The sequence below is a fragment of the Phalaenopsis equestris genome, unplaced genomic scaffold (genome assembly GCF_001263595.1).
Source record: "Phalaenopsis equestris unplaced genomic scaffold, ASM126359v1 Scaffold000115, whole genome shotgun sequence".
Classification (NCBI taxonomy): Eukaryota; Viridiplantae; Streptophyta; class Magnoliopsida; order Asparagales; family Orchidaceae; genus Phalaenopsis; species Phalaenopsis equestris.
Window position 1 is genome coordinate 55,577 of NW_018164557.1, and position 72,089 is coordinate 127,665.

At 32.3% G+C, this 72,089-nt stretch overlaps 1 protein-coding gene across 1 annotated transcript; it reads left to right on the forward strand.

The window, feature by feature from the left end:
* The first annotated feature begins 19,484 nt into the window (after nucleotides 1–19,484).
* On the forward strand, nucleotides 19,485–37,544 carry LOC110021023 (protein OBERON 3). The gene is made up of 3 exons (XM_020719340.1): nucleotides 19,485–19,722; nucleotides 19,755–21,329; nucleotides 36,898–37,544. The coding sequence occupies exons 1-3, from the start codon at nucleotides 19,485–19,487 to the stop codon at nucleotides 37,455–37,457; spliced, it is 2,373 nt and encodes a 790-aa protein (XP_020574999.1). The 3' UTR covers nucleotides 37,458–37,544.
* The last annotated feature ends 34,545 nt before the right edge of the window (nucleotides 37,545–72,089 follow it).

Here is a 72,089-nt window from a genome sequence, read left to right on the forward strand (position 1 = left end):
AGAGATCAAAGTCAACAAATTTAGGTTTTAGGGTTGTGAGTGAAAGTGGGTGCAAGTGAGTGCAAGTGAGAAAAATAGCTCCAGACCAACACCCAGGGTCAACCTTAAGGTCAAACAGTCCTATGGGGGCTCCCCTTGAGCTTCCTCTATAGTGGCCCCACCTACTAAGCACTAGAGTTTAAGACAAGTATATGAAACTTCAAGTTGAGCACATAAGAGTTAAGAGTTTCTAAAGATGATAGTTCCTTTTCTTATTTTCTAGGAATAGTCAACAGGAATGTCCTATGGTTAGGCCTTAAGCTAGTAAAGAGGGAAAACTAATCCTCAACCAAAAGTAAGGTCAACACTTTCTCAATTAAATCATAGAAAATTGACATCATACATCTTTGAAATGTTTCAGGTGCAATACATAATTCAAATGTCATTCTCCTAAAAGAAAATATTTCATAAGGACTAGTAAAAATTATTTTCTCTTTATCCTCAGAAGCAATAGGTATTTGGTGGTAGCCAGAATATCCATCCAAAAAGTAAAAATAACAGTACCCAGCTAGTCAATCCAGCATTTGATCTATAAAAGGTAGAGGAAAATGACCTTTCTTGGTACGAGCATTTAATTTTCTATAATCAATATAGATTCGTAATCCATTGACTTATCTTGTAAGAATTAGTTCATTCTTTTTATTTGAAACAACAGTCACTCTTTTCTTAGGAACACAATGAATAGGATTAACCCATGAACTATCTGAAATTAGATAAATAATTCCACCATCTAACCACTTTCAAATTTCTTTCTTAACAACCTCTTCCATATAGGATTTAATCTTCTTTGAGGATCATTTCTAGATTTATAATTATCTTCCATTAAATTTTGAGCATACAGATTGAAGGACTGATTCCTTTAATATCAGGTAATGTACATATGATACACCTAAAAAATATAGTTTTAATGTACACATTTTTATACATATTTTTAAGATATTGTGATTTAAGAAAAAGTATTTGTGTGTTTTTCTTTCAGGTACATCAAATGGATGAAAAATGGTGAAAGGAGTAAAATAGGATCAAATTTGGAGCAAAAATGAAGGAGATGCAAAAATTAACTGAGGCTTCTAAGCGTCCAGGACTGGCGCTTAACAGAGAGAGCCACGCCTAAGCATCAGGTATCCTGCGCTTAAGTGCTAGAAGTAGTTATTTGATGATTCATTGAATTTGGATGAATTTTTGAAGAGGTGTTTGAAGCAAACATTGGTGAAAACATGGGAAATAGTTAATGGACACGAAAATTCATTCAATTGGCTTTTGAAAGGAGGCAACTTCTAGAAGATTCATTGAATGGGGATACATTTTGAAAAGACACCAAGGCACCTCTTGGATTTTTATTAAAGAAGACTTAAAGAAAAGATCGGAGAGAGAGATCGAGAGAGAGATCATCCATAAGACCAATCCAGTGCCAACCACCACATATGCCGCCGCCGCTGCTGCTGCCACCCGGTTTTCTTCTTATTTTTAAGTTTTAGTTTGTATTGTAAGTGAAGGAAGAGATTCAAAGGGACTTCAAGACATTTGGTAGAGAGGATTTGAGACAATTTTTTATCTTTGTGACTACATTTGGACTACATTTGGTTTTAATTTTTTTTAATTTTGACTTCTTGTTTGTGAGCATGATTTTTATTTTCAAACTCAAGTGTGGTTGTGTCTTCTCTATGAATTCTGGGTAGGTTTTTTTATCTTTTTTTTTAATGATAAGTAATTAAGTATTGGAGGGAATTTGTGAGAAGTATTAGTCATTAATGTTGGAAGAAGTTGTGATGATTTTAAACCTTGTACTTCATTTACTTCTTGATTTGGTCAATTTTGATTTGGACTTCTTGATTTGGTCAATTAAGATATTAATACCTGTTGTGAGAACATGTAAGATCCGAGATGATATTGTCTGAGTTAATAAATGGTAAGAGTCACATTTGATTTCATGGATAAGAATGTAGTTCATGGGGTTGAGTGCAAATAAATAGAGAAATAAACGTTGAAGGGAGTAAAATTAGAGGACTTTAGAGTGACAGGCTAAAGCCCCTAATTTGATTTATAGTTTTAGGTTTTGATATAAGACGTTAGCCCCTAGGAAGAGGGAGAAGAGGGAACTCTAGAATGAGAGCTAGTATCTTCCTTACCTAACCCGTCTTTAAGACTATTCAAACTATAGATTAGCCAATGTTCTTTATGACATCTCTAGTAAGGCTAAAGAATATTATTGCTCCTATTTGGCACAAGACAATTAGAATACTTCCACAACAGAATTTGTGTACTTATTACTGATTCATGATAAGAAAAAAGATATTTTATTTATATTGCCTTCGTCTTGCAAATATTTAGTTAAGTTATTTAGTTCCTTACTTTATTTTCAATTATCAAAAATTACAAAAGAATCGGAATTTCATTTCTATTATAGCATCTAGAGTTTATGTAAGAATATTTTGCTAGGTAGAATTTTGTTATCTAATTTCTTTTTTTTTGTAAGTTGTGTGTTGTAGTTTTTCCTATGGGTTCGATATTTGGGGTTTAATCAAAAAGTTTTATACTACTTGATAATGATATTTATACTTACGTAGTATCACATATTTAAATATTATAACTTTATTCTTATTTGCTTCAAAGTTAAGAATTTAAATAGCTTTTGCTTGGGATCAAGATTTTGGCTCTGTTGCAAAGTAAAAATTATTATTAAAGAAATTAAGCATATAATTGCATACATCGCATTAACATATATAAAGAGATTAACAAACATTGCAAAATTTTTAAAAGAAATTTTTAGAAAGAAAATTTCTATTTTTGTAAATTCTTATATAAACTTCTTAGATTTATTATAGGAATATTCTAGTGTTGTTTTTATATAAAGTTCTTGTTTGTGGGTTTTTTATTTTATTTTATGTGTTTTGTAGTAATGTATGCGTGTTCAGGTTCCACAAAAATTGTGTCCTACAATTCTGAATTAAAATGAACTATTAGAAAAATTAAACATTTTCAAGAATTGACAAATCAAAATAATCAAAATGCTGAAGAGTTTAAACCTTCAAGAGAATATGCAAACCCTATGGTGGATGAACTTCATTGTAGTATTAAAAAACCTGTTGTAGTTGCTAATTCATTTGAACCTGAACTTGTTATTTTCTAAATTGTATCAAATAATCAGTTTGGGAGAGCACCAATTGAAGATCCAAATTTACATCTTACAATTTTTTAGAATTGTGTGCTATCTTTAAATATGATGGTAAGGATAAGGCTAAGATATGGTTACATTCATTAGCACCTGAATCTATCAGAACTTGGGGTGATTAAGCCCAAAAATTTCTTGTTAAATATTTTCCACCATAAAAAACTGCAAATTATAGAAATAATATTACATCTTCTTGTCAGTTTGAAGGGGAATCTATTTATGAAGCATGAGAACGATTTAAAGGACTACCGAGAAAGTGTTCACACCATACTATACAAGATTGATTACTAATTCAATCCTTTTATAATGGATTAGCTGGATCTCTTCGATCTATTATCAATGCTACTGCTGATGGTTCATTTATGTCAAAACCATTTCATGACGCTCATGCTTTAATTGAAGAGATAACTACTAATAATTTTCAATGGCCTTTTGAAAGGGTAAATTCTAAGAAAGTAGCAAATATTCATGAATATGATGCTTTTACCATATTAGCAAATCCAATTGCTGCAATTTCAAGGAAGTTAGACTAATTAGACTAATTTGGAATATAATTTGGAATAAATTTTTCTCAACCAATTACAATGATTGAAGAGAATTCATTAGGCCAAATGGTATATTCTCAAGCATCATTATAAACTTTGAATGTCAAAAACAACAAGTAGAATAACCCATATTCAAACTATTATAACCCATTTTGGAAGAACCATCCCAACTTTAACTGGAACAATACATCAAGTGGTAATAATATGCAATAGGGGAACAACCTAGTAGTTGAGAAAATTGATCCTTGAGCGATGTTTCAAGAGTTCAGGTGAAGTTGTTGAGGACGTGATTATTCACCGACAGTGGGAGCGATTTTGTTGTTTTTTTATTGTGGTCATTATCTCTGTTGTTTGGGAGTTCTATACAAATCTCCCCAAGGGTGAAGAAGGAGTCATGGTTAGAGGAAAGAATACCTTTCTCGTTGGAGGTAGTAAATCATTTTTATCAATTGCCCCCTAGCACATTGAAGCGCAGAAACTTAGGATTAAATTAATAATAAATATGCAATGTAACCCAAACAATAATATAACTTTAACGAAAATAATTATTTATCTTTAAAACTAACGAAAATAATTTATCTTTAAAACCTCTTTTAAACTCCCAATTTCCTTCTACATATAACGCAAATATATGTATCGTTCAAATAATACAGGTCAAGTAATACAGGGCTCTAATAGAGTCCTAAATATTGATCCCATAGGGAAGCTAGAAATATATATAAGCTAACTATTTATTCTCCATTCTTAAATTAAAATAAAAATAAAAACGAAGTAAAGTATGAAGTTTGAAGTTAAACTACTCAAGTGAAATGCTACTAAATATGCAGTTGTCTGACTAAAACTGTTAAGTTAAACTAGATGCTAAATTTTCAAAAGTAAAATTGTTAAAAAAAATAAAGGTTTTTGTTGATGAAAATTTAAAGTATGAGAAAAAACCTTTCCCCTTTACAATGAAAATATGGCTTGTAAAGAAATTGAAATCATTGAAAAATATATTGAAAAACTGTTTTGTGCCAAATAGGAGCAATCTTACTCTCTACCCTCTTTCAAGCACTATAAAAAACATTGATTAATTCAGAGTTTGGTCCCTAATTCCGTGGTTAGGCTGGGAAGATACAAGCTATCATTACAGAACTCCCACTACTCTACTCCCTCACCTGACTCCCACTACTCCCTCACCTGAGGGCTAACATACTCACATTAGTTTCCAATCAACTAAACCAAGTTGGGGATTCTAATCTTTCACCTTAAAATCTTCCAATTCTACATCCAGCGAAGTATATTTTCCTATTTATTTGCACCCAATCTCATGTATAACATACTCTCCCATGAAATCAAATGTGATTATCCCTTTGTTGTAAACATCATATCTCTTTTTATAACATATGTTTCTCAACACATTTTAACAATTCAATTGGCCAGATCAAAAAGTAAATGAAGATCGGAGTTCAAATCATCACAAATTATAGATATTTAAAACCGTAGAAAACAAAATCAATTCTTCAAAAAACCATTTCTTCAAAGTAGGGAGAAGGATAAAGAAGACTACCCAGAATTCATGAGAAGGATACAATAAAACACGAACTTCATAAATAGAAATAAGTTTACAAACAAAAGAAATGAAAAATACAACTTATCTCACAATCCTTCCCAAGAAAATCCCTAGAAGTTCTCTCCAAGCCTTTCTCTCTTTACAAGCACTCTTAATTCTCTCTTAGAAGTGTAATGAAGAAGAAATTTTTCGCCTTCCACTCTCATTCCTTCTCCTCTTACAACTCTAGAAGATAATCTCCAACCTTTTGACTTTGTCTCTCTATCTCTCCCTCTTGGTTCTCACGCCACCTATCTTTTTTTGCCCCCCCCACTTGAAGTTTTTCTCCAACTTGATTTTTATTTTGGGCTGCCTCCACTGAAAAGAATTTCAATTTTCCTCCAAAATTGAAAAGTCAAACCTTTGAATTCAAAAGATGTGCTTTTTTGATCCAAGAGTCAAATCCATTCAAATTAGAACCTTCAAAAGTGTCTAGATGCTTTAAATCACTCCATGCGGTGTTTAGAACAAGTGACCTTTGAAAATTTGTGCAAAATTTGTCTCAAACCACCTTAATTTTAAAAAGTTGCATCTGGCACATTATGCACCGATCTGGCGCATCATGCGCCAGCGCTCTAGATTTTGGCACATCATGCGCCAAACCCCAAAATTGGTTGTTTTGCTCCAAATTTTGCTCGTTTTACCATTTTTGCTCCAAATGTCTAAAAATGGTATACCTGAAACAAAAATAAAAAAATATCTTTCTTTAAAGTGCAATATCACAAAAAATAAGCATAAAATGGGTACTTAAAACAGTATATTATTTTTGTGTATCAAAATCCCCCAAACTTAAATGTTACTTGTCCTTAAGTGACACTTTTATTACAGAAGAGCATATGACTTTAGGATAGATATTAACTTATCACTTCTATACTTTAGTTCAATAAATAAAATAGCTAAAATTAAGAAGAAATTTTAATAACTTGGTTCAAACTCCAAGTTTTGGAAAATCTAGTAATCAAATTTAAGATTTATAAATCTCTATTCATTTCAAGAAGAATTGTAATTTGTCGTGCTAAGGACATTTAAAACATTCATATGGAAAAGAACTTCATGAAAACTTTACTAGGAATGCTACTAATACTTCAATACAAGTTTAATACAAGTTTAGTTTAGAAAGTGTAATAAAGCTCCTTCCATAAGTTGATTCAAGTGAAACCAAATTTTTATTGGGCATCTCCTCAAGTTTCTCCTCACCCATTTTTCATCTTCTTCTTTTTTTTTCGTTTAAGATCTTTTTAATCCCTTTTTTTTCCTTTTCTTTTTTCTTTTTCAGGTGAGGATTACTATATATGGATAGCCTTTAATAGTTTTGAACTTCACTATCCTGTTATTAAAGTTAAAACTCCACACCTCTCCTTACTTAATAAAGTCATACTAGTTTATGATTTTTCATGATTTTTCATAAAGCCTTTTCATAAAGCCTCATTCCTTTCTTCTTACGTGAAACTCTAAAATTCTTAACACTTCAAAAATACAATTTTCGTTTACTTAAAATAGAAAAATGTTTTATTATCTTATCATACCAAATATCTTTAACTTTAGAATTGACCTTTATTATTAAAAACTTTTTTCCTAAATTTACTATAATATTTATAAACATAAGTATAGTCATTTAAAGTTAAATCTTAATATTCCAGGTCATGTTAAATTAATTTTAAAAAAATATAGTTACTTAAGGACAAATAAAATTTAGTTTTCTCCATTTCAAAAGAAATTTTTTTTTCTCCCCAAACTGAAATTTTTAAATGATTTCTCTTAGAAAAAAATATTTTAGTACAAAATTTTAGTTGGTGAAAGAAAACAGTAAATGCATAAAAATAAAAACTAACCTGTAGAGGATTCCTGAACATAAAATTGGTTTTGTATACTGCAGGTACTAACTATAAAAATACCTATAGGCTTTTAAGCATTAAATAAAACATAATATACTCTAAAGAATTTGCTGGGAATTTAAACAGAAATACTAAAACTGAAAAATAAAACTGAAAACACTAAACATTCAACATGCTCAAACTAAAAATACTAAAACTAAAACTGAAAAGTAAAAATTCTACTATTACTATTACAAATTACAGGTCCACAACACAACATAAAAATCTTAAATCCAATAAGTTTCAAATAAAAGTGCAACACAGTACTGCAACACAATACAAACAAATATAAAAACTACACAAAATATCAAATCAAACTTAAACTAAACTATCAGTTCTCATCTCCTTCCTCACTGTCATCTTCTTCTTCTTCTTCTTCTTCTTCTCTTGCCTCTTCATCTTCATCATGAATGGGAGCATACTGATCAAAGCTGAGGCAAGCAGGAAAGTTCACATTAGGTTAACCCATGAAGTGTCTAACCATAGCATTTTGAAAATCTATATCATGTTGAACTGTCCTCTATTGATATTCATCATTATATGCATTCCTTGGTTCTATCTCTCCCAACTGAGTCGGTATATTAATGATATTGTATTGTTGAATCATGAGCTGGACCATAATATCTTCCAATGATGTAGAACTAGAACTAGATGCCTCTATAGTAGATGTTGAGGGCCTGTCCCTTCTTCCACTTCTAGACTCAATAAACGATTGTACTCTTTGAATCATGTGCTTCCCAATCGGATTCTGAGGCTGTAATCTCTCTTCATTTCTATGGGATTAACATTTTTCACATAAAGTGAAAATCAGGGCAGGATATCCCAAGCCTCCAGTAGTAGCACTACTAGCAATATTGTGAGTATGATGAGCTATAAGCGCACCAACGTCTATTGTCTTCATGTTTTGAATACAATAGTTCAACACAACTCTATCCTTTGTAACATCAACAAGATGATTTGTAGGTAAAAGTCTGGCAGAGATGAAGTGATGCCATATTTTGGACTGAATCGTCAACATGGAAGCGGGAAAGTTAACTATTTTGTTATTCTTTATCTTCCACTCCCCTCTTTCATCAGTCAGAAAGGCAATGACTTCTTCTAGTGATGAATTAGTGATAACAAAAGCAGCATATTAATCATGGAAGACATTCCTCAGCCCATATAATGCATTAATCCTTTCAGAGGTAAACTCAACTTCCGTACCTCTCACCAAAATATGATCTTCCGTAGTGAACCTAAGGTTGGTGTAGAACTTGGTTAGAACCCCCAAACCATCAGGACGATCGCTACAACAGTGAAGTAGCAGAATCATTGCCAATTTCTGGCGAGAATCAACCTTTCAGCCTCGCCTCCCGGGTTCGCAAATGCCCTTTCCTGGATCAATATTTGGGTCTCAATTTGTGTATTGTAATAGTGTTGAACCTTGAAATTAATGAACTTTTGAGCATCATATTCGCCCAATGTTCTTCCTCTTTTTCTGCGGAGAGCCATCGGAGATTCTATGAAATCCCAAATAAATTTCAAATAAATTACTAAATCACAAATCTAACTCCCTAAACAAGATTATTTGGTAAGAAACTTTTCACTATGAGTTTTCTTCATGCATTTTCATCAAAAATCCCATTTCTTGGATCTCTCAAAATCCATTATAAAAATAAAAAATTTCTAAGTTAAAGTAAAGCTCTTACCAAGAGAATATGAAATCTATGATTTTTTGCCTCCAAATCCTTCCCCATAGTCTGCAATGTGATGCCCTAGACTAAAGGTTGGAGGTGGAAGACGACCAAGTTGCAAAAATGGAGGTTTTCATGTGATTTTGCGGGTTTTTTAACCAATCTGGCATGTTCGGACCTTTGGTGCATCATGCAGCAAATCTGGAGCATCATGCGCCAAGGCTCTGTAAGTTGGCGCATCATGCGCCATAGCGTATTTTTGCTAGATCTCAATTTTTGTGGAAATCTACTCCATACCGCTTTACGTCAACCTTTATTTGACTCAAATAAACCTTTCTCAAATAAACCTTTCTAAGTCCTTTCTAAGTATAATTAAATATCAAACTAACACCAAATTTTCACAATCAACACAAAACTCATATTTAAATATGAAATCCATGATATTACAAACTAACATTTTTCAAGCCAACACATAACAAATTCAGTGTTCTAAAGCAAACCAACATCCTAACACTGAAAACTAAACATCAAACTTCAAAGAAATAAACATAGATAATGCAATAATAAAAAGTAAAGGTACTTGCGATTGACTACAAAGTTAGAAAATAGTATATGAATGTCTAAATCCAGTTGCAGATCTATTCACGATCAAACCCAAAACTGATTTTACAATTATGGCTCCAATATTAACAAATTTTTTAGTTTGAATATAGTAGTTCAGGATAACACTCTTCTTATTCCTGACAATGACGTGACCTTACTAATTTTCATAGTAGGCATTAATTTCGATGAAATGAAGAAATGTCATGCCTTTGAAGTAGGATTTAACAATGATGAAGAAAACCATCATCTCCCATCATCTCGGGCTTTCCAATTAGCATCTTCATCCGTAAGGTAACGATAGAGTTCGTCCATGTTGTCTCTTGTAGGGGTAAAATTTGCATAGTGGCAAATAGACACGTTCTCGATCATAAACATTTCATTGATTCTTATAGGAGTGACTGCACAAACCTGCCTCGCACGTAGATCTTTCCTTGGTTGATCCCATGAAGATTTGCATAAAATTTTTTCACCATAGGGACAACTACAACGACAGTAGTGTAGCAAAGAACTTCCCAACGCCTCTACATAATAACTTCTTCGACTCGAGTATTCGGCGTGTTCATTCCTCAATTCACAAATCCCCTCTCTTTGATAAGTCTCTTCTTCATTACAACTCAATCATGAAACTTCTATGCATCGAAACTAATGAACTTTCTTCGGTTAAAAATTCTAAATCTAGCAGAGTTTCTAGAGTGGGAAGCCATAGAAATTAAAAAGTGGTGACTCTTCCCTCGTCCCCCCCCCCTAAAATATGTCTTGGAGTCAGTTTTTAGGAGTTATTTGTAGGTGCCCCCGCTAAAAACTACTGAAAACTGTCATTTGAAACATTTTAAGTCATTTTCATCTTCGAGGGGCATCATGCGTCGATCTGGCACATCAAGCATCAGCTCTCTTGAATTTGGCACATCATGTTCCAATCTGGTGCATCATGCGTCAGTTTTAAAATTTTGGTCGTTTCAATTTTGATCAAATAAATTCTCAGTCTCTTCACAAGATTAGGTAAACAAAGATGTTTCTAAACATTTTTCTCAAATAAATAGATTACATAAAGACATAAACATAAACATACATATAAGATTTTAAACAAAAACTCAAAAATCAAAGTAAACAACGATACATATGGGTTGCCTCCCACAAAACACTTGGTTTAATGTCGTCAGCCTGACATTCTCATTCTTATTCTGGGTGATCTGATAGTCTCTTTAGCATTTGGTCTTCAACCATCAAAATAAGGTTTCAATCTGCGTCCATTCACTTTAAATATTCTTCTAGTTTTGGGATCTTCAATATTGACTATTTCATAGGGAAAGGCTTTTATAACTCTTAATGAACCTTTCCATCTAGACTTTAATTTTCTAAAAAATAATTTTAATATTATATTATATAATAAAACTTCTTGTCCAGGTGTAAATTCTCTTTTTATTATCTTTTGATCATGCTATTCTTTCTTTTTTTTCTTATAAATCATGACATTATCGTAAGATTCATTCCTAATTTTTTCAAGCTCATTCAATTGCAATAATCTTTTCTGACCAGCTTCTTTTAAATTGAAATTAAATTCTTTTATCACCCAATATGCTTTATTTTCCAATTCAACTAGCAAGTGACAAGTCTTCCCAAAAATTAATCTATATGGGGACATTCCTATAGGTTTCTTATAAGCTGTCCTGTATGCCCATAATGTAGTATCTAATCTAATAGACCAATCCATTTTGTTAGGATTAATACTTTTCTCCAAAATTCTCTTAATTTCACGATTAGATACTTCCTCTAAATCACTAGTTTGGGGATGATAAGCAGTTGCAATTTTATGTATTATATTATATTTTTTCACCAATCTTGCAACCGTTGCATTTCTAAAATTAGATCTTTCATCAGTAATGATTACTCTCGACATTCCATATCTTGTAAAAATATTTTTAATTAAAAATTTTGAAACACTGCAAGCATCACATCTAGGTAAAGTGAATGCTTCTATCCATTTTGAAACATAATCCACCGCAATTAATATATATTATGTAATATATAAAAATTTCCAAATGAAGGCATATATGGTCCCATAAAGTCTAATTCCCACACATCAAAAATTTCAATTTCTAAATTAAAATTTAGAGGCATTTCATATCTTCTAGAAATATTACCTACTCTCTCACACTGATCACATGTTTGTATATATATATATTAACATCTTTAAATATAGTAGGCCAAAAAATTCAGATTGTAAAATTTTTCGAGCAGTTTTATCATTCCTAAAATGTCCTCTAAATTCAGAATCATGATATTTTTGCATAATCTCCTGAATTTCTTTATAAGACACACATTGTCTTATAACTAAGTCTTTATATTGTTTATAAAAATGAGGATCATTCCAAAAATAAGATTTTTCATCATAAATGAATTTCTTTTCTTGTTGTTTTGTCAGTCTATATGGTAAAATACCTCTAACAATATAATTCACAATATCAGCATATCAAGGTATTTCTCATCCTTTTATGACATAAAGTTGTTCATCAGGAAAAGTATCTTTAATCTCTCTCTCCATATCAAGTATTTTTTCCTGCTCTAACCTCGATAGATGATTAACTATTTGGTTATCAGTCCCTTTCCTATCGATAACTACAAAATTAAAATCTTGCATCAAAAGTATCCATTTAATTAATCTTGGTTTTGCATCCTTTTTTTGCATCAAATATTTAATAACAGAATGGTCAGTATATACAACACATTTAGTTCCAATCAAATATGATCTAAACTTATCAAAAGCATACACAATGGCTAATAACTCTCTTTCAGTGGTGGTATAGTTAATCTGAGCATCATTAAGAGACTTACTAGCACAATATATGATCTTGAAAATCTTATCATATTTCTGCCCTAAAACAACTCCAATTGCATAATCACTAGCATCACACATTAATTTAAAAGGTTTCTCCTAGTCTGGTGAAACAATTATAGGAGCAGTAATCAATTTTTCCCTTAAAGTTTCAAAGACTTTAAGACAATCTTGATTAAAATCAAACTTTGCATCTTTTTTTAGAAGTTGACATAAAGACTTGGTAATTTTTAAAAAATATTTGATATATCGCCTGTAAAATCCAACATGTCTTAAAAGCTCCTAACTCCTCTTACAGTAGTAGGTGGAGGTAGGTTTGATATAACCTAAATTTTTGTAGGATCTACTTCCATGCCATTTTCTAAAATTTGATATATGAGAACAATTCCTCCTACAGCCATAAACTAACATTTCTCCAAGTTCAAAATGAAATTAGCCTATTCACAACATTTCAGAACTTTCTCTAATTTATTTAGACATATTTCAAAGGAAGTTCCGAATACAGAAAAATTGTCCATAAAAACTTCAATCCCTTTTTCAATCAAATCACTGAAAATTGACATCATAGATCTTTAAAATGTTTTAAGTGCGTTACATAATCCAAAAGGCATTCTCCAAAAAAGCAAAAGTTCCATAAAGACAAGTAAATGTTGTTTTCTCTTGATCCTTAGGGGCAATAGGAATTTTGTGATAACCGGTATATCCATCTAAAAAACCAAAATATTTGTCCCGAGACAATCTATCGAACATCTTGTCCAAAAAGGGTAAAGGAAAATGATCCTTCCGGATGACAGAATTTAATTTTCTATAATCTATGCAGATTCGTCATCTAGTGACTTGTCTTGTTGATATTAATTCATTATGCTTATTTGTCACTACAGTTACACCTCCTTTCTTCGGAACACAGTGAATTTTATGCATCTAACCATTTTATAATTTCTTTCTTAACTACTTTTTTCATCATAGGATTCAATCTCCTTTGAGGATCAGTTCTTGGTTTATGCTGATCTTCCAATAAAATTCTATGCATACAGCTTGAAAGACTGATTCCTTTAATATCAGCTAATGTCCATCCAAAGGTTTTCTTATATCTTTTCAAAGTTTCTAACAACTGTAGATGAATCTTCTAAGAATGCATACTTAAGTGTTTTCAATTCTAGTTCAGGGGGTTTCTTAATAGAAGTAATCAAATTATTGACATTTTTTGCAAGATCTAACATTTCAAATTTTTCTTGAACATATTTTAGTTCTTTTGTACTCACTTCCATAGACTCATCTTGGATTTTATCCTTAGCTTGATATTCCATATATTCCTTTTCAAATTCGCTTTCATATGTCTTTTCGAAATATTCATGGCTTAAATACTCATTGATATCCACTCTGACGCATTCGATCTCTTGTTCTTTTACAAGGCATCTCATTGATTTTGTAATATTAAATGTAACCTTTTGATCACTAACTCTCATAGTTAGTTCTCCTTTCTGCACATCTTTCAAAGCTCTTCTAATGGCTAAGAATGGCCTTCCTAAAATAATAACTAAAATGATAGGAATTTATTTATCTTCGTCCATATCAAATACAATAAAGTCCATAAGAAAGATAAAATTATCAACATTTACTTTTAATAACTTTTAAGAAAACATCTTCTATAACTCCTCTAGGATAGGTAATCGTGCAATCAGCTAACTGATGAGTTACAGTTGTAGGTGAAATATCTCCTAAGCCCAACCTTCTGAATATTGATAACAACTGAAAATTGATTGAAAATTGATAACGGCATAAGATTAATACTGGCTTTTAAATCACATAAAGCTTTTCCATAAAATCATTTGCCAATAGTACAAGGATTTGTAAAACTTCCAGGATTTTTAAATTTTTCAGGAAGCTTCTTCTGAATTATAATGCTACACTCTTCATCTTCACTCTTCATTGAGTGCAACAGTCTCATTATCTACAAATTTCCTTTTCTTATTAAGTATAACCTTCATGACCTTCACATAGCTTGACATTTGTTCCAAAACTTCAACAAATCGAATGCTTATCGTCAATTTTCTCAAAATTTCCAAAAATTTTAAAAATTGATTGTCTCTATACTTTTGCTTAAATCTTTAAGGAAATGGAGGTGGGGGGTTTTCTCTAGTGATTTTCATTGTTCTATATGGAGGTGGTGGTTTTTCTATAGTGATTTTCATTGGTTTAATAGGACTTTTTGACTCATAATAAAAATATTCACCAAAATTTTCATTTTCCACCTCATCTTTTTCTATTTCAACTTGTTGTTGAACTCTTTCTTCTAATTCTTTTCCACTTCTCAGTTGATTAGCTTTAATTTTCTCCTTGTTCTGATCCTTAGTATTTACTTCAACATTACTAGACAATGTTCCTGGAGATCTATTGCTAAGTGCAGTAACAATACATCCCAATTGAATTTTCATGCTTCTGATTCCATCTCTTTGACTCTGTAATTGACTTTCCATTTGCAATATCAATTCTTCGATTGATAAATTTTTTCTCCTTGCTTTGCAAATAATGAAATCCTGGGGGGAAATAAGGTTTATAAGCTTGATTTCCTTGATTTTTGGAGCTTTCCACTAGGTTCGCAGCATTGTTTCCTCATTGTGAATTTGCAGCATTCGAGTTATTATTACTCCAACTAAAGTTTGGATGATTCTTCTAACCAGGATTATAATAATTGGCATAAGGATTATCAGAACGATTGTTTATTGCATTTAAAGTCTCATAAGAATATTGTGATTCTATCATTTGTCCAAAGGAGTTCTCTTCAAGCACAGGTGCTGTTTGAGAATAATTCATTCCATTTTGATCTATCTTCTTCAATATAACAGCTATTTGAGCAGCTAATATATATATATTGCATCAGAATTATGAATATTGGCTACTCTTTTTGGATTTACCCTTTTTTTGGATCATTGAAAATTATTAGTAGTCATCTCTTCAATTAATGAATATGCTTCATCGGGCCATTGAAAATTATTAGTAGTCATCTCTTCAATTAATGAAGAATGGTTTTGACATGGTTTTGACATTAATGATCCACCAATAACAACGTCAATTATCGATCTAAGAGATCCAACCAATACATTATAAAAAGTTTGAATTATTAACCAATTTGGCAATGCATGGTGTGGATACTTTCTAAGGAGACCTTTAAATCTTTCGCAGGCTTCATAAATTGATTCCCCTTTAAACTAACAAAAAAATGTAATATCATTTTGAAGCTTAGCATTTTTTTATGGTGGGAAATATTTAGATAAAAATTTTTGTGATATATCTCCCCAAGTTTTGATAGATCCAAGTTCTACTGAGTTTAACCATATCTTAGATTTATCCCTCAGTGAAAAAAGAAAAAGTCTAAGTTTAAAAACATCATTCGACACTCCATCATATTTAAATGTAGCACACAATTCTAGAAAACTAACAAGGTGTAAATTGGGATCTTTAGTTGGTGTTACCCCAAACTGATTGTTTTGTACAATTTGGATAATAGCAGGTTTAAGCTCAAATGAATTAGCAGCTACAACAGGGTTTTGTATACTCAAATGAATTTCATATACTGTAGGATAAGCATAATCCCTTAAAGGTCTCTGATGATGTTCATTTTCATTTCCAACATTACTTAAGTTTCAAGCCATTTTGCTGGAATGACTTTTCTCTTTTTATTGTTTTCAAAATTTTTAACAGTTCTTTTGAAAAGAAATGAACGGATCCTCTAGCACTAGATTCAAGTTCTCCCTGCACTGATGAATTGATTCCCTTACAATGTTCTCTAAAAACCTGTCACCAATCACTCAAGAAAAGTAGAAAATGATGCAAACCCTAAATCTCCTTAGGCATCCTTGGCTTCTCTTCCTTCTCTCAAGTTTTTTGTCGACTCGTACTCCAATTCTTCATCAAGCGTTCTTTGTTTGAACTGCTCAACACCCCCTTTAACTCCTCAATTCGTGTGCAATGAACTGCAAAAACTATCTCGGGTAGTTCAAGCGCTAGAGGGGAGTGCCTTGGTGCTCAGAAGTTGCTACCTAGCTGCCAAGCTCTCTGTCTAGTTACTAGATTCTAGCACCTAGGAGCCACATAAGTGGTACTAAGGTGCTCACCCAGAGTCTGCGCCTAGGTACCAGGCATGCTGAACTCATCCTTGCTTCATTTCAATTCCTTTTTACTCCATTTCAGTTCCACTTCGCTCCATGTGTCCTACTTGTTGTACCTGCAAGAAAAACCCAAAAATACTATTATTTAAAGTACAATTTCATCAAAGAAAAGTGCAAAAAACAAAAAAAATTAAGCATGCTTTATGATACATCATCCGACTTGAAGAAAACTGAAATGTTACAACATCAATAACACCTAAATAACACCTTAATAACACCAAAATAACACGACAATAACAATGTCAGTAACACTCTAGTAACACCTCAATAAAACAAAAGCATTAAGTTGTAATAACACCTAAATAATACTAGAATAACAACATAATAACACTACAAAAAAAAAACATAATAACACCACAATCTCACCTCAATAACACTCCAATCCTACCTCAATAAAACCAAACTTTGCACATCCAATTACACCTAAATAACAGAATAAAAATACTATAATAACATAACAATCCCACCTCAATAACACCGCAATTCCACCTTAATAAAACTGAAACATTACACCTTTAATTGCACTTAAATTACACTACAAAAAGCCATAATAACACCACAATCTCACCTCATTAACGCCACAAAAATACTAAAATTCAACTGTAATAACACTAAATTCTCATAATAAAACTAAGTATGCGTTAGGATACATCATCCCACTTGAAGAAAATTGAAAATTTACAACATCAATAACACCTAAATAACACCTAAATAATATAAAAATCCCACAAAAGTAACACCACAATAACGATGTCAGTAACACTCTAGTAACACCTCAATAAAATGAAAGCATTAAACTGCAATAACACCTAAATAACACCAGATTAACAACATAATAGTATCACAAAAAAAAAAAAAAACATAATAACACCATAATATCACCTCAATAACACTCAAATCTCACCTCAATAAAACCAAACATTACACATCTAATTACACCTAAATAAGACCATAAAGATACTAGAATAACACAACAATCTCACCTCAATAACACCACAATCCCACCTCAATAAAACTGAAATATTACTCCTCTAATTACACTACAAAATGCCATAATAACACCACAGTCTTTCCTCAATAGCACCAAAAAAATACCACAATTCAACTCCAATAACACTATATTCCCCCAATAAAACTGAAACATTACATCTCTAATAACACCACAATATTGGTAGAATAATACCACAATCCCACCAGAATAACACCATAATATCACCTCAATAACACTCCAAAAGCACCTAAGAAAAGCCAAAATATTAAGCTCCAATAACTCCTAAATAACACTAGAATAACAATAGAATAACATCACAAATAAAACAGAATAACACCACAATCCCACCTCAATAAAATTGAAACATCACACCTCCAATTATACCTAAATAACACCACCAAAATACCAGAGTAACACCATAATCCAACTGCAATAACACATAATATCCTCCCAACAAAATCGAAATATTACTGTTCTAATAACACCATAATAACAAAAAAAAATTCTAGAATTATACCATCACAAAAACACAATAATAACACATAAATATCATCACAATAACACCATAATAACACCATAGTCCAAAGCAACAACACCAAATTCCCACCCCAATAAAACCGGAACATTAGCTCCAATAATACCAAAATTATACCTCATAACCACAAAAATTTGAGAATAACACCATAATAACACCTAAATAATACAACAATAACATAAGAATAACACAAAAATAACACAAGAATAAACCCACAATAACACATAAATAACACAAGAAGAACTGCAATAATACCACAATATAATCGCAATCCCTTCTCAATGACACCACCACATTATTTGGGTGTATTTTTTGTGTTATTTTGGTGTTATTGCGGAATTATCATGGTGTTATTGTGGTCTTATTGTGATGTAATTTGTGCATCAATATAGTGTTTTTGTCAAACAAATGTGAAGTTGTTGTCAAAAAAATGCGGTGTTACATCGGATCATATGAGCAATGCAGGAATACTATATGATGCAACACTTTGTCTTTTACCATAAACTTTAGAATGCAAGTACAACCACAAATAAAATTTCCTGGATGACTTTTGACGACTCATTGGCTCATCGGTTTCCTTGTGTTCTTTTATTGTTCTATATTAGCTTGCTTCTAAAGATAAAAAGAATTACATGAGTTCCCACCCAATAATCCAAAATCTATGTGCAAAGCTTGTTTCAAAAAAAAACCTAAATATTACACAACTTATATGACAATAAAGCAAGACTTCGAACGTATCTAGACGGGCGAACGACGGTCTTAAGGATTTTAAACGGACAAATCCATAGCTGCCGGAGTCACGTAATGTGAGACTCTAATCAATGATTAATGAGATTGAAAAGGTGCACAAAAGAGTTATGTTCTCGAAATGAATGGTTGAATGTTATGATTCGACACGTAGCATTTTGTTTTTGAAACAGTGAGTTCGTTTGAGCTATGTCATGTGATAAAATAAAGCGTTTTCCACCTCTTGGGGCTGAGTAAAAATAATATTTTTTTATCCGACCACAAAATTTCAGTGGTGTGCCAGACTTAGAGAAATATTTGCGTACGTCTAACGTACGAAGAGTTGCGTACATCGATAGGTTATACAGAAGGTATTGAAAGGTTATATCCGCACTATACCCTCTATAATATCTTTGTAATCTACCTATAAATTGCTTGTAACTTTTAAATATATAAAAATAGAAACACAAAATTTATTAAATATAAGATAAAATATAACCCGCCAACGCCTCCCTCTCTGAACAGACACCCGGTAAGATATTTCTCTCGGACTCGACATAATATCATTTCACACAATCGTCCATGGAAAGTCGACTCTCTCACCGCGTGATGGTTTGAATAGCTGGAGCTGAAGCCATACATCGCTCCTACGGCGAAGAAGGCCAGGGGCTGAGAAAGTCAAAGCCAGAGCGTCCGAGATCCAAATTCCATAGCAAAACCTCCGGCCATCGTCATGATCTGCGACACCGGTTCACCTCCTAACGCAGCCCGCCTCCAGTCCGATACTGCTCAAGCGGATCCCATATCGATCGACCTCCAAAGTCCTAATACAAAGTCTCTTACTCCCGACAAACCGCCGGCGATCTCAGGCGGAGAGCTCACTCTCAGCTATCTTTGCGATAATCCCAAGCTCAATATTCCCGAGAGGGAGTCCGCCGCCGTCGCCACCACTTCTGCTGCTGCTGGATGCAGTGATCTCATCCTTTCGCTGGAGAAGTCCCAGAGGTTGCCGCAGCCACCATTGGAGGCGGCGGCTGCGGCGACGAGGAACGGTGGGTTGAGAGGGATTTCCTTCAGCTGAGGGGTCTCACTGGAAGTAAGAGGGAGGGGGCGGAGCCCGTCAAGCCCGACGGACACGAGAAGAAGGTAAAGATTGAACCCCTCAACTTAACCCTAGCCCCGCCAGATCTCTCTCTTTCGCTCAATTCGTCCAATCCCTTGCCGAATGCCCTCCCTCCGATACCTACGCGCTCTGACACCACCCCCGCCGCCGTCGCCGCCGCCGCTGCCTCCACTCCTGCTTTTAATCCCGTATCCCAAGCAAGGACTTTTAGCGGCAATACCCGCGCTACTAATTCAGAGGATTTCAACCCGTCTTTGTCATATTCATGCTCCGTTCCCTTCTCCCACAACCCTAGCTGCTCCCTGACCCGCAACTCTACCGAGAATTATGACGTGTCGAGGGATAACGATCAGATGTGGTATTGTGGAGCTGGGGAAGGGACCAATGGCTCCGTTCATAGCCGTTTCAGGCCAGTAGGTGATGGAAATAGCATCACTTTTTCGAATCACAGCGGTTTTGCTCACCTGGGTGGAAATAACAAAGATACCAATAACAACAATAATAGTTTATTTAAAGCTAGCAGCATTGCCGATGATATCTCATTCTACCCAACGGAACTGCCTGCTAGGCAGGGGAGAGTTCATGCTGCCACTGTAAGTGCTGAAAGTGGGAGGAATGCCATGCTTACTAGGCCAGATAGGGTGTTGAAAGAGATTGTTTCAGAGTCAGTTCTTCTTATGGCTCAGAGATTGCATGAATTACCAAGCAATTCGGTAGAGACAGTAAAAGAATATTTGAGGAATTTGATGGGCTCGTCTGATAAGGAGGAGTTCAGTAGTCTCCAAAGGAAGCTAGAGAGGCGGTCTGATCTCACCTCTGAGAACCTTTTAAAGTCTCACAGGGTGCAGCTTGAAGTAATGGTTGCTATAAAAACTGGTGTCATAGGTTTTTTGTCTTTAAAGATCCGCATCCCCACTACTGAGTTGGTGGAGATATTCCTATTGACGAGATGTAAGAATCTTAGCTGTAAGAGCTTGTTACCTGTTGACGACTGTGATTGCAAGATATGCACAAACAATAAGGGCTTTTGTAGTGCTTGTATGTGCCCAATCTGCTTTAAATTTGATTGTGCCTTGAACACCTGCAGTTGGGTTGGCTGTGACGTTTGCTCACATTGGTGCCATGCAATTTGTGGGATTCAGAGGAATCTCATAAAGCCTGGACAAAGCTTGAAAGGAGGTGGCACAATGACAGAAATGCAGTTTTATTGCCCTGGATGTGACCATGCTTCTGAAATGTTTGGCTTTGTCAAGGAAGTTTTCATGTGCTGTGCAAAGGGTTGGGGGCTTGAGACCCTGATGAAGGAACTGGACTGTGTTAGGATGATCTTCCATGAAAGTCAAGATCTTGAAGGGAAAGAATTGGAAAGGAAGGTAGATGAGATGCTCAACATGCTAGGAAAGAAGCAAATTTCTACATTGGATGCATGCAATGGCATGCTGCACTTCTTCAAATGTAAGTGTTTTAACTGTTTCCCTTTGCAAAAGCTGGCACTGCTCTTATTTTTATCTAACTTGCTATTTTGCTTATGGATTTCAAAGGAAGGTATGCTCTTACCTTAAATATCTATTTAATCTTTCATTATTCTTTTCTTATAATTATTATGATATGTGTGGCTTTGCAATTTTGTTTTTTGTTGTCCTTGTGATTTATTTAGTTTGTATGGATTTCTTGATAGTTGTATTTGTCAGTTGAATTTTGAACTTGTAAGTTATTTTAATTTTTTTTTATGTCAATATATGAGGATTATCTATCAATTACTAGTCAAACTTTTTACTGCACGTAGAAACTATTCCGCATGTTTCTTGTTCACATCAAAGCTGTCTCTATCATTAACGGGTAACTTTGTCCAATGATTTGAAATTTTATCAACACGTGCTTTTTGCTTGGAAGATTATACAAAGTGACATGATATGTTGTTTCAGTATTATGATAAGTTACTTGCTGTTTTGCTTATTTCTATTTGGATATTTTTGTTCATGCTTTTTAAAAGAGAATAAGCATTGTCCCTCCTATCTTATTATGAGTGATATTGCGCCAAGTTTGAGCTAGTCAGGCTCCACTAAATCTTGAATCAAAACTATGACTTAGAATTTTGCTTGAACTTGACTTGAAAACAAAATCATTATAGCTGATGTAACTAAAAATTGATCTTAATTTGGGTTGAATCAAAATTTTTTTAAGTTAGGTATGTACATGAATACAAGTATTATATCATGTATGACAAGCATGTGCACACACACATTATGTTATATTCATTATATATTTTATATAAAAAGTTATTTCGAATCAACATGAACTATATTTGAGCAGAAGGGTGAAATTGAGCTTGAGTTGGAATCCGTTTTGATCTTAGAATGTAGCTCAAAATTGGCTTAAAATCAAGTCAAGTCAAATTTCAAACTATTTTTCAGCTTAGTTTTGAGTTTCCGCTCTATAAAGTTAGATTTGGAGTAGTGATTATTTGTTAAGAAAAAAATTACTTAGCTATACTGAATTAACTATATGATCAAATATCACTTGTGGATTTTAAATTTTGATCAATTACTTATATATTTTAGGTGATACAATCTTATATAGCTCATTTGATACAACTGATTATTGCACACTCCACGACATATTTTGTAGCATGTGCAAAATAAATTCTAATTCCTACTAGATTATTTAGGTCATGGTTATTATTTAAAATTGCACAATCTGAGGAGCGCCTTGATACCAACCTTAGTGCAATTATGAAGAAAAAAATGATTTGATGTGTACTTCTCGAGCAGCTCGGGCAAGGCATATGCCTTAAATTGGTCGAGGCACACCTCAAGCCCGCCTTGCCTCAATTCTTCTAAGGTGTGTGCCTCTCGGGCTTAGTATTTTTCCTCCAATTTCAGCTTGTTTAAATATGAATCGAAGCTGCAGTTACCTCTCCCAAGTAAAGCTTCCCAACATTGTCTCGTGTTGCTTTTGCTACTTGCAGCTCGAGCATTGTCGCCGTTACTTTTATCGCCAGCATCATTGTCGCCATTTTCACCACCACCATCAACATCGTTATAGTTTCTTCCACTACAACGATCACCTACTTCTGTTATGGCTACCTATTGCTCCTGTTGTAGCTACCGTCATTTGTTACTCTTATTACCACCACCATTAGCAGCTCTTGTTGCCACCACCGTCCCATGTTGCTCCGACTATTGATTATTTTTTGTGTTCTTATTTTGACCTATGAATGTTATTATATTGATTAGACAATCAAAATGAGAGGTTTGCTATGTTAAAATCATCTGATATCTTACTTTGACATTCAACATTACTTTTTTTTCTTGTTTTATATTTTTATTTGTGCAATTTTCTATATGATATTTTGCAGCATGTGTATTTTGTTATTTCATATAAATACAATGTCACTTATTACCATGATAGAATGTTAATTTTTCTTTAATGCACACGCGCGCGCGCACGCGCGCGCTCACGCACGCACTTACTTACTTACTTACTTACTTACTTACTTACTTACTTACTTACTTACTTACTTACTTACTTACTTACTTACTTACTTACTTACTTACTTACTTACTTACTTACTTACTTACTTACTTACTTACTTACTTAGCTAGCCTCAATAGCCATTTGCGCAATTTTATACATTGGTATGTGTTGCCCCAGATCTAAATTAACTAACAAAGCATATTAATGATTTTGGAATTAAAATTTTGAGTTCTACTGGCATTTTGATCAAAGAATAGGACAAGGACATTGTTTAGCAACCATCTGAATGGATTTATGTCTATTGCTTTTAAAATTCTGTTACGAAGCAAACCAACAGAATTTTATGAATGTAAATTTTAGAAGCATTAGAGTAGAAATTAAAAGAAATTAGTTCCTTAAGATAAGAAAGTGATATTTAAAAACTAAAAGGTTAAATATTTTGTAGATAAGTTGATTAAGAGGCATATTGGAAATTTATAGTTGAAAAAAATTTATTTGCATAAAATGCATACATATAGTTAAAGAGGGCATAAAATTCTAGGAGTCTATAAGTGGCAAAGAGCTTTCCATTGATTGTTGTAACCAATGCAAGTGAAACAAACTTCTGTATGCTTATATTAAGTTATTGTTCTAAGTAAGGAGAAATGGAGAAGTAAGACGGGAAGGCCCAGCGAAACAATATTACATATGTTCAACTAAATTTTATGTACTAAGCATAAAGATATTTTAATAAATTTCATTAAAGGAAGCTATCCTCTTTTATAGGAACTTAATAGTTAAAAAAACATTATTAAAGGAAACTTAAAATCTTATTTAGACAAAATGTTAAATTTTAAGAAAGATATTTTCTTAAAAGAGTAAAACAATTAAATTACTTTTGTATATTATAATCTTATTGACAAATTAAGTTGATTTTGGTTTAAAAGATACACATAATGTAAATTTTATGTTTTTGATATATTCTTACTGAGAAATTTAGAGTAATGTGAACTGCCAATCATTTGGCTACAAACTTATATTAGTGAAAAAATAAAAATCAAAATTATAACAACGGATCTAGGAAAAAGTATGATGATATCTAATCTTAAACAACAAAAAGATGTTGAAAGTTTTTGCAATTATTAAGAAATCAAAGCTTCAATCATACTCTGAGGTTATATGATGGATCTAGCCTTACCAAAAAATAAATAAATTAATTAATAAATAAAAAGATATTAGTTAATTAATTTGGTTTTATAAGTTCAACCTGAAGTTGAAGAAATTTCATGCATGGTATGTTTAAAACGCATATCAGAAAACTTGGGAAAAGTAAATGAGCCTAAGCAAACCTAGTCTGCATATGGACAACCTTCTAAAAATTGTTATAAAAATTGATTTAAATGTAAAAGCTTAGAGAATTGGGAAAAATATCAAACGGCCCACAGGAAGTCTAAAAGAACAATTTGTGACGCTAAAAAATTTGTTTTTAATGATCTTTATAATAGATTAGATACGAAGGAGGGTGAAAAATATAAACTAGCCAAACAAAGAGAAAAGAAAAGTAAAGATTTAACTCAAGTAAAGTGTATTAAAGATGAAAATCAAAAAGTACTTTTCTTAGAAAAAGATATTCAACATAGGTGGGTGAGTTATTTTGATAAACTTTTTAATAAAGTTTTTGAAAATATGACCGACCTTAGTGATCTTAATATCGTGAATAATAATAAAACGTTTCATTTTTACTGTCACATTAGTAAAAAAGAAGTTGAGGAGGCTTTAAGGAAAACCAAGGGTGGAAAGTCTGTAGGACCTGATGATACCAATTGAAGTGTGGAAATATTTAGGAGATTTTGGTGTTTCTTAGCTTAGTAAACTCTTTAATATTATTTTAAAAACTAAAAAGATGCCTGAGGAGTGGAGGAAGAGTATTTTGGTCCCCATTTTTAAGAATAAAGGGGATGCACAAGAGTGTGCAAATTATTACGGAATTAAGCTGATGTGTCATTCTTTAAAATTATGGGAGAAGGTAATTGAACATAGGTTAAGAAGCATTATAAAGATTTCTCATAATCAATTTGGATTTATGTCGGGCAGGTCTACTATGGAAGCTATACATTTATTGAGCGGTTTGATGGAGAAGTTCAGAGATAATAAGGAGTAAAGATATGTATACTAGAGCTGTTACTTGTGTTCAAACTGAAGGAGGATTGGCCAAATATTTTCCTATTTCTGTTGGATTACATCAGGGACCGGCTTTAAGCCCATATCTTTTTGCTTTAGTTATGGATGGTCTTAATGGACATCTACAGAGGATGTACCTTGGTGTATGCTTTTTACTGTTGATATCCTTCTCGCGGATAAGACAAGAGAAAAAGCCCAGGAAAAACTTGAATTATGGAGGTCTACATTGGAGTTTAAAGGCCTTTAGTTTTAGTAGAACTAAAACTGAATACATGGAATGTAATTTTAGTAGTAGTAGCTCTAGTGACAGAAGTGTGACCTTGGGTGATCAAATTATTAAAAGGTGTGAGCGTTTTAGATTTCTTGGGTCTGTTGTTCAAAGCGATGGTGATATAGATGAGGATGTTAGTAGTAGAATTCAAGCTGGTTGGTTGAAGTGGACGAATGCTTCAGGCCTTTTGTGTGATAGAAAAGTACCGCTTAGACTGAAAGGAAAATTTTATAAGACGGTGGTGAGACCTGCAATGCTCTATGACGCTGAATTTTGGCCTTTAAAAGTGAAGCGTAATAATAAGTTAGGTGTTGCCGAGAAGAGAATGATTATGTGGATGAGTGGCTTTACACTTAGAGACAAAATGCGAAATGAATATATCCGTGATAGGGTTGGTGTAGCTCCTGTGACAGACAAACTTAAAGAAAGTCGTCTTAGATGGTTTGCTCACATTAAATGTCGACCATCTGATGATCCGATTAGGAGAGTAGATGTTTTAGATTTGACTTGTGCTAAGAAAGGCAGAGGTAGACCTAGGATGACTTTGACTTATTGTATAAAAAATGATCTTAATTTACTAGAACTAAATGAAAATATGACACTAAATAGGACGCAATGGAGGAAAATGATTCATGTAGCCGACCCCACGTAGTGGGATTAAGGCTTTGTTGTTGTTGTTGTTGTTGTTGTAATATATTTGAAGTATTTTATGTAGTAGATCCATAGATGAGAAGCATAGAACTAACCTGGGATAACCTAGGTTAATGAAGCATTTTATAGGAATGACCTTCTAATACTCTTTTGAAAATGTTTTATATATTTAAACTTATGGAATACATAATAATAAAGCCCTAGATGGTTGATGTTGGGCCATCAATAGCTCGATTGGATGTATTCATGGCTTGGTTTTATTTGCTGATGCTTAATTGGTAGTCGTTACTAAAGATGCAAGAATAGCAGACTTTTGTCACATACTTGGGGCTAATTTAGAGATCGGTAAGGATTTATCCTTTTGAGTCTATACTCAATTATTTAAGCCTAATAAGGCCTTTAAGTGAAAAAGCTCATGGTTTTAAGGGCTTTTTTAGAATTTTTTTTAATAGCTTTGATCATCCATGGAGGTGGTTTTCTTCATAAGCTGCTCATGCTCATTGAAAACTATAGAAATCAAAGCGATGATTTTTTCATTTTTTTTAATTCTTTTTTTATAGAAATGCATGATTAAAGAGTGACTATCTTTATAAATTGTAGTATAATGACACTTAGATGTGGATGAAATCTTGAATTAACAATAATTTTATATTATTTTTATTGATTATGGAGATTAAAGAAATATTGAAAGTGAGTTACTTTGATATATGTTATTTGCAATGAACAATTCTAGAGGTTTCTTATAGAATATAGTAAAATGATGTTATAATAGAAGAAAATTTATAAGATGGGAGGCTTTGGATCAGTAGAATAATCACAATATAGAATTTTCAACCTTATTTGATAAGATTGATAATTTTTAGTCAGTGCTGCTAGAAGATGGCGGATATCATATAGTCGATTTCATACTTTGGATTTATCATACAAAAAATTTGGACTATATGTGCAAATATGATTTATAGTTGAAACCTAGATGGTGGCTTAAAAGAAGTATTAGTAGAAGAGTTTGAATTCTGAGGCAAATATCTGAAAGGATTAGACATATATTTTAGTTTCCATTGATCCAACGGTGCCATGTAACACATTGTTTGCCTAGAATTTATTGATTGCCATGTTTAATATAGTAGAAGGAATGTTGTAGAAATGATTGCTTGGTTGAATGTGTTGTAAATCTTGAAGGGTAGAGAGAAAATATTATATTAGTGAGAGTGATGTGGTACAGAAGACCAAATCAAGGATTGGATCTTGGTCCAAGTTTATATTGAACCCAAAATTTTCATGTTATTTAATATAATTTTATCTTAATTTATAGATATATTCTATTGAATTAGCTTAAATTATCCTATACATATTCATATATTTAAATTGGAGATATCTAGTATATTTGGGCAAACTTGATAGGGTTAGTGTTCTTACAATTTAAATGTATTGCTGTCTTCTGTAAATTGGATACCAACAAGTGTAACCAATTATCATTGAGTAATATTTAAAATATTCCCTAAATCCTTATGTTCTCTCTCTTCTCTCTCTTCTCGAATCTCTAGTTTGTGGCCCTTTCTCTCTCCTGTTTTGGTATCAATTGGCATCAAATAAGGGCTTTGTAGAAGTTTAAATTGAATCAGATTGGTTAATGATATTTAATTATATTATAATATTTAATTTTTTTAATATTTCTATATTTAATTTTTTTTAATTAGGCTAAATCATCCGATGAATAGTCATAGATTTTAATTGGAGCTATCTAGTTCAAATTGGGTCAGTATTGATAGGCTTAGTTTCTTTTAAGTTTATGTTTATCCTTATTTTTTTAAATAATAGGAGCCCAAGGGGTATAACGAATTATATTAGATGAAATCTAAAATTATTCTCTTAATCTATCCAGTCTCTGCTCTCTTCTCAAAATTCCTCCTCTCTCTTTATTTTGACATCAATTGCTACAAGTGAGACTTTTTTTTTTGTTATCTTACTCAGTGATCCAAATCATTGACCGTCATGCACACCCATGCCTACATGCTTCTTCCGTGTTTGTAACCTCCCACTCATTTGTAGTTGCACTTGCTTACAAGATAATTAAATTGTTCAATGATCTCCTTTCTCGACAATCTTGTGAGCTTGTATTGACTTTCACTTTGATTACCTATCACATTTTTTTTGCTTGATGCCTATACGTTCCCAATTTGGCGTATGCCAACCCTTGAGCTTGAGCTACTTATTGCTCAATGTGTTTGCCATTTGTTTTATGGTTCAATTATCATTGTATGGAATCTGAAATTATTCTCTTAAATCTTTCTAGAATCTTCTCTCTTCTCAAAACTCTTTTTTTTTTTTTGACCTCTTCTTTCTTCTTATTTCAACATCAATTGGTACAGGTGAGACCATATTTATTTGTTATCTCACCTTATGATCCAAATCGTTAACCATCATTTATCAACATCAGTTGGATTATAAACTAATGCTGACGATTTGACTTAAATAAAGGGATGTGATTTATGTCTCGAGATAAATATTAAACATTGATGATAAAAAGGTCATTGAATAGGCATGTTTAAGGAACTGGACATGATGCTTTTTTGCATATTTCTGTACCAAATTTCACTTGCACTACTATTCTTAGAGTTACTTCATCTGATAACCTAGATGAGCATAAAAATGAATTATCAGACCAGCCAGATTTTTCTTGTGATAAAATTAAAAGTTCATGTTGCTTATGTTTAGGCACAAAGACAGATGTCAGACTTCATATTTATTCCCTCCTAAGGAAGCATTTTATTTTTCTCACAGGATTCCTGGAATTGAGACTGCATATCTCTATCATGGTCATCATCAACATAGAATTGACGAACATTATGATCCTTACAGGAGGATCAAATTGACTTTTCTATTGATGATAGATGATCTAATTATTATTCTAGCAGAATAGCAACCAATAGGATTATTTAAATTGATGAAAATAATTGATCATATTAAAGTATCTTTTTTTTAATGCTAAATTTACTGGGTCTACTAAATATTTTTTTTGTGAGAAGCCAATAGCGGAGAAATCGGTCATGGATATCAATAATTGAAAAAAAATGAGATATAAACTAGACTTCAAATATTTTCCTCCATTCCATAATGAAAAATTGCGTGTCAATTCATAACTTCTGTCAAGGTTACTTTTGTGTGTCTGATTATATGAGTTGATTTGAGGAGTTTAGATCTAGATCTACAGTTAGACAAGATTATTACATGTTAAAAAATAAATATGTATGTGGCCTCCATGTTGAAATTCATGCGGAAGTATACCCATAACATTATGTCGGTCAACTTTTTAATTTGAAAATTTAATTTAATCTATAAAGTATATGAGTTATATAGTTTAGGGTTTGAAAGTAGTGTTTTAATTTTTTTTTTAAAAATGAGAGCAAATAAATCTCATTTGTCTAATATTTTGCATGATCGTGTCTGATACCGCGAGTGTTACACCCTCCCGAAAGATAAGTGTATATCTTGGCGATAGACCCAATTCTGCAAACTAAGAGATTTGTGATATTCGTTTGGTCTGCGAACTTTTTATGTGTGACCGACAACTTCCCCTACTTAATACAAAAATTAAATAGGGTTTATTTTACCTGGGTTCCAAGTTCTCTATAGAGGCAAATCCTTATAGTTAATTACATCCCAAATGACTGGGGTCACTTGAGAAAACTCTTGATAATATGCAGAGGTACTAGTCTTTAAGATTTCAAGGTTTAGTTTTTCACGGTAGGACGTGAAAAAACAAGTGAGAGTGGCTCAAATAGGAACACTTATTTTCAGGGGTCCAAAGGAAGGAAAAAGTAGGGGATGTCACAGATCTTGAGAAGAAATCTCACTGACTTCCCAAACTATCATAATGTGTGGTTAAGTTTTGGAGGCGATTTTTGATGTTGTTAGAGTGTTTAATCCTGTCAATTTTATTATTTGGGACTTACATTTGCATAATGACTGATTATGCAAATAATCCGCAAAGAGCTGAGTGGATAAGAGGTTTTACGTCGTTCTAGACAACATCCTCAGAACCTAAAGTGAATTAGGACTTACGCTACACAACATAGTTGTGAAGGAGCCTAAAAAAAGGGATGAGGATTTACGTCGCGCTAGGCGAGCTACCTTGAAGTCTTATGGCTTGTGAATTAGACTAAGGAGAGAGTTTAGCTAGTGTAGACTTGTTTTGTTGTTGTAGAATGAGGACCGCCTCCATTTGTAGTCTGCTCCAAACTCCATACCGTGCTGCCCACGAAGTTGCTCCAAGCTCCTGTTGTAGCGATGACTCTAGGGTTTAAGTGTTTGAGATTGTTGATTTATGTTTACCAGTTTTGGTGTCAAAGTTTTGTTTTGTTTTGTTTTGTTTCGTTTTTGGTTTCATTTTTGGTTTTGCATGCAGAATAATCAAATTGTAGGTAAATTAAATGTATTTGAAAGGTAAAATGCTGTAGATAAACTGTAAAAGTGTACCTGGGCATCTCCTACTGTTGCGAGATTAGTACTACAAACATAGTATAATTTGCAGTAGATATAAATACACTTGCAAGAAAAGTAAATAAGGCGAGAAAATCTAGCATGAAAGTCAGAAAAACGCGTCATAGAAATCATAAACAAAAGAAACCTTTAGCCACATATGAAAAACCAAGATTGAGTGTAAGACATTGGTAGCACTAGGGGCTCAGAACTGGGCTGTGTGCTTCCCGATCTTGGGTAAGAGTTGTCATCCCGATAATCTACAGAAGGCAGTCCTTAACCTCGATCCAAATGACTAACCATGGGCTTTTATAAATTTTCATAGAAAAATTCTTTGATTTTCATCCAAAAGCTGTTGTTTAAGTCTTTTTTTATGCAGAATGCAGAGTTCTTTTTAACATGCAAAAGAGATTTTTGTTTTATTTTTGTAAATATTCTGTAAAGTCATGTAATTTACAGGCTAGTCACTTTAATCGTGTTAGAACCACTGATAACCTAAGAGCGTCGGGGGCAACGATCCCAACAAGAATCGGCGAATAGTATTATTGATCTTTTTTTTCTTTCTTATTGAAGACCCTTGAGGTAGGAGATACTATTCTAATAATCTCATTTTGTATCCCTCGTTTAAGCACACATAAGCAATGTTGTCATCACCCTCGTTACTTAGACCCTAGACTTATCTTAGTCCAGTGATCTATATGTGGCATTAACAAATTTCCTAAATTGTCAGGAGGATTTGAGTGTAATATCCAAACTCAAATCCAGTGCACTGGGTTTCATTATAGGATAAGTCATTGCGAGAACTTCACTGTTGATTTAATTAAGCATGAACTATACCTCGGTGCATCCTCATGTCTAGTGTTTTAATCAGTTTGTGAATCAGGGTCAAGTGTCAAGTTTCATTATTTATTCGAAAATTAGATGATTGAACGCTCATCTAGGGCGTGCTCCTAAAATCTAGGAAGCCTACACTGAAAAGTGGGTGGATCAACTCTCACCTAGGGTGTACTCCTAAAATCTAGAAAGTCTATACTGAAAAATAGGTAGATGGGCTCTCACCTAAGGTGTGCTCCTAAAATCTAGGAAGCATACACTGAGAATTAGGTAGATGAGCTCTCACCTAGGGTGTGCTCATAAAATCTAGGAGGCCTATACTGAGAATTAGGTAGATGGACTCTCACCTAGGACGTGCCCCTAAAATCTAGGAAGCCTACACTTTAACTTGTGCTTAAAGTAATTTAAAGTATTCTACCCTCAATTAAGTGTTTTCCAACTAATCCATAAATATTTCTAATTGTCTTCCAAGTAATTAAATCCGAGCGGGAGAAAGAATTGTGTAATTAAATCTAATTTTTTTCCAACATACCTGCAACTGTGTAAAGAGATTTTAGCTACAACAGTGAAGAATTCGAAGAGAGACCAACCTCAAGCGACGAAGAGGGACAACAAAGCGTTGTAGAGTCAGCGAAGCACTTCCTTGATGGTTTCAGATAGTGGAGGAGCTGAAACAGGTGAAATATGGGAGTTTCGAAGGCCTTGCACGCTGCGATCCCATGGTTGCTTTCCCAGCTAACTTTAATTGCGAGTGTGTCGCTGGGTTTTGATCGAGGGGTGAAGCCGAGCCGGAAAAGCAAAGCCGAGCGGGAGAAAGGCTCTTCGTGAGAGAAAGGAGTCGAAGCAGGCGTGCAGGATCGGCGCATAGAGTAGGCGAGTGGGTGAAAGCTTCAATGCAGGGGAGGGACGCAGTGTCGAGCGGGCTCGGTGCTGAGAAGGAGCTGGAGTTGAGCTGGGGAGGAGTCGAATTTGGATCGTAGAGGGGGAACGAGATCGAGCGGAGGTGGAGTGGGAGCCTCTGTCGAGCGGGGAAGGTCCGAAAGCAGGGTCTGGTTTCAGTGCGAGAGGAAGATACTTACCGAAAGAGGAGAGGCGCAATGGAGGCGAGTGTTTCAGTGCATGGAGGAGATGAGCGCGTGTGGGAGAGAGCGGCGAGGTCGAATGAGGAACTTCTGTGCCGAGAAGGGAAGGAGCGGGCGAATGGCGAGACAAGTTATTCCCGGTAGGCGTCCAATGCCGGGGAGGAGCGGGGCGAATTCTATAACCACACATTCAAATTGTCCGTTACAGGACATTAGGCGGGCTATTGAATGCTTTCCATCTGTGCAGTAATTTTATTAGGTAAATGATAAATTTCAATTAACCCCTATTGAAGTAGAATTAGGCACTTAATTTTAAAATATGAATTTTTGAAATTTGAAATTATTTAGCCTGTGTTTAGCTCGTATCCAGCCCAATTTGAACCCGAGTTGAATCTGGGTTGAGCCCGGGCCCCCGCACCGCTAATTAAAAAGAATGTGCATCGATTTTCGTGTCATTTGTACGCGTGTGTATTTCTAGAAATATAGGTGTCCTTTCCGGGTAAAGTTAATGTTCCAGATGCATTGGCGCGATCCGTTTCGTCATCCGGAGTCCTCTAGACAAGTTCACTGACGGTCGTGTCAAAAATGTGTCAACTTTGTACGTGTTGTAGTGAGTGCGTGAAGTGCAGCGTTTGCGAGTGTTCGAGTCATGGGGGGTTCACCTAAGGCCTTCTGATTCTGTAGGAACTCATTTTCGGGCTCTCTACATGTTGATCCTTAGCTCTTGTAACTAGAAGTTGAGTGCTTGGAATCACTCATGCGAGTTCTTCACAAAAATGAGTCAAGAAGTGGTTTGAAGTTCTACGGGGGGTGGGTTCCATTACTAGTCTGCTAAGATGGTCAACCAGGAACTCCTAAGGCTAGATTTTGGGTTCGAGGAGTAGAAAACTAAAACATCACTGAAAATGAGGTCAACACATCCTACTATAATAGAAGATACCTTATAGACTTGCTTTGGTGGTAACTACATATTCTAGGCTACTTGTAACTCTAGCACAATATTATTGTAAAACATTTTGATGTTCAAATCAGTTATAGATGGTGAAATGACTTAATGTCTAAAGCCATTTTAAGATGACTTTATTATAAAGAATCACCCCCTACTTATTTTAATGTTGCACAGGTCAATAAAACATCATTATCAATCACTAAAGGATGTATAATTCTTGTTCCGTTTAGGTAGTTTGTCTAATATAATTTGGCTTGACGTATTATCTGTAGATATTGCTGGTACTTTTTTAGGTCAGCCATGACTACATGATATAAATGTTCTGTTATAGAAAATTCAATCAGGGTATTCACATTCCATTGAAACCATTTATGTCTACTAAGCAATAAAATTAGAATTGGACTTGGAGATTATTGAACAACGATAATTAAGACACCTTAATGATTCCTTGAATAACATGTCATGTCTATTGTCTTTGAAATACACGTTGCACCTTTATGCTGGTCACGAACCAAATCTTCAATATATATATTTGAAATAGACCTACTCCTATATATTTAAATGTTCAAAATAATTTATTTTAATAATATCCACATTTTCAGCTAATGAGGCATCATTTGAGTTTCTTACGCAGTTTGTTGACACTTCATTTTGGCAGCCAGGAATTGCTTTATTAGATTTTATGAGTTTCTCCAGGGGATTTTTGTGGGTCTATAATGTTAAGATGACTATAAATTGCCAATCAACGTAGATCAATTAGGGATGTGTGGATTTTCACGGTTTAGCAGTTTTTTCCATCTTATAGGTTTTAGCACCATTATAGCCCCATTGATTCATGTATTTAAACAAGCTAAGTTTTAATGGCGTAATTTGATGTGAAGCTTTAGACGATATGAATAAATTAATGATAGCCATAGTTTTAGATTGCCTATATTTTTTAACTATCTTGTGATGCATAAGGCATTTGTATTGGAGGTGTTTTAAGACATTGACATCATACAATTTAGTGAAAAATTAATTGCTGTAAGACAAAATAATAACCTATCATTGTGACATCTATGCTTTAGTTCAGAGATTTAACTGACATTTTCTTTTACCAGTAAAGTTTGTGTTCAAATTTGAGAATGCTTTAAGATTTATGCCATCCCAATGAAATTGAATTCTAGATATGTTGAGTTGGTTGCATTTTTCAAGAGTTGGCTTCTTTATCATCAATCAAGTGTTGATAATACCGTAGTTAATGCCTTGAGTTACATTCATTGATTATTTATTCTTATTTTTGTCATGGTACTTGGATTTGATTGAGTAAAAAGTATGTTTTTTCTCCCCGATTTTCAGTCTATATGTTATTTTGTTAAAGACTGCCTAACTTTATATCTAAAATTTGAGTCATTGTTGGATACATTTTTAAGGGTTCTTTGTTGCGTGTTCCCTAGACTTCACTTCAAGATTTATGTTGATAGGAATGATATGGTGGAATAGTTGGTCATTTTGGATAAGATAAGACTATCATATTAGTTTTATAATGTTTTTGTTGAGCTTCCTTTCAAAATGATGTCGAGTGACTTATTTTTCAACATCACCTTAGAAAACTTACCAGACAACTCTATCACCTTTTTGAAATGCTTCTTGGAATGATTTGTGCATGGATTTAGTTTTAATAAAATTGAGTACTTCACATATACTTGATTCTGTTTTTATTATTGTTGATTATTTTGTTAAGATGATACACTTCATGGATTTAGTTTTAATAATATATAATACTTCACATATACTTGATTCTATTTTTATTATGGTTGACTAATTCTTTCAGATGACGCTTCATTGTTTGCTCTAGGACTATCATCAATTCTACATTGCTAGGTTATTTTTAAAAGAGATTGTTAAATTACTTGGATTTCCTTAGTTTTTATTATTTATGATTGTAATGTATGTTTTATTGGGCATTTTGGGAGAAATTTATGGTTGATGTTTGGTATTGTTTTGAAGTTTTCTTTCGCCTTTTTTCCATAAATTAATGGCCAAGCTGAAGTATTAATATAAGCATAGGAAATTTATTTTTATGTTTGGCTGGCGATTGATTCGTGTGGAAATCTGAGAAGATTTAGTTCTTTCCATATATAATTCTCATGTGGGCCGACCAGCTCAAAATCTTAGAAGATTTGTTTGGGATATCTTAGGAAACTTTTGATTTAGTTTACTCTCTTCCTATTTTATGTTTTTCTATTTTTTTAGAATTATTTTCTTTTCTAATTTAGGTGAGATATATTTGTTAAGTTTCTAAATAAGGAGGGATTGATTTCTCTATATATATGTACCATTTTTCAGCTGATAATGCTTCATCTAGTTGACATATGCTGCATTTATTACTCTTTGGAGGCTAGTTATCTGTGCCCCATGAAAATTGATACAGCACTAGAGCCTAAATCAATAAGTGCTGCTTGGCCCAAATGTATAGATTGAACCGAATCATTTCATGATATTTAAATGAATCTCGTCTTTTAGGCTTATTTTAAGATATTGGATCCATCGTCTTTAATAAAGTTGAATCATCCTATGGATAATCATAACAGATGAGAATTTGAGTCAATTTAGATATGGTTAGTTTCTTCTAAGTTTTAATATATTTCTATTTCTATAATTAGTATACCAAGGTATGTTATTGATTATCATTAAATGAAATCTGAAGTGATTCCCTAAATCTTTCAATTCTCTCCTCTATTCTCAAAATTCATTTGGCTTCTTTTCTGTCTCTCTTACTCCGGCCAATAATCAAATCTGGCCAAGGATGAGTTCGTAAAATTAGCAGCAAGTGGAAGGAAGAAAGACTTATAAGGTGAGCACATAAGATTAAATATGGAAGGATCGGTGAAAGGAAGAGAGAAGATCGAATGAACCAGGCTTTAAATTTGTCAAAGATGAAATAATTGCTAAAATAAATTACCAATGCTTATTAGCATCAATATTCAAATGGAATATTCATAAATTTCAGTAAATGGTCAAGTATAATGTGGGTGATTACGAGAATGTCTTTGATAAAAAAAAATGCACATTCTATCTTCTACAGTTCTACTACTACATATACGCCATTTAACATTCTTCTAAACAAAAAAATTGCAGATGGTGTTTCCGATCTTTCTGTTACTGGAAGTTCTTCTAATAATAAGTTCGCAGCTCAAACAACCCAACAGGAAAACATACTCCCTCTTCCACCAGTGGCATCAATTGTTCCACCAAAATCAGCATTTTCCTTAAACTCAAATCCTTCCATTTTTGATTCTGTGGATGTCTTGAAAACTGATGGAACCCCTAAACCTCTTACCATTGAACCAAAACTTGTCCTGCCCAAAAATGATGGTTTCCAGAGCCTTGACACAATTGTTCGCTTCAAAGAGGCAGAGGCAAAGCTTTTCCAAAGACTAGCTGATGAAGCTCGAAAGGAAATGGAAAACTACCGGCAGATAGTTTGCACCAAGTCCGAAAAACTGGAAGAGGAATATGCCATCAAGCTTGCAAAACTCTGCCTACAGGAAACTGAGGAACGGCATAGGAAGAAGCTTGAGGAGCTCAAGTTCATTGAGAACTCACACTGTGATTACCAGAAAATGAAGATAAGAATGCAATCAGAGATAGCTAGCTTGCTTGAAAGAATGGAGGCAACAAGGAAGCAATGGGTATGAACTTTCTTTTTTATTTGTTCTTGAGAAAATACTTAGCTGGACAATTGCTACTTATGATTTCTAAGCTTAAAAAGCTATATTCTGAAACCCTTGCTGTGTGCATTTAAGTTGTCCTATGAGTTTTAAACAATCCTACAAGCTAACCGTTATTGTTCTTATGGAAGCAGGTAGTTTACCAAGTTTGTCAATTGTCTGCATTGATAGTTGTGATGGATAATTACATCCTGCATTCCTTGAAAGCAACCGTCTCAACCCAACTAGTGGGATTTTTCTTGTGTGTCTTCTTTTGTATGATGTATCCAATGATAAAACATATGGGACACGTTAAATTCCTTTTTAGGATAATATGATTTGACTTAAAATAACTGTCTGAGAACTGATGTCATCGGCAGCACACTCCTCTTACCACCAAGTGGAGGTTAATTTTTGTTTTTTATAACTGGGATGGGATGATATGATTATGTATGAGTGTATGTGTACATACATGTACATGTACATTATACAAATGTTGTTATGCGCTTTCACATGCTTGTTATGTGCCTTGAAAAACATTTCATGTGCCAATCTTGCAATGTTGGAGATTTTGGGTCTGTTTGGGGCGGTTGGGGTTGTAAAAAAATAACTGTAGAAGAAAAGTGGATTTTCTTATAACTTAGCATTATATTTCTTTTTTTTTCAAAAAAAGTTAAGTCATTGATTTTCCTTTAAAATTGACCACATTAGCCTATTATAAAAGTTATTTTCATCATATAAGTTTCTCAAAGTTAGCAAGAAAACCATAATCAAATAGAATTATAGAAGTTTTTTTTCTTTTCGTTTTGGAGATTAAAGCTATGAAAAAGTTAACTCAACCGACTGTCAGTGTAATGGGTTATTTTTCTTCTGTTTTACGTAAAATAAAATTGTTGTTATTGTTGGAGATGGTTAAGTTGTTTAATTTATTGCCTATTTCTGAAGTTATAAGGGTGTAAATGCAGTATAATATTTTGTTTCTTGTTTTTGTTTTCTCATATAGATTAAAATTGCCATAGTTTGAAAACAAAAACAACCTAAAAACATTATAGCTGGGTGGTCTTTGAGATTAGTTTCAACAGTGATTGTTTGTATGCTATTTTGTTTGACTAAATTAAAATCATTCCTTGAACCAGCTTTCTCTCTCAAGTTACCTAAGACCAGGAAAACTTGTCTGCTTTACTTCTCATGCGCAGGAAAAGAGATTATGGACAAATTTATCTGACGCAATATTTATATATTTTGCCTTTTTTCACTCTTTTGTGCTGGTTTAAATATTGAGGGACCTGAATGCATCAAATTTCCGCACATATTTGGCAAATGCGCTAATAGATAATTTTAACTTTGAAGATAAGTTCTATAGATCGTTCTGTTGTGATAAAAATATCCAATATCATTTTGACTTTCATCTTACTTGTGTACAAGCAGTAATGGTGAAAATTCTGAATTTTTCAAGGAGGTTTATGAAAAAGTTGAATGACTAACCACATCTTGACATTCCTTGTGCTGTTTTATCTTCCTTCACTCTATATTTTTTATAGATATCGGAATACATTTAATGTAAGAAATTGTGTTGAATTGTAACATTTCGGAATATCCCCATTCCTGGGAAAATCTTGGTGGCATTTCCTTACTCCTTGACTTGGTGGCCTAGAACAAATCTCTTTGGTTAGATGTTTAATTTTTTTTTATTTCAATGTTCATTTTATTTTTCGTTATTATTCCCTTATTCATATATCCCTTGTGTGCTTTGTTGTTCTTTTTAATTTCCTAAACTTTCATACCTTATTTTCTTTAAGATTTGTGAAAAAAGCCATGCATTCTTTCACATCCATACATTAAAGTTTTCAAATCGTAATCCTAAACAAATCTTGCATCCTCTTATCAACATCAAGCTAACCACAAATAGTCTCCATACATCTTTATAACTGTCTTTTAAGCTCCACAAAATGAGCTGCCAAAATGACCAAAAATCTAATAGCACACATCCCTAAACCCTAAACCCTAAAAACCAAAACCCAAGATTAAGATTTTATAGAAAAGATTTTTACCTTATAGACCTAATCATGATTGTAACTAGATAAAACAGATTCAACAAAATTAGCTAACCGTAAATAGTCTCCATACATTCTTATAACCATATTATAAAATCCACAAAATTAGCCACCAAAATCAGCCTAAAATCTAATGGCACCTCTTATCCATTCTTGGGCTTCCATCATCTATAGCCCCATGACCTTCTTAACACCTCTACTAAATTCCCTTACATGTCCTAATATCAAATAAAATGATTTACCACAGTCATCCACTACTAAGCCCGCTAAACTATATCAATTACTTTGAAAAAGTAAAAAAAAAAAAAAGATTTTCTTCAAGTAAGGCAATAAGAAGGAAAAAGTTAGCAACATTAAATTAACAAGCAAGCTTAAGGGTCATTTTAACAACGCTTGAGTTTATATATATATATATATATTGTTCAAAATATATAGATAATTACCCTTGGACAAAAACATTTCAAGTGCATGATATGCTATCAACATAATCTTTCTAAAAAATCTAGATGTTTTTTAAAACTAACATGTGATTGTTGCGAGAAGTGCTAGTGTGGACAACCAGATGAGATTGATTTGATTTGGGGAGAAATTTAATTGAAGAAATGAAAGATGTGCGATCAAGTAGATCATTAGAGTTATATCTAATTTGGCTATAATGGAGAACTTAGGGCCAATCATTTAGGGTTCCCAATATCTAGTTAGGGATAATTTTTTTTTAAACTTTTCATTTTGAAACTTAATATAATTGATGCTCCTTGATGTTATCCAGGGTGCAAAAATAGATTCACCAATCTCCAAGAGGAAGCAGCAAATTACTACTGGGTACCCAAAATATGTAGCTAGGGATACTATTATTGATAGATTTTTTTTGGAAAAATATTGATACACTCTACTAATGCCATCGAAAAGCGAAAAAAACAAATTAATAATTTCTAAGAGAAAATACCAAAGGTGCTTCCTTTAAGAGTACATTTTGGAGAGGCTTATTGTAGTAAGAATTTTAACTGATTTAACTTGCTAGTTTGAATTTTGACAAAAGAAAATTCCTTATAATTATTTCATTTTGTTCAGCATCAATCTTAAGGTGTTTTTGTTGAAATTTCTTTTTATTTCATCTTTTTATTTTAATTATTCTTGTTTGGATATGAAAATCCCACGAAAAAATGTCTTTATTCAAGATTGTATTTTTTTAATGTATCAATAACTAGAAGAATTGCATAAGAGTTATATTTTATCAAATCTTCTGTTTTTTAATTTTTTTGGAAGTACGGAATACTATGAGAATGATTTTGACACTTTACGAAGATACTTTTAGCTTTTGTAGGATATATTCTTTAGAATAATTTTTTACTTATTTCTAATTAAAATGCACTTAGTAGTTGATGATATCACTTATTACCTTCTATAATTTCCACTATCATGAACCTCTTATTGCTTAGGTTGGGGGAATGGTTTTGGGAAGCTAGAACGTGCTACTTTTAATGGCTTTATTGATACAATAAAAACTTTTTTGTGCAATCTGTGATACCGTAATCAACACTAGTAATCTTTTATCGAATCTTGTTTCCTACACATTTTGATAAAAAATTTTTTGCTTCTTTTCATGAAAATTTTATAGTTTTGATATTGCTAAACAGAAACTAGTTTTACATTGGAATGACACATTTTATTACTATGAATTTGATTATTGATTTATTATGTGTTATGCAACACATTTGTGATTTGGTTTCATTAGAAGCTTCCTATCATACTTATTTTATTTCTAATAAAAAGTTCTATCTATTCCAATGCAAATACATCGAAAAGAGTTGTTTACATTCTATTAGTGTCAAATAATTTTGGAAATCAGCGCATTCGCTCAATATTTATGTGTTAAATAGTTATGTTATTTTTGGAGAAAGGTCAGCCCAAAGGGTAATATGTATATGATCCTACCTATGACCTCACGGTGGGAAACTACACTCTCAACCATTATGTCACGAGTAAATGCACATTTATCTTAGATATTGAGTCAATTTTTATGTTAGTTAACATCAGTTTTATTTTTATCTTTTTCAGGTTTAAATTAACTATTGCAATTTGTATATGTTTTTTGTCCATATCTATAAATAAAATAATGTTCTTAATGTGTTCTTCTTCTTTTCTTTTTTTGATTTTGCATTTTAACCATGGATATAGTAGGCGACTTAATACTCTTCTACATGCAATCTCTTTATTCAAGCAAGGCTTGTTGTTAAAAAAGGAAAAAAGCAAGGTTTGATGTTCCGTTTCTAATCTTTCCTCCTTAATGTAATGTATAGTTTCAGCCTATCAATCTTTGTAAGTCTAATTTTAATTATTTATTGCAATTTTTAGTTATATTTTGAGTGCTTTAAAAATACTTAAAATTTAATGTTTTTTAGATTTTTTTTTTATTTAATGACAAATATTCCTTTTTTTTTTCCCCCATAACTAAGCTCAAAAAGAAGTTTGTAGGATTGTTTGATTGATGTTGTTTGACATGCATGCCTAAAAATGTCACGTGTTATTCATCTGACATACTCTAGCAATGCTAACATACATTTTTTTGCCTATAAATTTAGCCTTAAGATTGCTTTTGGGCTGTGAATTAAGCACCTTTTATATCATTATTCTTTGATGTTATCCAAGCAGTTATGCTAGATATGACATGCTTGGAATAGTATTTAAATTGTCTTTAGAATATTTTGCATGTTTCAAATTTTAGTCATAAATATCTTCTCTACTAATGTAGGGGGTAATATTGTGCATAACATTTACTCCCCAAATTTATTTATTACTAGGAGTACACTTATATGTAATTTTAAATAAATTATGTTGGAATATTGTAACCAATCGAGCAACAACTACCCCATTTATATGAAACTATTAAATTTTAAGCAATTAGCAGTTTATTTTTAAATTCATTGTGCAAATGAATATGCTTTCTAGCTTGGGAGCTTACTAATTGTGACAATACTTTATAATTTATACATTATTAGTTTTTTCTACCACCAATAATGCTGTGTTTATCTCTTGTAAGGTACTCAAATGTGAATTTTATTTTGAAATTAACCTATATCTAATTTAGACGTACAAGCAAAGAGGATCAACCACAAGACAAAAATTTGTAGAAGTTCGCTTTGTTGACTGTTGCATCTTGCTATCACTGGTAGATTGTATTGTGATAGTAGTTGTGTAATTTTACGATTATAATCTCTTAAGATATATCATATAATGATGGCAACCCTTCTTTCTTGTAATTAAAAAAAAAAGATGGTGACAATTGCAATTGATTTTTTAAAAATACTCTTTGTAGTCATTGAATATCATGATTAAGCTTAATTATGCAGTTTCATTGTATGGTATAAATTTGTCTCTATAATTTAATAATAAATTTGCTCTTTTTTATAAGATTGTGAAGCCATAATCCCCAAGTAACTTCTGCGACCAAAAAATATAAAAAATAAAAAATAAAAAAATAAAAACTTCCAACATAAGATGAGCTTTACTTCATGTACGAGAATCAATAAATCCTCTTATGCAATGCATATGCAATATACTTGTGACTTTAATATCTTCTTTTAACTTAGTTTTAGGGTGCATTTAAGACAACGGTACAGTGGCAGTTCGGTGTTGCATTGCAGTTTGTGTCATTTGACAATTTTTGCCCGTTTTTCCAAAAAATAGTGGTGAGAAGCAGCATTTTGTAATCTGACTTAACTAAGGTTGTGTTTTGGGCAACTACTATCTTTCTAAAAAATTGCTTCTTAGAGAAGCAACCTCTTAGGTGCTGTCAGAAAGCTCTTGTTGGAAGAGCAGTGATTTGTTTGGATATTCTGCTGTGTTATAGTTGTTTCTGATGTCAAAATAATTATAGTTATGAAAAAAATATAGATTGTACTCAAAGGAATCCTCAATACAAAATGCTTCATCATTATAGAAGTAGGCATCTTAAAATTCATAGTACAATTGAAATATGACATCTACAAGAAGACAATACAAAATATTGCATAAATACAATTGATATGTTCACCAAAGCATATGTAATCTTTTGTCTTAACTAGATAATCTCTTAAACCCATTCTCTTTCGGATGTGTTATACTCATTCATACCAAAGTCTTCATTGGACAATAAATGTTTGGCTTGATGTTTGAATGCTTCTGCGGGCATGCATGTTTGATCTTCATCTAAGACCCTGAAATCAAAGTCGTCCCAAGATGGATGCCTTTGTATAAAATTATGTAACTGTTGTTGCAATAAATAACTTGACCTATTATTTGAAATAATACATCATGTTTGGGAGTATAACTCACCTTTTCTTCCATATATCAAATACTCTCTCAATAACACTCAACAATGACGAGTATTTTTTATTGAATATTTCATTTTTATCTCTAATCACATGGTTGTTTTTCTCAAAATTAGGAAGGTAGTACCTTATGTCGAGGAATAACTTTAAAAAGTATCGTAATTGATACCCTGAATTGATGAGGTAATATTTTTTTCAATAATAACTTTATTACTACATATCGTCAAATCAAACGCTTCATGTGCGGTCTTGGATGTACTTGGGAGGCATTGGAAATTTATATTCATGTCTTTGGGTTGCAAATTTAAATATTCTACTATCAAAAGCATTTCATCCCGTCATTGCAAAAGTAAAACACACTTTAAAAGCACAAATTCCTAAGATATTTTGTGTACTAGCTTCACACCGTCCAATATATGCAATTTTCTCATCATTACCAACACGTGCATCAATATGTGTATAAGCAATGCTCCGATACAATCCTATTTAAAAAATTTGGTAGGCTATTATTTTTTTGTAAAGTACTAATGTCAAAATAATTAGATACATCGACACTTTGAAGAACGACATTTATCTTGTATTGCTACATATTTTTCTCGATGTTTGCATAATATCAAGATTTTTGGTTTCATAATGTTGGTTCATAATTTCACTAAATAGTTAACCCGGATATCGAAATACCTACTAGTCATCTCTGTGGAGTGTTGGAATCGCTCAAAAGCAACACAAATTGACTCATTATGTGATATAATATATAGTGAGATGACTAGAACTTCTCTGGTTATAAATCACGATGATCCATGCAAATCATAATTAGTTTGTAATTCATCCAACAAATCATAGAAATTAGCTTTCAACATACAAAATACGCGATGAATTCTACTTATATGAGCTTTGAGTAGCTTGTCCACTCATTTGTCACCCACAGATGAAGATGACACATAAGGTATCCTGCACTCTCTGATAGTACTCATTGCCATAAGTCAACTGTTCAAATTAAATCTCTATAATTTCGTCTTCATCTGATAGGTTCATCTAGCTATTGTATGCAAGTTAGAGTATATAGAAAAGAACAAGTTATGCTAGAAGTGAAAATAAATGTCAAAATGACTCATAATGAAAATACTACAAATGAAAACATAAATATTGAAATGTCACGTATATAGACACAACACATAATTCAGCCTAAAAATGTAAATTATTTCAATCCAGAATCCGAAATACTAATTAAAAAAACTAAACTAACTAGCCAGATTCTCTAAAAAATATCGGAGGTAAGGAATCCTCTGTTCCAGCATTAGGGTGGAGAAAGCCTCCTGCTAATTTTAACCCTCTAGATGTTTTACAAAAAATAAATAAAGGGGCATTTCATAAATATCTCCGTAATAAAATCTAACATCTTCACAACATTTATCATAGTCCGATATCTCTGCAGAGTTGTGTAAGCACTAGATGTGAAACCAGTGCAGTTTGTAAAGAGATGTGATATATACTCAGATAAATGTGTCACCCGAGTCTTCATTTTCTTTTTACCTTATTGGGTGGAGAGTGCAGGACACTTCAAATAACTAGATTCATCTCATTTTATCTCCTCTGGTGCTTGCTTGTGGAATTCATTGAAAAGCAAATTCGGGCTCGTCCAAATTCTAGATGGGGTTCTGTGTTGTAGCCCCGACATTGGTGCCCGTACCACAACACCAAGGAATCTAGTATTAGGCTTTTCCTCCATCTCTGAGTCAATACCAACAAGTTAATTTTTTTTTTGCATGGGGCAGGGCCTACAATTAATAAAATTTGAGTTCAAAGAAATCGAACCAATATAATCGCAGTTGAATAAAATATTTTCTACTTATTGAAATTTTTTCTTGCCAACACTTTTCTGATTCATCCACTATTTTCTTAACAGGGTCTCAACCTAATTCAGTCGCCCCTCTTTTTAGTTCAATTCATAATTTCCATTCTTTTTTGAACTGATATCATTTAGTTTTCAGCTAATTTTTGTTATATAAGCTACCTATTCTTTCATGAAAGTATTTTGTGATATTTTGCCAATCTTTCTTATTGAATTGTGCGATCGGTTTATTTTCAATTTCTATCTTTCTCAAGCATAAATCACAAATTGTGATCTTTGTCTCATTATCCCAAATGAGAGACTGTGTACATTCCTTTTGTTTACCCATCTTATGTATCATGTAGCTAAAACATTTAGAAGAAAAAATATTATTTAAAAATTAAAAAAATATTTATAAAACTAAAAAAAATTCGATACAAAATAAGATATTTAAATTAAAGCTGATATCAATTTATCAAAGAATGGTTCATTCAGAATCACCAATTGTATCATTTAGACTTTAAGACAACAATATCTGTGGCAAAATGTGGTATGTGTGATCTAAGACCAATAAGTATCTGTGAGAAAGAGTGACATGCGTGATCTAAGACCAAATAGTATCTGTGACAAACAAAGACATGTGTCATCTAAGGCTAGGTAGTATCTGTGACAAATATTTACGGATAGTTATATAATTGATAATTGATAATCGATTAAGCCTTGATAATCGATTAAGCCCTTTGGTTTTTTTTTTTTCAGCATTTCTCTACTTAACATTTCATAAACAAAATATGTCACAACCACAAACTTCAAAACCAACAGTGCAATGGCCAAGTGCACAAACCCATCAATTTCAAGTGACAAAGCACCAACGCCACTGAACCATCAATGTAACGACATAACTCAAAGCATCATCACATAATTCATGTATCAATACATATCAGACATCAAAACTTTAATTTTTACGCTCAAGTTATGCGCATGCACAAGTATAAATGTCAGGACAGTAATTTCATTTCACTTCTTCTTCAATTTGAAAAATCCATATTATGGAGAGAAATATAAGTACTGTTAATTCTTTTGAAAAAAGAAAATTAAGAATCAAAATCTATCACATGACTCATATATAAATACATATAAAAAAAATTAAGAACCAATTCAACATCATTAAAAAAAATACTTGTGTTAGTTCTTTTAAGAAAAAGATCTGAAAATCAAAGTACTATCACATGATTCATATATAAATACATATTAAACATCTAAGAACCACAACACTATAAAATAAATGTGACTAATGTTGGTTCTTTTAAAAATATCTAAGAACCAAGGAAGCAACATCGAACTCAAATAAAGTACATATAAAAAAACCTTAGAACCAAAACACATAAAAAATGAAATGCAAAATCTCTTAGTTCTTCTAAATAAAATCTAACAACCAAAAGCCCCATCACATGAGTTATCTATAAAAACATATTAAACATCTAAGAATCAAAGCATCATAAAAATAAAGTATGACCCCTGTTGGTTTGTTCGAAAATAGATACATGAAAAATTATTTTGAGCCGATGCAAATATCAAAGTTTAGGTCTTAGATAAATAATTTCATTGGACTTTCTATTCGTCAACATTGTTCATAAATTATAGGAAGCAGAAATTTCAAATTTCAAAATCTAAGTTTAGGTGTTAGATATGTAAATACATGACAACTAAGAAATGAATAAAAGAGATAAATTGGACTTACACATATAATCTCTAGACTGAAAGAGATAAACTGGACTTACATACAGGCTACTCAATTCTTATGTATTCACACATATGACACCTAAACTTCAATTTTGAAAAGAGCTAATAGTGGTCATATTTCTTTTAGATTATGTTTTGCTTCGTAGATGTTTCATATGTATTTATATATGAGTCATGGGATGGTGTTTTGGTTCTTGGATCCTTTTTTAAAAGAACCAACAATACTAACATGAAATGCATTTCTAGGTTGAAGAAGAGGAATTGAGATTAAATTATGGATCTAACATTTAAGCTTTTATATTTCTATCGGCTCAAATTAATTTTTCAGGAATACATTTCAAGAGAACCAGCAGTGCTCATAATTCTATCAAAAAAAAATGCTTTTCCAGATTGAAGAAGAGGAAGTGGAATAATATTACTTTTTTAAAATCTAAACTTTGATGTTCACATCAGCTCATAATATTTTTTTAGGTATATATTTTCAAAAGTCCTAAAAGTGCTCATATTTTTCTGCATAAAATTCTTTTCCAGTTTGAAAAAGAGGAAGGTGAAATGTAATTACTGGTATAACATCTAAACATTGATATTTTTATCGACATTAACTAATTTTTCAGGTGTATTTTTTTCAAAAAAACTAACAATATTAATAATATTACACATCTAACGTATAAAATTTTATATTTCCATCAGCTCAAAATAGTTTTTCAAGAATATGTTTTCAAATGAAACAACCGAGCTCATAATTTTCTCAATAAATTTTTTTTTCAGATTAAAGAAGTGAATGTGAAATGAAACTTTACTGATTAATGTTTAAAGTTTGAACTTTACATCGACTCAAAATAATATTTCCGGTATATATTTTCAAAAGGACCGATAATGCTCATAAATGAACTGATCCAACAGTGTTTAAAGTCAATCAATACCACCTCAAAAGGTCATAAGTCCATCAATTTCAAGAGAGAGCCACCACCACATAACCATGAGAAAAATTTTTCGATAGCACCTTAAATACTATACGAATTCAAAATTCAAAAAAATACGGGCAAAAAGAAAAATTGAAAACCATATAATATAGACAATCACCACCAACAATAAATCTATCAGCACTACCTCAAACACCGAACCATCTCAAATACTAAGCCACCAAAAATACCAAACAACCAACAGGTAAACCAAGAAGCATAAAGGGAAAAGAGAGTAAAACGTAAACCATCAAACTAACACCACAGAGAACAAAAGGGAAGGGAATGAATTCTACAAATAGAGAGAGGTGACAAGAGACGACAACATTGAGAACAGACAGAGGGGAAGAGGATAACCAAGATTTTGCCTAACAGACACAACGAGAGAGATTTGAGAGAGAAGGTGAAAAGGGGTATTTATGGGGAGAAAGGGAGAGATTTAGAGAAATGTAGAGTACTGATGTAATTTCGCAACAGAAACAAAGTAAAAATCGTAGAATGCAACCTCTCCAGCCAGTTTCGGCTTTTGTCGTTCTGAAGATGCTCAACATTGAGAAGTACGAAAAAGCAGCCCCCCGTACACACAGTTATGCATTTTGGAAACAATAAACAGCCAGAACGACACCCCAAATAGGCCCTAAGTGTGGTTGCTACCAAAATGCTACTGACAGACTTTTTGAAATAATTAAAAAAAAAATTATAATAGCCACCGCAATTTTTTGAGCAACAAGTTTCTTTAACGACACTTCATAGATGCTTCATTAAACAACAATAGTAGCCCCAAACAAACCCTTAATATGCCATGCTAAAAAAACCATGTTTTCCAATTTTTTACATTAAAAAGTTAAAAAAAATTGCTTATTCATTCCCTCAAATAGAAAAAAAAGAGATTACTTACTTTCACATACAGTCCAACGACAGCACTGAGATTTGTTATTTTTTCTGAATCACGTATAATTTTACTAGTGACCATCTCCACAACCAAAAAAAAAAAATATTAATAGTTTGAAAGTATCATGGTGCATAAGTTTTAATTCAGAATAGTTACATATATTATTATGCGTATGAGGTGGGATTGCATGCTTGTACAATAATTTTGACCCCATTGATGGCCAAGATTGCTTGATCATTGTATTCAAAATTATCATTCATTGACCTCAATATATTTCTTTTGAGACAATCTAAATCATTTGGGGCCTCAGCAAGCTCGCCTTCATAAAGGGAGTTTTATTTCCCCATCTTCATTAAAAAAATCAAATGGTATTAGGTTTATTTATGGGGAAACGTTTATCCTAAAATGTCTAATTTGTTTAATCTAAGTCATTAAATGTTCAAAATTAATTCAAAGTTTTCCGCACTTTTTTTTAAATTTGATCCAATATAATTCAAAAACGGAGCTTTTGGACTATATTTGACTAGTAAATATATTAAATAAAAATGAAATGACCATTTACAAGTAGTTGGGGTATTAGATTTGCCCTTATTTAGGTACTTATCATTAGAAAAAAATGAAGGATTAAATTATGCACTAAATTCTTATGATGTTAAACTATTGCTAATGACTTATATGCTGGCTTCACAAGTACCGGCTCCACATTCTCAGCAAACTTTAGGCAATAGAGGAATGCGACTTGTATAAACATGTAAAGCAAGTTGCCAATTATCTTATGCTAACTTTTGATGAACAAATTTCTTGGATTACTGATGAATCATTTTAGGACGTGTCCTGTGTTGTTCATGAGTTCATACAACTTAGATGAGAAGTATGAGGAAAGTGGGGAAAGACGACAAATGAGTTTCCAGATCTAAATTATGTGTTTTGTTCTTATATCTTCCTTTTGCACAGCGCATAAGATGATCTGATGAGAAAAATGTGCATAAAAGGTTCCCTGAAATTCATGGTACCCCCATTATGTATGTTTAGGAAAATATTAAAATACAAATCATGTCATACAAAATCTGTCCATGGTCTTTTGATGAAAAGATCATGACATATATATCAAGTGTCTCATAAATGACGATGTGGTATATATCCATCTTTACTGTTGGACTTGACTTGAGTTTTGATAGTTTGAAAGATTACTGAGAAGGCGAGCTAGGCAAGTGAATCTCATTGGTCAGTTCGTCAGGTGGATCGATCCAACCAAGTCAGTCCCGCATGTCAACTTGGCAGCAAACTTAAGATAGTTGGCACATTGGCGAGTCAGGTTCGCAAGTCACCTTAGCAGGTCACTTCGATGACAGTCGTGACTTCTGAGCAATCTAGCTAATAAGGCCCATGAGGTCTGCTAGAAACGGGCTTTGGCCCATGAAGTTAAATTTTTAATGTATAATTAGATTCAAGCCTAATGTCCCCAATGCCTATTTTTCACGTGATTAGGGAGTTTGATGAAGATGAAAATATTCATGATTATAATCTGTCTTCACGTTATTTTTTCTGAAAACACCTTGAATGGTTTTTTTATTTAAATAATGGTAATTTGTATTGTGAGTGATCTTTCGATATATGCCGACCAAAATTAAAATGAAAAAAAAAGAAAAAAAAAAAGAAATAGAGCTGAATTTGAGGTACAATTAATGGCAAAAGTGAATCTAACCCTCACAATAGTTCTTCATTTGGCTAATGTGAAGTGTCTGGTCGGAACAAGAACCGGAAATACTAAGCAAAATATCAATAAAAAAGTTCTTTTTTTTTTTTCAAATGAAACTCCCATAAAATGTATCTAGAAAAGAGTGGCCAGTTTTGACGCTAAAAGGTCATTAAAATAATTAATATTATTAATTAGGTTTAATTAATCTTGATTAATATTAAGTCGTCCGTTCGTCCGATATTAATCTTGATTAAGATCAAGTCCTCCGGACGCTAAAGTCTTCCCTGCTTTCTTTGACATACAACCGATTTGCAACATACAGAGCTCTCTGAAATGTCCAATGTTGTCTCCTTCCTACGTTCACCATTTCCTTCCCATCTTAATTGCTTTTCTGGTGTTTGTGCGCTGAAATGAAAGCAGCAGAGGCCTTCGTCCCTCTCCAGTCCTCACCGAAGCACTTAACTCCACTCGAACCCCACTGCGCACCTCTTTGTTGAAACCTTTGCTTGTTTCCCTGCCGTGACCCGACAATTGTAGGCGTTGCCCTCGCCCTGCCATGTCGCTCGATCCGACCAACCCAAGCCGAAACCCTAGCAGGACCCTGTCTCCACACTGTGTTAGTTTACTATTTCAATTGAAATATGTCTTTCCTCTTGGAAATTTGTGGTTAAGTTATAATTTTCACTATGCAATGGTTAGAGGTCATAGTTTCACGAAATATTTCAACATTATAATTGACCAGATTAGGAGTAAATTAATATCAGAGGTTAACCAACAATAAGATTATGAAAAGCTCTTAGAAAATGCTTAAGGCAAAAATATTATAGAAAACCACGATAAATCTAGCACTCCCTCCATCACAGAGACACAAAGCAAAGTTTACCCTCTCGTTACAGAGAAAATCATAGCAAACATCACCATGTTAGAATCATGTGCAAGCAACAAAAATATGAAAAACTAACAAGAAGTTGTTCTCTATGCAAACTCAGCACCTTTCCCTTTCATGCAAACTTTCACGACACATAAAACAAAGTAAAAAACTTATATTAGGATTATACCAAAGGAGGAAGAAAACCTATAAGAGTGCCCTCAAAATCTCTCCCAAATTCTTTTCTTTCCACCTCCAAGCCCTCTCTAATGCAGAACTCCCTTTTACCAAACCTCCAAGAAGCCAAATTGACATATCTTATGAAACAAATATATATTTATTTTTAGGTTTTACAATAGGGATCCAAAATAAGAATCCAAGCTCTCCAAATCTATCAATTATCCAAAATCAGGAAAAAATCCTGCAAAATATGAGTTATGGATGCCAACAATGTAGTCATACTCGAAACTGGTGTGGTCATGCTAGTTCTAGCGTAGTCATGCCCAGATCTGGCATGGTCACACCCAGATTAGATGTGGTCATGCTAGACAATACTATATGACACATTTTGACTTCATATTGCGTTTTTAACACCTATAACCTATAAAACATTAAGAAAAATCTTTCTCAAGTCTATATCTATGATAAATAAGAGAAAATAAAATGTAAAATTTAGGAAAAAATGTAAAAAATATTACGTAAAACTGACGCATGTCAATATCCCTAAACTTACCATATTACTTCCCTTAATGAATCAAATGGCGCAGCTTCAATTATTATGAACTGTGTAGTACTTCTATAGGTTTCAAACTATTCATCATATTACGAAGACCAAATAAAAGGGTTTAAATGTTATTAGGATCAATTATCTTTAATGGTCAATAACTTGATAATTTCTAAAATTCCCTCATTCCTTCCTTAAGAAAATTACATAGATCATTAAATTGGTGTGATTTAAAGTCTCTTTTGTTAACCTCAAATGTCTTTAATTTAGTTTTAATAAATTTTAGCCATCTTAATCTTCATGTGACTCTTCCCTTAAAAATCACTTTTAACATGGTTTTAATTAAAGAATCAAGTCAAAATTTATTACTTAAGTCTCATTAGGTCGTCCTCTTATTAGGTCGTCCTCTTCTAATTTCTTTTCTTTCCTTGAATTTTTGTTGTGTCAACTTCAAGTTTATTCTTAGGAATTTTTCTAAGTTTTACTTTTTCTTTTCCTTCTTTCTCTTTTATTTTTCTTTTTCTCCTAAAAATTATTTGATCTGGTTGGCAACTTTTTCTTTTTTAACTTTTAAAATGTAAAGAAGAACAGTGTTTCTTAAGCAATGAATTGACACTTGATGTTTTTAATGTTCCATCTCCAAGTTATCTTTTCTAGTTAAGACTTTAGATCACATTAATTTGATTCAAACCAACTGAAAAAAAATAAAGATATATTTTGTTTACTATTCAATACTTAAATCACACTTTTTAATAACTATGAGTTCTTTTAAGCAAAGGCTAAAGTTCTAAAATCTTATTATCAGCTCATCGAAGTTAATATTTTCTAAATGACAATTATTTTCTTTTAATATATTATGATAAGCAGTTTGAATTAATCAAAAATTTTTCCAGGAGTTGCAAAATGAAGTGTAAATCTTTTGCTAAGCTATGTGAACTGTCTATCAGGTTTATAATGAGGTACAATTTTCTCCCCCAAACTTCCTTTTTCTATAACATGTATAACAAAAAGGCAACTATAAATGAAAAATAGGTTTGTGCAGTAAAAGAAGATAAATGCATAGGAACATGAATCTCAACAGGTACACATGTCAGAAAGTAAGCAAGAAAGCAATTGACACGACCCCACAAATACAAGATAATTTTTAGCATCCAAAAGATGAAAAAAAAACTTGACCTATTTTATATTTAGCCGCTAGCGTGCAAAATCAAAATTTTATAAAATTTAGAAAATAATCTACACACTAGGGGTACAACGTAAATATATATATTATCTTAAGTAATATAGGGATTTCTTTTAAAACCCCAATATCGATCTCACAGAGAAGCCATGTAAGAAATCCCTTAGGCTAATTCTAGTATACCACTATGAGCTCATAGTTTGGAATGTCGATTTAATTGATTTTTCTAACAAGTACTTCTAAATATAAATCTTAAGTTTAAAACTACCAACAACTAGTCGTAAATGTAAATATTAATGTAACGATAACAACCAATCCTAAATACAAATATATTTCTAAAGAAAACATATCTTGAAAAAATGGTTTGCAAAATTTTAAGATGATAAAAACTATCTTTCTCATGCAATGACCTAGATAATGTGTTGGAATGAAATGCTTAAAATATAATTTTTCTAGCAAAAAATAGGAGCAATTTTATTGCTTACCCACTGTTAAGTGCATAAATAACATTGGCTAATCCAGAGTTTTGTCCCTAAACTTGTGATTAGGTTGGGAAGATACTAGCTCTCACTCCAAAGCTCCCACTTCTCCCAACTTGAGGGCAGATATCTCACTTTAGTTTCCAAACATCTTGACCAAATTGGAGATTTTGGTCTGTCACCTTAAAATCTCCAATTCCACGCCCATCAAAACTTATTTCCGTATCTATTTGCACTCCCCCCTTGGATGATCATCATGACTCTTTCCAAAGTTGAGTGTGGTACTCAGTGGTCAGTGAAATCATACCTCTACCCGGGTATTTATGTTTCACAATCGATTTTAACAATACAAGTGATCAATTTGTAAAGTAAATTACAAGTTAGTTTCCAAACATCTTGACCAAATTGGAGATTTTGGTCTGTCACCTTAAAATCTCCAATTCCACGCCCATCAAAACTTATTTCCGTATCTATTTGCACTCCCCCCTTGGATGATCATCATGACTCTTTCCAAAGTTGAGTGTGGTACTCAGTGGTCAGTGAAATCATACCTCTACCCGGGTATTTATGTTTCACAATCGATTTTAACAATACAAGTGATCAATTTGTAAAGTAAATTACAAGCCGATGAAAATATCATCACATTAATAAAATAAGAGAAGATCTAAGAAAATATAAATTTCTAAATACGCTTCCATTCCATTGTAAAAGAATAGTAAAATGAAGATAATGACATAAGCAGTAAAAGAATTAATAAAATTATGAATTAATTATGTGCCAACAAGGAATATATGTCTACCGACCCTCTTTTAAGTACATATGTAAGCCTAGTATTCTATTAGTTTTATGCAACTATATGCCACCTAGAAGCTCATAGTAGAAATAGATCATTAAATTATATTTCGTTAAAAATTGTATTACCACTTAAACTACGTTGCCATAGCCAATCTGTCAATGTGAGTTCACTCATGTTGTGAGATCACTACTCTCCCAAGTCTTAGTTTCACTTACAACAAATTTTAACATAACATATGCTACTTAAATTATGCCATTGAAGTGAAGGAGATATTACTCATCACATTAAATCAAAAGCAATTCTATCAAGAAATAAATTTTTCTACTCATGCCATATTATCATATCAAAAGAAAAGAGTGATGAAAACTACTACAAAAATATAGATTAAAAACAATAGAAAACTTCATTAAATCAAAGCTAATCCTCCAGAAAGTGTTTACAATAATTACAAGATAATAAAGAGTACAATACTTATCATTTTCCCTATGGAAGAAAGATAAAAAATCCCTCTAACAAAGTTTCTCGTTGATCCATGCAATGCTCACACAATTCTCTTACACATATCTCTCAAAATCCCTCATCAATCTCTCCAGACATGGTGGAAATCAACATCTCCATCTCCTCTGTAAACTCACACAAAAATTCTCTCCAAGATCCCTCTGCTAGACTCCTCATGAGAGGTGTTATGCCTTTCTATTTAAAGAGACACCAAACACCTCCTTTTTCCAAGGACAAACCTCTTCACTAGAAGAGACACACTCTTTTAATTCAAGAGAGACAACTCTAGTCTTTCCAAGTGACTAGACTCATTGAACCACTCTATGGGACATGCAAGTTGTTTGGAATCTTTAAAAACTTCTTATAATAGCCCAAAATCGCCTAAAAACCACTCCTTAACCATTTCTGGTGCCTATGCATCAGTTTATAGCACTTAGGCACCGTCTTCTCTGATGTATGACATCTAGGCATCAATTTTAGGTGCCTAAGCACCACCTTGCAGGCGTCTCCATCATATTGCCCCCCTTTTGCTCCGTTTTACCTCGTTTCAGTTCCGTTTCACTCAAAATTATTATACCTACATAATAAGCATGAAACTAACATTTCTTTAAAGGGTAATTTCATTAAAAAATATTTGTTAAATGTAAAGGAGATTAAGCATAGAAAGACATATTGAATCGTGCTAGGTCAGAATTTTTTTCCTTGCTCATTTTGACTCCAAATTGCACCATTTTTTATTCATTTTCTCCATAAGTCAATTTCTAGTACCTAGAAACAAAAACATGCAAAATGGCTTTATTTAAAGTGTAATATCATTAAAAATGAATATAAAATATATATAAAAAAGTAGTCATTTTTTATGCTTTTCAAAATCCCCAAAACTTAAATGTTACTCGCTTTCAAGTAACACTATAACTTTTAAAACTAAACTTGTTAACATTTGGCATTGTGGGTTGCTTTTAGATGACTTAAAATTTTGTTTTTGAAATGTTATAGTTCAACTTAGTAGAATTTCTAGTAAAGTGGATGATACCTAAAATATTAGAACATTTAGTATTAAATTTATGAATATTAATTTTTAATTTAATTCAAACTTAATTGAAAACTTTCCATACTTGGGAATTTAAAAAAAAAATTAATTTTAGAATTTATGAATTCTATATTGAAAATAATTTTTACTAATACTTTTTGACATTAAGCATAATATTGATCTTAAGTTTTCTTTCTCAGAAAGATTCAAGTGAAATTAATTTTTAGTTAGGACCTATTCCTCAAGCTTCTCCTCCCTTTTTCATATTTGTCTTTTTCCTTTTTTTTTTCTTTTCTTTTCTTTTCCTTTTTTTTCTTTTTATTTTTCTTCAGCTTTTTCTTTAAAGATCGTTTTAATCCTTATTTTTTTAGAAGAGGATTACTAGATTAGGATAGATCTTTAATGATTTTGAATTTCACCATCACTTTTCTAAAGTTAAAGACTTATTTTTTTTCCTTAACTTAAAATATAGTATTAATTTTTGAAAAATAATTTTCATAAAATCTTAATTTTTTAAAAGTAAGTGCATGTATCATTCAAGTAATATTGGATTTTATTTTAAAGCCAAGTATAAATCCAAATGGAAAGGTGAAAAGTATTTTTATTTACATAGTAAAACATTACTTAAACTTTAGATAATTATGTAGGAATTAAGGTCGCAATTTTATGTGTAAAAAGAAGTATCTAATTTCTTCTACTTCAGTTTCAAAACATAAGGAAAATGGTAATTTTTTCTAAGCTAACTTTATGAAGAAAAGTTCAAATTATATGAAAGTCTTTCCCCTTGCAATGAGATCATAATCAGTGTTGGAATCAAATGTTAAAAGGATTAAATATAATTTTATGAAAAATAGAAGTATACATATTCCTTACACTTTTTTGAGTGCATAAAAAGTATTGGCTAACAAAAAATTTGGTTTTTAAATCCTTGGTTATGTTGGACATGTTCTAGTCTGTCACTCTAAATTACCCACTGTGCCCACCATTTCTGGACTAACCTAACCTTTAAGTTCCAAACTTTGGATTAAATTGGTTAACATTATATCCTATCACCCTAGAATCACCAATTTACACCCATAAAAACTTATCTCCTTATCTAATTACACTAACCTATGGACTACCTTTTCACCCACTAGATTATTGTGTTTCTTTTTAGTTGAGGAATACATAGCTCTCCCGGGTTATTATGGATTCAAACCAAATTTTAACATAGAAATTGGCTATATTGTATATGTAATTTTAGTACAAAGTACTAAATCATCACAAGTATGGAATAAGAGAAATTTTAAACAATTCTAATTCTACACATGATCATTTCTTATTGTAAAGAGAATGATAAAGAAAACTACTCAGCTTTCATGGGGATAACACAACAAAACATAATTTGTATTAAAGATCAAGCTTATACAGTAAAATAGAACTCAAACAAAAATATAAAGTACTTATCCTTAGATTCTCCCCAAAGAAATCTTCTGAAGTTCTTTTGATGACTTCTGAATTCTTCTTTCTCCAATTGACACAACAAGATACATAACAAAAGACTCTCACTACAACACACCACTCCTCCACAACACGAAGACACCCACACCTACCACGTTTTCGACACCAACACCACACGACACACTTCTTTTTTCTCTTCTGACTCATTTTATGATAACTCATAAAATCTCAAAGAGTCACTTCAAATGCCTCTTTAATTTTTTTTCAAATTCAATGCATAATAATCAAAAATGATTCTGGCACGTAGGCGCCGAACTATGGCGCGTAAGCGCCAAACTATGGCGCCTGGGCGCCAACCTTCTAAAAGTCTAGTATAACTGCCAGACTCCTAGGTGCCTGATCCTGGTTCCATGTTCCCGAGCTCTCTATTTTCTTATATGAGGTATGTCACCTAGGCACTAGAAGCTGATGCTTAAACACAAGTTCACTTTGTGCTCCCTTTCTCAATTTGCCCCCATTTTTCTCCATTCTCGCTCCTTTTTCACCAAAACTCCATCTCTTGTGCCTTCAACATAAAACATGCTAAATACCTTCCATTAAGCTATAATATCATAAAAAGTAAGTATAAAATGTATATTAAAAATAACACAATTTTAACCTTGTCGATTCCCCCAAACTTCACAGTTACTTGTCCTCAAGTAAAATTCCTATTTTTTAAAATATATGCCTTAACTTATGGTAGTGGATTTCATTAAAGATTCCTATAGTTTTGCCCCATAAATGAAATAATGTAACTTTTAGAAAAATTTTCAATAATTTAGGTTAGAACTAAGGTATAAGAATATCTATTAATCAAGTTAGGAATTGTGATTTTTTTATTCATTTCAAATATAAATGTAATTTCTCACACTTATGAATCCTAGATAAATTAAAAGATAGAATTGTATGAGAACTTCATTTGTAAGGATTTTATTAATACCTTTAGATTTGATAATAAGCTCAAAACTATAATTTACTTTCTTCCTTAAGATGATTCAAGTGAAACCAATTATTTATTCGACATCTCCTCAAGCTTCTCGCCACTTATTTTATTTTTCTTTCTTTTTTTTTATTTTTTCTTTTTTTTTTCCTTTTAGATTTTTTAAATCCTTACTCTTTTATGTGAGGATTACGATATTTGGATACCCTTTAATGATTTTGAACTTCACTATTCTCCTCCGAAAGTTAAATCTTCTCAGAATTCTTTTCTTATTAATGTATATTAGTTTAAAAATTATTTCCATAGAGTCTCAATTCTTTTACAATGTAAATCTTGGATTCCGAATTTTTCAAAAATTCAAATTTTCCTACTATAAATTGTAAAATCATTTCCCTTATATTTTCTACTAAATGTCTTAACTTTAGTTTCATCCTTTTTACTAACTTTTCTACTAAGTTCCTCTATATCATTTCTAAAAATCACAAGTTTAGTATCCTAAAGATAACACCACATACCTCTTGTCATTTTAAAAGAGTGATATTGAATTAAAGACAGGCTACTGAGGACAAATAAAGTTAAGTTTTAAAACGACTTTTCTTCCCCCAAACTTGATTTTAAACATGTATAACATTAAGTGCAAAAAATATAAGTAGGAAGAAAAATAGTTTAGAAATTATATCTATTATAAATGTCTATCTGAAACAACTACAATTATTAATCAGGATAGAAAACATGTAGCAGAAAGTAAATTTAAACTAAACATGCCAGAATGAAATTGACTAAACAAAAATCTATCTAGCACAACAGGTATCAGAATAGGAATATAAAAATGTTCTTCAAGTCCTATATAAAGTTGTAACTCAAAAACATACATAAAATACAAACACAAACATAAATGGGGTTAATTCATCCTTTGACTCTTTGCATCATACTACCTTACTTCCAATTTCTACCTCGATGATTTAGATTATAGATCTAAATCCACTAAAATATTCTTTTATCTCAAGTTATCTTCTAACTCTTCCCATTAGTACTAAGTAAATTGTGGATGTGATCTTTTTATGTTTATCTTAGTTAAGGAAATAGATTTTATAATTCCTTAGAAATTTCTTTCATTGGTCTTTCAATCTCCTTATCTTTATTTCTCAACTCAATGTTCTTTTGAAACATATCCTCCAAGTCTCTTCTAATTCTTAGTTTGATATCTTTATCATATTAATCATTTTTCTTCTTAGGGTTTATATTAGGTCACTAAGTAAAGTATCTGAAAGATTAATATTAATTGAGTCAACAATCAACCCCAATTGGTTTTCTATATTCATTATAACAACCCCTTGACTTTTCAACTGACTATCCATTTGATTTACAACCACTTATAACAGTAAGTTCTCCTCATTTTGTGGGTTGAAGTTAAATTGAGGATTATTGCTAATTGAGTTAATAATCTACCCTATTTAATTTTGTTATATTCATTAACTGACTCTCCGTTTGATAAACAACCTATTCTATAGACATATCCTTCTCTTTATATGGAAGGTTAGAGTTAAATTTGAAAGGAAAAGAAGATCCAAAGTTATAATTATCTTGATTATTCCAATTACCTAAAGGATCATCTTGATTGTAATCCCATGATTGATTTTCTCTTTCATAATTGTTATCCGAGTTAAAGTTAGAAGGATTCTCCTAGCCTTAGTTGTCGTAATTAAAATAAGGGTTATTTGAATAATTGTCTATCTCATTCAATATTTTCAAAAGAGTTAGTGTCAACATTTATCCAAATAAATTTTCCTGAATGATTAGGGGTTTATGAGGTTGACACATTACATAATGATCAAATTTTATTGAAATATCTACAATCTGAGAATTTAAAATATTTACTATATAATCTTCATAATAATTCATAATTTCTACAATAGCTTCTGAAGATCTTTTCTATTTCCTAATCCTCCTAACAATTCTCTTTATTTATGAGTCGTATGATTCAAGTTCTGTAGCTCTTGAACTACACATATAAATCTAGAGACTTAATTAAAAAGAAAGATATCAAATATATTTTTGGTATTTTGGATTTTTCTTTTTTTTATAAAATAAACACTAAAAAATTAAACATGCTATATAATAATATAAAATTTCAAAATCTAAGTCTTACAAGTTTAACTAAAATTCACCTAAAGTTCTTACCACAGCTTCCTCGATAACGAGGCTAAAAACTTTAACCGACCCGCAATTATGCAGTAATTTAGCTTCCAAAAGATAATTTAGCTTCCAAAAGATGGCAAAAGATGGCAAAAAGCTTGACCTAATTTATATTTAGCGGCTAGTGTGCAAAATTTAAATGTTGTAAAATTTAGAAAATAATCTACAAACTAATGTAGGAAATAGTAGGGGAATGATTTTACTATTTGTAGTAGGAAAAAGTTGAATTTTTGAAAACTTAAAGATTTTTAGAATAATACTTTTTAAAGAATTTAGATTCTATGAAAATTCCTTTTCAAAAACTGAAACTAGACTTTAAGTTAAGGACAAAAAATAAGTTCTTAACTTTAGAGAAAATATAGTAAAATTCAAAATCATTAAAGACTTACTCAGATATAATAAAAAGAACTTGAAAGAAAAAAAAAAGAAAAAGAAAAAAGAAAAAGAAAAAAAAAAGAAAAAAAGAAAAAAAAAAAGAAAAGTTAAGTATGAAAGAAGGAGGAGAAACATGAGGAATAGGACCTAATTAAAAATTTGGTTTTACTTTAATCTTCCTAGGAAGAAAACTTATGATCAAACCTTTTCTTAATTTTGAAAGTATTAGTAAAAATTATTTTCAAAATATATTTCATAAATTCTAAAATTAATATTTTTTTTATAAATCCAAAGTTTGGGGAGATTTGAATTAAGTTTAAATTAAATAGAAAATCGGTATTCCTAAATTTAATACTAAATGTTCTGATACCTTAGATTTCATCTGCATTACTAAAAGGTCTTCTAAGTTGGACTATAATATATCTAAAACAAATTTTTAGTTATATAAAAAAATAAACCTCGTACCATAGATTAACTATTTTAGTTTTTAAAGTTTTAGTGTTACTTTAGGACAATCAACGTCTAAGTTTGGGGGAATTGATCTAATTTAAAATTACCTCTTTTTTATGCACAGTTTATATCCATTTTTAAGGACATTATGCTTTATGAAAGGTAATTTGTGTGTTTTTGGTTATAGGTGCAAGAAAAAGAGTTTAAGAGAAAAAATAAGTAAAAATACATCAAAAAGTAACAAAATGGGCACAACCAAAGATGAAGATCACGGCTGGTGCCTAGGAGCCAGATGAAGATCATGGCTGGTGCCTAAGCCCGATAGTTTTGGCGCCCATGTGCCAGAGTCAGTTTCTAGAAGATGCGATATATATATATATATATAAGGATTAATTTGAAACACCAAGGGTGAGTTCTAGAGTCTTTTTGAGAAAGGGAGGCACCCATCTAAAGTGGGCGGCCTCCTTAGTGAGGTTGTGTGAGTCTTTGTAATTTCTGGAGTATTATGAGTCTCGTAAGAGTCTTGTCGAGTTAGAGAAGTTAGGGAACATCAAAGGATTACTTGGGGAAACATTTCAGATAAATATTTGTATCTTTTTCTTTAAGTATTGTATTTTGGATTTGAGTTTCATAAATATGTTTTATTTTGTTAACCCCATGTGTTATGAGTACTCTTATTTTTTCTCCTTGCAATATGAAGTAATCAAGTGGTGGTTCTGATTTGTTTTGAATTTCATTTTATTCCACAAATTTGGGATGATATTTTCACCGGTTCTTCATTTACTTTGCCAACTAGCCATTTGTTTTGTTAAAATTTGTTGAGAAACTTACAGACCTGAGAGGGCTAAGATTTCTTCAACTAGTGAGTATCACATTTTACTTTGGAGAGATTCATGACAATCATCCGAGTGTGAATGCAAATAGATAGGGAGATAAAATTTGATGGGCATGAAATTGATGTTTCTAGGGTGACAGACTAGATTCTTTTATCAATTTGGTATGGAGATTGGAACTAAGGGTCACTGGTAGGTCTTATAAAGGAGGCAGAGTGGGTAATCTAGAGGTGAGAGGCTAGAACCTACCAAACACTACTATACATGTTGACACCCACTTTAGATTAGCCAATGTTCTTTATGCTTAGAAGAGGTAAAGAATATGATTACTCCTATTTGTCATTATACATCAGTTAAAATTTAAAAGATTTACTTTCCTACACTAATTATGGATTATTTGTAAGGAGAAAGTCTCTTTAAATATCTTGAATGTTCTAATTTTAGTTATTTTCCAATCTCTACATTTACTTTTAAGTTGCACTCATAGTAACTAGTAAACTCTATTTCATACTTGAATTACTTTCATATTTTCCTATATTATAGTCTGCTATTTAAAGTAAATGTTTTTCTTAGTCAAATGCATAAAGTTACCACTTCCCTTTAGGATTGATACTGGGTTACTTAAAATGATATGTATACTTGTGTAGTACCCATAGTGGGTAAATTATTTTCTAAATTTTACAACATATTGATTTTGCATACTAGCCACTAAATATAAATTGGGTCAAATTTTCTGTCATCTTTTTGAAGTTAAATTGCTCTGTAATTGCGGGTCAGCTCAAACGTGTTTCTATGCACGAACTCTCTATCTAATGGCGTGGTTGCACCACCCTTCGATGAGGTCACTCGGCGTTAAACAATATAACAAGCCTTTATGAGCTTTAGGTATGGCTATACCCATTTTGGGTGTGGTCACACCACCCTAACAGGTATCATGCCAGCCATGCCAGTTTTGGGCGTGGTTGCCCATTCTGGGCGTGTTCACGTTGTGTCATTCCATCCCTTACCTCTTAAGTAGCCAGTCCAAGAGATTTTTTTGGCTTGTTCGAACAATTAAAGGCTCTAAGTAGATGGAATATGCTCATTAAACATTAAAATGGTCTTAAAAAATATAAATGGTGAGCTTTTCGTAGGCAGGGCTATACTGTATAGGTCCTAATTTTGTGCCCGATGCATGTGCCCAAAGTTCTAAATGGATGTCTTGGACTACAAGAGACTGAGCACAATCCCATACCATTCAATTTGACAAAATAAAAATTACATAAAAAAATGATGCAAACAACCAGAAAAATAAAAATCCTAACTACACTGTAGCTTATTCTAGCAAAACATCTAAAACAATGTGTCCTAACTGATACACCTAAAATATATGTGTTTTTAGACACATTTTCATACCTATGTTGGAGATATTACACTTTAATGGAAGGTATTTGTATATTAATGGAAGGAGATATTACACTTTAATGGAAGGTATTTGTATATTTTTCTTTTAGGTACAAGTAAAAAGGTGAAAAATGCTAAAAGGAGTGAAAAAAGATCAAATTTGGAGCAAAAATGTGAAAACGGTGCAAAAGAGTTTTGGTGCCTAAGTGTCAAATCTGGTGCTTACACGCCGGTGAAACAGAGAAGGCTGTGCCTATGTGCGAGAGGCCCTGTGCTTCAGCGCCAATGGCAGTTATTTGACGGTTTAATTTATTTTGCCAAATTTTGAAGGGACATTTGAGACACCTATTGGCTAAAGAGGGTGGTTATGACCACAAGAAAAGAAAATATGATTAAAAGACTTGTGAAAGGAGGCATACCTAGGAGAATACATCAAATTTGGACTCATTTTGAAGAGTTACCAAGACACCTTTTGGAAATTTATAGAAGATAAAAGTTGAGACTTTTAGAAGTGTGCTTGAAATGGGTGAGTTTTGAGAATTTTGTTTAGATAGATTTTCAGGCACCATAAATTTAATTTATGCTTTTTATTTTTAGTTTTATGGTGAGAGTTAAGAGTGTTGTAAAAGAGAAGAGATTCAAAAGAACTTCAAGAGTTTGGTGGAGGATTTGAGATACGTTTTTATCTTTATTTTTAAACTACTTTGGTTTTAATCGAGACTTCTTATTTGTTTGACAATGATTTCTACTTTTAAACTAAGGTGTGATTTTGTTTTCTCCATAGATTCTGAATAGTTTTCTTTATCTTTCTCCTTAAAATGATAAGTAATTAAAGTGTTGGATGGAAGTTGTGGAGGGTATTAGTCTTTAATGTTGGAAGAAGTTGGGATGATTTAATTCCATGCACTTCATTTACTTCTTGATCTGACATATCTAGATGTTAAAATTTGTTGTGAGAACATGTAAGAACCGAGCTGGTAATGTCTCAGTAAACAATTGGAAAGAATCACATGAGGTTGTATGAATGAGAATGTAATTCATATGATCAAGTGCAAATAAATAGGGAAATAATCTTTGAAGGGTGTAAAGTTAGAGGACTTTAAAGTGATAGGTTAAAGCCCCCAACTTGGTTTATTGTTTTAGGTTTTGATACAAGATGTTAGCCCCCAAGAGGAGGGAACCAAGGGAACTTTAGAGTGAGAGCTAGTATCTTCCCTGCCTAGCCGGTCTTCAGAACTATTCAAACTTTAAATTAGTTAATGTTCTTTATAACATCTCTAGTAAGAGTAAAGAATAATATTGCTCTTATTTGACACAACACAATTTACATACTTTCACAATAGAAAGCCTATACTTATTACTGATTCATGATAAGGAGAAAGATATTTTCATATTAAGTGCTTTTCTATGACATAAACTTAAGCTATGTTTAGAAGTTGTTTCTGTTTTGTCAAAATATCCAAAAAAAAAACAAAAAGATTTGAATTTTAAATTTTTAATTACTATAAAAAATCTATAGTTTAAGTAATTGTCTTTTTGAAATAAAAAAGTTTGTTATTCAATAGTGCATATTGTGAATCCCCTTGTGGATTCGATGTTGAGGTATTAATCAAAAAGTCCTATATTACTTGATAACAATACGTATACTTGTGTAGTATCCTGTAGTATCCCAATATATATATATATATTAAGAAGTTAAATTCTTATTTTCTCCAGGATCAAGTTTTTGGTACTGTTGCAAAGTAAGGAAACATAAGTGAAAAATATCATCAAAGACATTGTTATACTGTTGCATATAAATAGTAACGGGATCACTAACACATACAATTAAGTGTTTTTATAAAGTGTGGCTAGGGTTGGGCATATGTTTTCGACAAGATCACCATCCCAAACCACATTCACAAAATCTAAGAATTCTAATATCTACCAATAAATACAATTTTATACAATAAAAAAGCATTAAAAGACTTAACTTTATGTTTGGGTTAAATTTGAGATGCATTAGTTTTATAATAAGTTTTAAGACATGATGATTATTAATATTAAAAATAAATATTTTTTGATTTCCTAAAATAAATCCTAAAGAAATAATGCATCTCAGACCTCTTTGAACCTTAAAACAAACATATATATGTTGTTCATAATGCAATAATTCATTTCAATCACTAAGAAATGGCAGCAAGCAATGCTCATTAAGGCATGACAACTGGCAATGAGTCACCAACCTAATAAGATGGATCTGCCATCAAGACAAGGTAGGTAATGCACATGCAACATGCAAATTGACTTAGCATACTGTGAACACTCGATCAAGGTGTGAACAGTTATAAGCGATATGATAGAAGGACAAACCTGATCTCATCAATCTATCAATTTGTAAAGAATATTATCAAATTTTATATGATATTAAAGTCATGAATGTCATAATAGATGTATAATCCATCCCATCAGATGTACGAACATGTATGAATTACTCCTTCAGTATGATCATATGAGGTAAGTGATCACACGTGAATGGAGAAAAAAAAATGGTCTATACAATATTACAACCATAGTAAGAAATAAGATTATACCCAAATGGATGAGGATACCACCGAAAAATCATATGCTAGGTGTGTATGATTCTTACCGGTACTATAAGAGACAAGTCAACGATACGTGGGCAACAGCTTAGAAAAGATGCAACACTACTTATCATCAACATATGGTGATGTATAATTAGTAATAGAAGTGCTAGGTATGTCAAGGCAAGTATGAAATTTGCAACACACATACAACGTACAATATGGGTGCATCAAGTACAAGACACCCTAGGGAACATTACACCTCGCCCAGATGCCCATGCAAATGGTAGACAAATAACATGCGATTCAACTCAACATACATAAATGATTTTGAGTTTGGTCACGTTGGGTATAAAACATCCCGAGGAGAGTTACATCTTGCCCAAGAAGCAACCAGAAGTACACAAGCAAATGACATTAACAAGAAATGTATGACATGCTGTCGACACTATTTTAGTTACGGAGTTGCCCGTTAGAAGCTGTCGGTCGCCGAAATCAAAATCCTGTCGCCCGCTTTGGAAATGCATTTAATTTACATATATATATATATATATATATAGAAAAAATATGAAATCAAATTGATCTCATATATTTCATAGTTTAAATGAAAGAGAACTACACCTTAAACCGTGCATCTATCTCAAAAGATAAACACAAGACTTTATGGTGAGGCTCGTTCGAATAAACTAAGAAATATATGACATCTATTTGGTCTGCAAAACTATTTTATTTATAAGCGGATAAATTTCCCTATTTAATACGGAGAATTAAATAGGATTTAAATTAAGCTGGGTTTGGAAAATCTTCCTATAAGGGCAAGCTCCTATAGTTAATTACATCTTAGATAACCGAAGTTACCTAAGAAAAATTTTGATAAAAATCATGGAATATTATCTTTAAAGAGGTCAAAAGGATAAGACTTTTCAACAAAATTGGATAAATGGGTGTGAAAGGGGAATGTCTTAAATTTGGAACATTTATTGTAGAATCTAAAGAAGGAAGAACTAGGGGATGTCGCAAACCAAGAGGCAAACCTCGGTGACTTCCCAAGCTATCCTATAGTTTGGCTTCAATTTTGAGGATAAATATTTAAATATTTCATCCTACAAATTTTATTAATTAGAGCTTACACTCATGTGAAACAATCACACAAATAACTTGGAAAATGTGAGGATTTAGGTCGAGACGAATGACATCCTCAAAATCCTAAGGCGAGTTAGGAATTAAATTGTACAACATAGCTATACATAAGCCTAAAGAAAGTTTGAGGATTTATGTTGCATAAGCAAACCACCTTGAACTCCTATGACTTAGCTATTTAATTCTAAAGAATGAGTGGTTTAGCTGATGTAGATTGATGTAGACATGTTCTGCTATTGAAGATGGATGTGTTGCCCACAATGCTAGCTCCAAGCTCCTCATCGTGGTAAGTTTAGGTTTTCTAATGTTCCAAGTTATAATGTCAAATCAGATGTCCCTAAGGGTCATGGTTATTTAAACGTTATGGGGCATATTAAATTTGATTAGAGTAAAATCGGTTAGAATCCTATGGTTCCCTCGTTCCGGTACACTATTATCTTTCAGATTCACTTAGTCCAAATGAAGTCACTAAACTCAACTAAATGAATTACATACTTTCATTTAGACCGTGAGAATTCTCGTTAGCAACGTTAGCAACCTTCTCGTTAGCAACCTTAGGTTACCTCCTCCGAGGGATTTCCGATCATCCGATAGAGACGTCTTAATTTAGTTGCAATTGTTGTTTTATGATATTTGTGATTAAATTTTTAGTTGTATTATATTTTAAATGTTGTGGCGTTGAATTTTATTGTGATTGATTTTAGTTTAGGTTTTGGTTTTAGTTTTGGTTTTGTGACTATCCTAATAGTTTTTGTTTTCATGCAGGGTGACATCATTATTTAACATGCAAGTTCTAGATAAGAAGTATAGAAAGATAAATGCATTCATTTAAAAGTGTACCTGTCAATTCTTCTCATTCCACCACCAGAAAGGTCAATGCTTGCAAGACATGTACATAATTTTGCAAGGAATTTAAATTGCAAGAGTAGATGAAGGTTTAGCTACCAAACCCCAAGTTATGATTTTATTGAATCTCAAAAGATCCTAGTAGATGATTTTTGATTTTAGAAAATGATTTTAGAAAAAAAAATATGGCAAGTCCAATTTACCCTTCAGAATGTCTAATAGATTTCAAAATGCTCGAGGCATAACCCTGGACCATCTTGAAGATCTCTTGAAATATTTCGAGTTCATTTTGGACTTATTATATTGTTCCATTAATCATCCCAGGTTGTGGCGTGACTATCCCGCTGCTCAGTGAAACTTAAGAATTTAATTATCCCAAGAATAAGATACTTAGTTAATCAATTTATGTTTCGTTTAAAGGTTATGTGAGTGGGTGCCCCTAAGTCAAGTTTAAGTCATTTAAATATTATGGTTCCCACAAATAAATTCAGGCTTATAGTGTTTAAAGATGTTAATCACCAATCATGTTATCTTCTAAATTTGATTAATTGAGTGCAGACATTGAGCCTATGTCACTACTAAGCTTGTAATAATCATGATAGGTGGAAAGGTGATTGTCAAAATTTTGTTATAAGTGATATGTATTCTTATATCATCCTTAACTTGGGCTTAAAAAAAGTGAATTATCATCTTTTCTATCTTAAGCCCATCACTTAAGAATCATTTGATCTTAATTGACTTCCAAGTCATGAAGATTAGGAGAATTATGACCTTGTTGATGTTATACAAAAGTGGTGAGTGAGTTTCTGCCTTTTAATCCCATTGTGTTTCAATCATCCAAACATGTTTATTAAGATCAAATTTGCCCAATTTCTCTTGGTTAATCCTAAATTTTGATTAAGGCACCAAAAGATGAAAGGACTACTTTGCCCTTGGGATACTTCACGTCATAACTCATTAAACATACCCGAAACAACTTTAAGTATTTAGAGTGTCATATCCATGAGGCCATTATAATATTAGAGGAGAATATGTGGGCTTCTCAAAAGTTAATTTAATTTAATTATTTATTTAAATTCAGAAAATAAGATTTTCAAAAATTGATTTATTTAACTTTCCAAAATAAAGTTTTTTTTTATTTATGAGAACATTTTTAGAGGTTTCCCAAAGTCAGAGAAATACTTAAGCAAAATTTCATGATTTTTTGAATTAAATTTTATTATTATTATTTAATTTTTAACAAGTTTCAATGATTTAATTAAAAATAAAATAATATTTTAATTACAAAAATTATTTTTATATTTTTATGAGACTTCTCTGAGTTCAGAAAACTTAAAGAATCATATTTTGTATTTCTTATGATTTTTAATTTGTTTATTATAATTATTTTAATGGGAAAATAAGGAAAATCCACTTTTAAGCTTTTAAGATTTATTTTTAACTTAGATAAATTAGGAAAAACTATTTTAATGAGTTCCAAGTGATCAGAGAGCAATTAAGCACATTTTCAAATATGTTCATAATATTGGGATTTTTAATTATCTTTAATTATTTTTAAATTTAAAATAAGGCTAAAAAGTAAAGTATTCTCTAAAAAATAATTTTTATTTTTCTCAAGTGCCTTTGATCTCAAGAAACTTAGAAAACCACTTTTTACAATTTTCTCATGTGTATTTAATTTAATGTAATTATTTTTATATAAAAATACATGGTTTCTTAGAAAATCAACTTTAATGCTCTTACTTAATCAAATAATTTTCAAATTTTTATAATGGATAAAAATGATTTTTATGAACAATGTGGGATTGATTTTGTAAATTTGTGATAAGTATATAATTTACCTAAATTAACACAAGATATCTACATTTAATTAAATATAGAAATTTACAAGATAATTCAAGACATCATGATATTTTTTCTTGACTTTTCTGACCATAGAAAACATACTAAAATTATTCCCATAATTTTCCAAATGATATTTTAATTTATATAGTTAAAATATAACCACGCCAACAAAACGAGAAACATTTTTGGGAAAAAATTTCTTGCTAATCCGAGACGCATAGAGATGCCCTCTGACCTTGTAAAAATCAGAAGACAATCTCTGTCATGAGGAACAAACCCTAAAAATTTCAAGCTATAGTGATCAATGTTTGATCATAATGAATTAAAATACTCCAGAGGGTATTCAATTCATTAAAAATCAACGAATAAGAAAATAATTTTTATTTTTAGTCCACATTGTTCTCCTCTGTTCACTGAGCAAGACGATATTTTTTTTAATGATTTTGCTAGAGAATGATATAGATTTTTGAAGTTCGGGTATTAAAATAAATTAAGACAATCCATATTTTTCTACTTATCTTAAGCGGTGCTAACTCAACCTATGGTGGCTCCAAACTCATGCGCGATGCACTCCCATTCATTGCACTTTCCGCCTAGGCAGGCCACACAGCCTGCAGTTCACGCACCAAGTGTCTGTCTGGCTCGGTCTCCTCCATTGATTAAATGAACTCTTGATCGGATGACTCCCCGTTATCGTCCCCAAGTGATCTAACTCGTTAGCTGTTTGCTCTAAAACCTTAAGATCTATGCCTAGATTCAACCAAATCACATGGGGTTTGTTTCTAAACTTTTATCTGCTCAAGACAAACACATCTATATGGTTAATCAAGTATGAAATCAAGCCATTACAAATGAATAATCAAAAGAAGCTCAGGCTAGGGTTAGGGCTCAATAATTTGTTTGAGAGGGGAGGCCTCAATCAGACAGTTGTGGTAGCTTCAATTGGATCCTACGAACCTCCAGATGAAGTCTTGTGCCTTGGTGAATTTTTTAGGTATGATTTTGGCCAAACTTGATTTCAGGTGTTGGTCTAGAGCTAGGTTAGAGGCTATTTGGGATGGAGATTTTGTGGGGAATCAACTACTCTTACTGTGGTCATGGTGTGTACAAAGTTAATTGGATTTAGGTGGACTACGGAGGTGTGGGAAAATATGTCCTGGTTCAAGCTGAAATTTTGAACTCAAAATTGAGCTGTCACAGTGGGAACTAGTGGGGGAAAATAGTGGGATTAAGCTGAGGAGTTCTTGGAGAGCCTCTGGAAAAAAAATGGACAGAGTTTCCCCAAGGATTTTGCTTACCTCTCCTTTGGCCGTGGAGGGGTTAATTTAAAGCCATGGCTATATCGTGGAGCTTAGGGCTTGGCAGTGGCTGTTGAGGCTTGCTGAGGTGAAGAGATGAAGAGATCTAGTGACCAAACAAACTTGGTGAACTCAGCGAGGTTTAAATTTGGGGTTTACCCAATGGGGGCACCTTTGGCTTGCTGTTTCTTGAGGCTAGCTAGGG

Coding starts and splice junctions, on each gene's coding strand:
- LOC110021023 (XM_020719340.1), top strand. CDS start 19,485: ATGATCTGCGACACCGGTTCACCTCCTAACGCAGCCCGCCTCCAGTCC. Junction 19,723..19,754: donor TTCTGCTGCTGCTGGATGCA/GTGATCTCATCC, acceptor GAGAAGTCCCAG/AGGTTGCCGCAGCCACCATT. Junction 21,330..36,897: donor CATGCTGCACTTCTTCAAAT/GTAAGTGTTTTA, acceptor AAAAAATTGCAG/ATGGTGTTTCCGATCTTTCT.